Source organism: Squalius cephalus (assembly GCF_949319135.1).
Source record: "Squalius cephalus genome assembly, chromosome: 4".
Taxonomy (NCBI): Eukaryota; Metazoa; Chordata; class Actinopteri; order Cypriniformes; family Leuciscidae; genus Squalius; species Squalius cephalus.
The window spans coordinates 29,598,596-29,670,684 of NC_137125.1; the positions used below are offsets into that span (position 1 = coordinate 29,598,596).

Consider the following 72,089-nt stretch of genomic DNA (forward strand, 5'->3'; position numbering starts at 1 on the left):
AATGAATTTCTTAGTTTCTGCATAATGGGGGATATCGTTTCATGTTTTGAAACAGGTTTGTGTTGCCTGACTTTGATGGCACGTATCTTCAGCACAGTTTTCAGTGCAGGCTGCAATATTAATATTGCATGTTTTGTCTCAACTAATATTTGACAGTTAACAATATTAGCTTGAGTTAGAATGCAGATTTACTATGGTAAATGTATGTTCATTAACAAAAACAGTAACATCTGAAGAGTTTGGTTCCAAAACGCTATAAATCCAAAATTGTTAAATTGAGAAAAAAGGCATTTTCTTTCCCAAAAGACTGTTTGTATGAAAACTGTTATTTTCTGTTTCAAACTGTAATATATCATTATGAGTTTGTAATAACATAAAAAAAATCAAATCCATATTTTGATTTTAAACATTTATTAAACAAAGACTTTTTTTTCTCCAAAATGCAATATATCCATAACACGTTTTTCCCCCAAAATGCTACAAATCCATTTCATCAACAAAAACTCACTTTCTGTATGAAATTGAGCAAAGACATAACAATAAATAACAAGGAAAGGTTGTCTATACATATGACAAACCCCAAACTTGAACAACATCACTTATATTAAACCATTAAACCAATTTTTAAAAGTACATTCATCTCGGTGCCTTTTTCATATTGCATTCATTTCAGTCTGATATTAATGCTGTTAATAGCAACATTTCAAGTTCATCCTGAACTCGTACGTAACATTAGAGCAAAATTTAGTTTCTGTTGCATTCATCTTGTTATTCTGTACACTACATTCATTCAATTTTCAAAACAATGTACGAAACTGTACAATTATTAAGTTAAATAGTATTAAATAGTAAGTTATCTATACATACAAGTCCCAAACTTGGACAACAGATTTCTAAAAAATACATCCATCACAATGCTTCATAAAAACATGTTCATAAAAACAATATTTCTGTGTCATTAAAAAATATAATATTTCTGTGCAAAATATAACTAAATAAACGATACATCTGTGTGAGATTGTGCAACATAACTAGGCTATAAGCAACCATGACAGTCGATTTACATAACAATGCCAACTTGAACAAATTTCTTATAGTGGAACACAGATATATGAAATACATTAATCATGTTGTAGTGCATGTTATTTATTTGTTTATCTATTTATTTAATTATCTATCTATCTATTTATCTATTTATTATGGACAACTACAATTCAGTGCCATTGTGAAGTGCCATTATCTAGACACACCCAACCACACACAGACCTTCTCCCCACTCACTTAACTCCTCCTCCTGTTTGCTCAGGTCTTTTTCACATACACACGTGTACACATACACTTGTTATGCACTGAAACAGTGAACTCAAAAGGCACAATCGGCAGAATTATTCTTCATGGCTGTCGCGGTCGGCATCATTTACTGCTCCATCATAGAAGGCACGCACAGTGTCGCTGGCACCAATTTCAGCAAGCAAGTTAAGCACATCCTTTCTTTTTGCATCCTTCACTGTGCTTACATTTGGGAGCTGACTCGGCTTGAAGTTTGCCCAGTTCTGTCCTCGCTTCAAAACCGAGTGATAGCAGAAGTCACTGTTGTACACAGTCTTGAATCCAAGTTTGTCATTCCTCAATTCCAGCATCCCTGAGCTTGAATGACTTCTGTGGCTTTACAAAAACCTGTGTTGCCTTCTTGAAATCATAAGCTTGCCAGTCCTGGCCATAGACATGGACATGTCCATGGTTCCTCAAAATGTCATAGTACTCCTCTGGCATGAGGATGGTATTGTGCTTTTGAATCTGCTGCTCAATCCTCCCGAAAACGCGGTCGACAGGAAGGAAACTGTGTCCCCTGATGGGAAACACATATTCAGTGATCATATTCGGAAAATTCTGCTTTGTTAAAGCAAACAGCATTGACAGAACATTCACATTTTTGTTTTGTCCAAAACAGGAATCACTGAATAATCTCAACTTCTGAACATTGCAAAGTGCAACATTCAATGGCTGCCGAAAACAGTGGTTCAGAGCAGAAGCAGTCAAATTACTGTCTTTTCTGTTCTCGTGTTCCATCCATGTGTAAAGATGGATGTCATCCTTGCTTTGCTTGCTGCCTTTCCCAGCATGGACAACAACACCAAAGATGTACATGTAGAGCTGGCGGGAGTAGTACGCCTGACCAATGGGGGTTCTTGGGAGTACCAGATTCTGCATCATGTCGAAGCAGACTGTCAATGCTGCATTGTCACTTTGCCCAAGCAAATCATAAAACACCCTTGCTCGTCTGCGATGCAAAATGAAAGATGCTGATGCTGTACGCTTCTCCTCTTCGGGCAAGCTGGGGTTCTTTACTGTGAGATGAAACTTTGCACATGTAGAACACGCGTCGGTGGCTGGATGTCCAAATGCAAGGTTGAAACTGTATCGGAAAACACTGTAATAGAGAGAGTAGCTAACAGCGTCATGATTTTGCTGCTTGAACAAATCGTGCATTTTTTTTACGCTGAGGTCACTGGGAAGGTATTTCCGCCCAGGTGCTCCTCTTTTGCCATAGTGGCTTGCCCTACAAGTGAATGTTTGAATGTGATCCATCACAAGTTTCCCCTACGTTCTGGTCTGGCTTCAGCATTCTCTGCATAATATCTTGCCACTCGAGCTACTCTATCTTTGCCAATACCTGCAACGACAAAAGTTAAAATAACATTTTATTTCTTTGTTAAGGGGAAACTGAGATAGCATAGGCTAGTGGCTCATCAGAATATACAGTGGCAGTCAACCACAAATCCATTTCAGCCTGAAATGGGTTGGCCTACAAACCAACAACTTGAATAACTTTTTACATAATATCTCACTTTTAGCATGTTATTTATTTATCTATTTGTGTATTTATCTATCTATTTATTCATCTATCTATCTATTGATTTATTTATTTATTCAGGAACAAAACTATTAACAGTGCATAGCTGTCAACATTGAGCATTGAAAATAAGGGAGATTTCCCGGGTTTCTCACCCAAAATACGGGAAAATGTCAACATTCGTCCCCCAACGTTGGAAGGGCTGCAGTATTAGTCCGTTTCGCAATTGCAAGCTTGTGCATTGGTCAGCCAATAATGTATCCAACAAAGTACTTTATTTACGCCTAACAACAGCCTATATTAATTTGGTCAACTTCATACAGTCCTAACAAGGCTAAAGTTCTGTAATCAATGCCCCTGTGCGCTGTCATTCTCTCTCCTGCACAAACAAAATGTGTGCCAAAAAGTAGCCTAGTGTGTAATTCTTCTTCATAAAGTTGAACAAATGCATTTGGTTATTTTAAAGAAAAATATAAATAGCCTGTCAGGCAGCTTATGGGCTACAGTGCAGAGTTGGGAAGTTCTGGTAGGCCAACTTGGAGTGAATATACAAACGGGGAATTCTTTCTCTTCTCGTAGCACCACTGCTCTCGCAAAACCACGCCGTCATCTTAAATAATCTCACTCTAAGGTTGCCTTCAAGCAAGCAAAACGATGCTTTGAAAACATCTAGATTTGCTGGAAGGGCAAGGGGGTAGCAACAGGACAACAGTAGCTAGATACTGACAGGTCCGATGGTAGAGCTAATGTTATTAGATTATTAAAATACGGGATATTTTACGGGAAAATATTAAAACGGGAAGACAGCGGAAAAAAAATTAAAATACGTGAGAAACCCGGAAAAAAACGGGAGGGTTGACAGCTATGATGTAGCCTATCAAGCTACTTTTGACAGTTTGTAACTTAGCTTGCTACACTTTTATGGGTGGTAGCTTCTGTGTAGTGACGCTGCATTTATTGTAGAGTAGCTGGTAGCTTAGCTCACTACACATATCAAGTAGCTTGCCCATCACTGACTATTAAGGCAGTGAACTAGTGTCATGAAATAAAACAAATAAACTCACCCAGCGCTGCACAGAAAGTTGCCTTGCAGACAGGAACCTTCGTGGGATGATCCTTGGAGAGAAAGTAGTACTCATTCGTGACCTCCCTCTCCTTCTGTGCATCTTCAATTGCCACCTTGGGACGTCTTCGCTGTACCCGTTTTACTGTTATCAGGCGTAAAATTGCTTGGTCTTGTTCAGCCTTCGTGGTATGACAGTAGAGAGTGTCGAAGTTTTTAACAAGATCGTCAGCTGTCAGTTTGTCGGCATGACAAAAGTTTTTTGATTCACTGTGAGAACAAGCAATCGCCGGTATTTTACCACCGCCTGAGTTTCTGACTTTCTTTCTGACTTCCCTATCGTGGTTGTCTTTTGACGGCTTCCGCTTCTTTCCCACAGACGACACGACCACTGGACCACTCCTCAATACCATCAAAGTTATTCATTTTAGTATATAAAAACGTAAAAGTCTAAGGCGAGTGTTTACCGGTGTCTACTGACAGGGTGCCGCCATGACAGTTTGCGTCATGGAATGGTACGCGGTGATTGGTCGAATGGAACTGTCGGGCTTTGTGGAAAAACAGGATTGGCGTTTGTCTCTGTTTGGGAAAAAAGAGAAGAAACAGGGCAGCGAAACACGGCGGATATCGCGTTTTGTTAAAAACTGATTATCGAACTTTGAATAGAGAGTAAATGGGGAGCTTGTTTTGGCGGTAACTCGATTTTTTTCAAAATTGGCGAAACTCTGATGAAAGTCTTCATCTGTTAAACATTTTTTAACAACTGCATTTTTATTTGGTAAATGTAATATTCTGACTGTTTGAGTTTTATTAAAATGATCCATTGGTCATCCAGTGTCATGCATTTAGATCATGATAACCACAGATAAGACCAGGCATAGCCTATAGCCTCACTATCAAGGCAAAATGTAACTTTATGGTGCTGCTCAAGGCATAAGCGCAGGTTAGACAAAAATTAAATCTTAAGTAAGCTAACTGAACCTGATTCTAAGATACAGATTATATGTTGCAGTATTGTTGTCAAGGAATGTCAATTTAAGATCACACCCAGTATAAAGTAGGCAGTGCAGGGCAATCACACATCCAACACACCCAAACACACACATGCACGCACACACACACACACACACACACACACACACACACACACACACACATACATACGGGTTTTTGTGTACTGAAGGGACACTGCTGCCCAAACAGGTTTTTTGCTACATTAGAGGGGCTCCCCTTTCCACTTGCTTCACAAAGATGTGGTTAATATCAAAAAATATTTTTTAAGCCATACAACACAAATTCCACTTCAAATATTGAATACACACAACACAACTGAAAATGTAACAACCTGACAACATGCCTAATTATGAGGACAGAAGTTAATTAGGTGCATAAGCCCCGCCCCTGACACAAATTGAAATTATAAGGACTAACCCAAATTGTGAGGACAGTAGCTATACAACACACAAAACTGTCACTGAAGTGCACTAAAGGGTCAATCACGATTAATGGAACATGTCCAAACACATACACTTAAGTGAAGGCACTGTGCATTAAAAGGACACACCTATCATATGAGGACAGATTTTAACAGACAATATAACTCTCTAAATAAGAGCCTCTCTATCTTTTTATATTTATATTGATATAGATACATAAATAGATATAGATAGGTCAATGTGTGCAACCACTTTTATTGTCTGATTTATGTCTTTTGCCCCTTTGAGGGCTTGAGTGATTAAACTTCAAAGTCATTGCAAATAAAAGTGGTATTTAATAAGGTACACATGCAGCAATGACATCACTGATGCAGTAGGAGGACCACTTTAAAGTGCAGTGGTCTCCTGAAATACAATGCTATTTGTGTGATATGACTGGTAATCTACATCCAGTATGATCTTGTAAAAGACAGCTTATACAAACAGACAAATTACATCAGTCAGTGAAAAAGGTGCCACTTTAATACAGACAGCAGTTTTCCAAATAACAGAGGCATCAATGGAAACTAGCCCTTTTTTAAGAACAACAAAGAACTACAAAAAAATTGCATCATAACAGCAACATAACATTTTACTGGCTGGTCTTCTTTTTCAGAGCCATGCCCCGATTTCGAACAAAGTCTCTGATGTTTTAAAGTGACCGCCTATCAAGAGCAGGATGTTCAGCGTTCTTGCACTGCTGGCATTCTATTTTTGTGGCCAGTTTTTCCTTGGCAATGTGCTTTTTAAAATGTCTCATTATAGCTGCAACCTCTTTTGGAGACCACTGCCTTTTCTGTTGCCTTCTTTGATCCTGTTTCTCAGGGCAATTTTCAGGAGACACTACAAAAGTGATAAAACATTCGGTCAAGTCAGTGAAAATCCACATGCCTAGAGTTAACACCTATGCACAGAAATGTTGTCACCTAGTAAATCGACAACTTCAAAGTGTTGTAAACTAGCCATGCACAAATCTGACTTTTTCTCCTGTTGTACTGATTTTGATTTCCCATCTGACGGTACTGGTAGGCCTACTGGAAATGAAAATCTATCTAAATTACTTGATAACACACACACACAAAAAGAACATGAAAATCTAGTTTTAGGAGGGATACTCAGTCAGATCAGTTTCAGATAAGCTGACCCCAAATCACATGATCAAAATGGATTCTATTTTTACAGTAAAATCCTACCACAGACTTTAAACTATCATGATTATATTGTGAAGCACATGCAGAAATGATTGAATTACTATCATCCATAGCTTTATACTCAGACAGAGCAGAGTGGGAACCAACTGTGTGCAAAAGGCTCAAGTGATGTGAACATGGACAGAGCATGTACAGCGAGTGTTCGTTCAGACCATGCCCCTTTTCTGACATGTTGCGACATGCCCTGGCTTGTAGAGAACGGCTGTCAGTTCAGTTTCAGTTTAGCTAATCTTCACATTGTGTTCGTGTGCGTCAGTGACCACAAGTAAGTTGAAACTATATCATATAGATAAGTTTATATTAGTAATTTATGTTAATGTTTATAGTCAGTGACAGCCTTTATATCTGTTGTATGTGTAACTTATATGTTATTCTCATTGTAGTTACATTTCAGGACATGTTTAGCGCTGTTTATTTAAGTGACTAGAGATAGTTATTCAGTTAACTAAATTGTGTTTATGTAAGTAATATTGATGTTTATTTCCTTTCATTTCAAACCACACCTTCACTGTAAAGTTTATGAGAAATAGTGCCTGTGCATCTGTATTTTAGAAGTATATTTATTAAAACCATTCAACGACTATCCCTGCCTTCCGTGTCCTGACTAGACACTCCATATTGTTGACAAATTTCCTTAAGCAGTTAGATCTCCATTACAAACTGACTCTAAAAAGGTGACCAATTAGTAGGGTTTTTGGTGTGTGTTTGTTGCATTCACCAGGTTGGTCATGCTCCTCTGCTGTCCTGCCGCGCTCTTTGTTCATGCTGTCTGTGTATTCGTTGAACACAGCAAAAGAGAAAAAAATACTTAATGTCAACTAAAACACTGGTTTTATTATAATCTACAACTTTAAAACAATGTAAACTTCATTTTCAAAAGCTTTAGAGCATTCTACAGCAACTGGCTAGGAGATGGGGATCATAAAAGGGATGGCAATCTCAAGACCAAATATCAGTCTAAAGCGAAAAAGGGGAGTGCTTGAGTGGGACACAAAGTAAAGCAAAAGAGTGAGATACACTAAACAGATCAGTTTATTTAAGGGACAAACAGCAAGCAGAGGCTCATTAATTTGGGATCAGGAATTACGTTTACTGTATTGTCAAAACAAACACTATTAAAATCACTTCAAAGTTTGTCATACCTGTAGATGTGCCTTCTAGGGTAGAGTTAATATCTGTGAATGAAAAATAAAAACTTAATTAGGGAATACATTGAAACATACAGTAGCATTGATTAGTCTACATGCAATGAATCAAACATCAATGAGCACGCTAGCAGTCTGAGGTAGAGGAACACGTCTGACGTGCCTGGAGGTTCCTCAACAGGTGGCCTGTGTCTCTTCATCCCTGCAGAATATTTAGTTTAGCTCAATATAATGTAGGTCATGTGATAATTTGACCTGTGTCTTTTTTCACGACAGACACTTTTTTCACATGACAAAAACAGTACATATAATTAACAGCATTAATGATTGTAATGTTTCATTTGAATGTCCCAATAAGCCATACCAGTAAACTAGCAATGCTGTACAATAACAGACCCCTTGAACTTACATGCTTTAATGAGATGTAACCATTAGAAATATACGTTAACATCTACTTTCAATGCAACGTCATGTCAAAATGTCTAATAAGAAAAAAAAGCCTGTTATCTTTAGCAAACAACCTTTTCAAATAGCTTGCTTTTGCCCTTATTGCTATTTCTGCTAGTTTGTCATACCTGTAGATGTGCCTTCTAGGGCGGAGTCAATATCTGTGAATGAAAAATAAAAACTTAATAAAGTATACATTGAAACGTAACAGTAGCATTACATTCAATGAATCAAACATCAATGACCATGCTAGTGCACTGAGGTATAGGAACATACCACCTGAGGGGGCTGGAGGTTTCTCAACAGGTGGCCTGTCTCTCTTCATCCCTGCAGAATATTTATTATAGCTCAATATACTAATTCATGCTAATTGAAATATTCCATAAAAAACAAACAAATAGTTCTATAGACAGGTGTGCTTGCAAACGGCCACAATTTATACCCTGAATCTTTTGATTCCTAACACAATGAAGATACTGTATACATAACAGCTGTATATCTGAACTAACATAATACATTAGGAGTGCATCATAACCTACACTCTATCCATTGACTTAAATCATTTGATATACACTCACCTAAAGGATTATTAGGAACACCTGTTCAATTTCTCATTAATGCAATTATCTAATCAACCAATCACATGGCAGTTGCTTCAATGCATTTAGGGGTGTGGTCCTGGTCAAGACAATCTCCTGAACTCCAAACTGAATGTCAGAATGGGAAAGAAAGGTGATTTAAGCAATTTTGAGCGTGGTATGGTTGTTGGTGCCAGACGGGCCGGTCTGAGTATTTCACAATCTGCTCAGTTACTGGGATTTTCATGCACAACCATTTCTAGGGTTTACAAAGAATGGTGTGAAAAGGGAAAAACATCCAGTATGCGGCAGTCCTGTGGGCGAAAATGCCTTGTTGATGCTAGAGGTCAGAGGAGAATGGGCCGACTGATTCAAGCTGATAGAAGAGCAACTTTGACTGAAATAACCACTTGTTACAACCGAGGTATGCAGCAAAGCATTTGTGAAGCCACAACACGCACAACCTTGAGGCGGATGGGCTACAACAGCAGAAGACCCCACCGGGTACCACTCATCTCCACTACAAATAGGAAAAAGAGGCTACAATTTGCACGAGCTCACCAAAATTGGACAGTTGAAGACTGGAAAAATGTTGCCTGGTGTGATGAGTCTCGATTTCTGTTGAGACATTCAGATGGTAGAGTCAGAATTTGGCGTAAACAGAATGAGAACATGGATCCATCATGCCTTGTTACCACTGTGCAGGCTGGTGGTGGTGGTGTAATGGTGTGGGGGATGTTTTCTTGGCACACTTTAGGCCCCTTAGTGCCAATTGGGCATCGTTTAAATGCCACGGCCTACCTGCGCATTGTTTCTGACCATGTCCATCCCTTTATGACCACCATGTACCCATCCTCTGATGGCTACTTCCAGCAGGATAATGCACCATGTCACAAAGCTCGAATCATTTCAAACTGGTTTCTTGAACGTGTCAATGAGTTCACTGTACTAAAATGGCCCCCACAGTCACCAGATCTCAACCCAATAGAGCATCTTTGGGATGTGGTGGAACGGGAGCTTGGTGACCTGGATGTGCATTCCACAAATCTCCATCAACTGCAAGATGCTATCCTATCAATATGGGCCAACATTTCTAAAGAATGCTTTCAGCACCTTGTTGAATCAACGCCACGTAGAATTAAGGCAGTTCTGAAGGCGAAAGGGGGTCAAACACAGTATTAGTATGGTGTTCCTAATAATCCTTTAGGTGAGTGTATATATATATATATATATATATATATATATATATATATATATATATATATATATATATATATATATATATGAAGACTTCAGATGCAAAAGCCTCTAAGTGCCATCTGAAATTTTCTTCTAAAATTAGCATTTTTTTCAAGCTCGTATGTTTAAGTTCAGTAATTTCACTTTAATGACAATTAATAGGTAATTTTCATTGCCATTAAAGTAAAATAACTGAACATAAACATACAAGCTTGATAAAAATTATCATTCTAGAAGAAAATTTCAGATGGCACTTAGAGGCTTTTGCATCTGAAGTCTTCATATATATATGTGTGTGTGCTGTCAATCGATTAAAAAAATATATTTTTTCTGTGATTAACCGGGATTAATCGCAATTAAAAACATAATTGCATTGAAATAAATTTATATTTAGTTCATAGATTTTATAATGTATTAATTTCATAGTTAATCTCCAAATTAATGTAGAACCAACATCTTTTTATGAATAAAGTATTAGTGATAGGTCATTCATGAATGATCCGTTCATTGCGTCTTTCACATGACAAATAATCCAAAGACTCGGAAGGTTAAGTAAATATTTATGTTCCCTGTAAATTATCTTTGGCTGTATTATAATGATTTCTTAATTCAGAATATGATCAAGATTGCGTAGGTGGATGTGTTTGGGGAATATGGCCGATGCTGACAGAGATGTGGATCTGCACGCGGCTCATTCTCTCTGCACGTTCATTTAAGACTTTATTTAACTCAAAAATGGATACTCGTCCTGCATTCTCTGGGATCCTTATACTACTTATACTATCTGATTACACTTGGTGTCCCCGGTCAAAAAATGACAAGCCAAATAAAATGGCTTATAAATCTCTTATGCTATATTATCATTAAATATTGGATTCAATCTTTTTTCATCTTGTTTTCTTTCAATTAACACAGGTTTTGTGTATTCTTTTTGGAACTGATTGATCGTCGGCCTTACTGATCTGAGCTTATGCACCTTTTTTGATTGAATTTTTTTTTTTTTTTTTTTGATAATTTTGCCAATCTTGAGTAAAATATGAAAACATTCTGTACAATTTATCACTCTAATGTGCTTTAATGTTTAACTAGAAAGTTTGTTTTTGAAATGCTTTTTTGTACAAAATGGTACAGTCATTTGTGGTGTTTCCAGTTCAAAGTGAATGGGAGAGATCAAAAAGAAGAGAAGCGTTCAGTGTTAAGGACCATGTTCGTGTTCACATATGTGCTCACTAGTATCTTGATCAAATCTTTGATCAAGATGTTAAAGAGAGAACCCAGGATGAACCTCGCAGTGAAGGTGCATCAGAAGATGAAGATATCACTGAGCATGCAACAACTGATGAGATACAATCTAATGAAGGCCCAGCTGATGTTGTTACAGTACATTCTGATCGAAGGATGGGAATTTGTCATGGTCTTCATCCCAACCTAGTAGGCAAGGCAGGTTGACTGCTGAAAATGTAATCAAGATGTCCCCAGGGCTCATAAAATATGGCATATCCTGGATTGATAGCATAAAATCCTGCTTCGAACTGTTTTTGACAGAACCAATAGAAACATAATAATATCTGTGAATAATTTAGAGAGGAGACAGGTCTATAAAGACAACTGGAAGGAGGTAGTCCAGACAGACATCCAAGCATACATCAGTCTCTTGATTCTGTCTGGGGTCTACAGATCCAAAAATTAATCTACAACCATTTTATGGGATGCAGACAGAGGTAGGGCAATTTTTAATGCCACCATTGTACTACAGACTTTTCATGTGTTGTCACGGGTGATTCATTTTTACAAAAGAGATACAACACCTCAACGCCATAAACCTGACAAGCTTGCACCAATTCGCAAAGTCTGAGACAAATTATTTGAGAGGCTCCCAATCATCTGCAACCCAGGTCCGGATGTCACAGTTGATGAGCTTTTAGTCTACTAGACATTATGATTTCAGAAGACTACAGAATCAATAACATTTTATTCTTAAAGTAAAAATGTATCATGCCAATTACGTAATTAATCAATAAGAAGCCAATTTAGAAATGATAAATACATAAATCAAATGCCCAAAGATGGATCCAAGAATGAGAGATGCATGTATACCTGACAGCTGAGACACAAAGCAGTTTGTGAGTGTTCTGGGTGTAGGAGTCAAAAGACTATTAGGGGTAGTCTGATTACAGAACCCCAATAACTTTATTTTAGTTGTTTATTGTTTTATACACATTGTCTGTTCTTGTGAAAATTAGGGTTGCTGCACACTTTGTCAAATCAATTTTAAGACCTTTTTCAGAACCAAACAAAGAAACATTCAAGGGTTATGGTGCGTTCAAGTCATGTCGAAAAGATTTTATTTACGAGTTGAACACACATGAACGCCACCACAAAGTCGTAAACACGAGTGGGAAGCTCAGTATTTTCTTTAAGCCCCGATCTTTACGAGTAGGGGGCGTCTCAGTGAGAAACATGGTGGAATCAATGGATGAAACGTCTGTAGTTGATGGTACATTTTTGTTGAAATTGAATGTTTACTCATCCTAGAAACTGTCATTTATCATGTGCTTGCTATATGTAGCAAGTTAATGAATTACAACAAAAAATGCTAACATTTGTACACCTATAGGTGAGAAATTGTTTGATTTGCGACATTGCACATGGATTTTGTGAACATTTTATTTTAATCTCTGTATTTTTATAGCATTTGTTAAAACTGAAAACCAGTTGCACTGGGATTGTGGTCTGACAATTCCAGCGACCCAGGTCCTGTACCAAACCGAGGGTTCCCCTTTCATTTATCTTGATAAATTGACAATACGACTCAACATAATCAGCTCCACAGGTAATTTACTATTTCTTATTTGCATCAGTTTATAGTTTCTCACTATGTCTGAGACACATTTTGAATCTATCACCAAATTAAATTGTCAAAATTATAAATATTGGTCATAGAAACATACAGTCTGTGTTTTTGATGTAAATATATAATAATGTGTAATTTATTTCTGTGATCAAAGCTGAATTTTCAGCATTATAACTCCAGTGTTTAGTGTCAAATGATCCTATAAAAATCATTCTAATATAATGATTTGCTGCTCAAGAAATATTTCTGATTATTATTATTATTGCCAATATTGAAAACTGTTTTTGCTGCATAACATTTTTGTGGAAACAATGATACCATTCATACATTTGTGGTAAGATTAAAAAAAAGAGAGAAATTATTACTTTTATTCAGCAAGGATGCATTGAATTGATCACAAGTGACAGACAACATTTATAATGTTAAAAAAAGATTTATATTTAATAAATGATTTAATAAATTGAATAAATGCAAATAAATGCTGTTCATTGAACTTTCTATTAATCAAAGAATCTTGTACTCGTTATCAGTTTGTAGTTTGTATGATTCTTGCATTTCTGCTGTTTCCACACAGATTCCAGCAGTTTCCCTGCTTTTACCTTTAACACATTGCCATCCTAAACGACCTACTTCACTCCCTAAACCTTCTGGCTTCACCACAAAAAAACTAAACCACTAAAAACTGCTAGATCTTCTTATTTTTCAACCCTCTTAGAAGAATATCAACAAACACAACCCTATATTTTTTTGAAACAGAGTCTAAATTAACAAGAAATAAAGCTTAGACCCCAGACATTTCCAAACAGCAGCAGGAATGACTTTATGAACTTCTTTACTTACAAGTTTGATATTAGAGAGAAAATTATAACTATGCAACCATCTACTACAGTATTGCATCAGAAAGTGCATTATAGTCTACCTGGGGAAAAATTTGATTCATTCATTGCTATAGGAGAGGAAGAATTGTCTAAACTCGTCAAATCATCTAAATCAACAACAAGTATGTTAGACCCTATACCGACTAAGCTATTGAAAGAGATGCTTCCAGAGGTCATTTATCCTCTTCTTAATATCATTAATAAATCTTTATCATTAGGATAAGACAAACTTTTAATATGGCTATTATTAAACTGCCTGTTAAAAAAAACGCAACTTGGTCCTACAGAATTAGTCAATAACAGGCTGATCTCGAATCTACCTTTTCTGTCAAAGATACTAGAAAAGGCAGAATCCGTACAACTATGTTCCTTTTTATAAAGAAATGGTATCTGTGAGGACTTCCAGTCAGGATTTAGACCATACCATAGTACTGAGACTGCTCTCGTTAGAGATACAAATGATTTGCTTTTATCATCCAATCGTGGTTGTATCTCTCTATTAGTGTTACTCGATCTTAGTGCTGCATTTGACACTATCGACCACAACATTCTTTTGAATAGACTCAAAAATTATGTTGGCATTAGTGGAATTGCATTGGCATGGTTCAAATCATACTTATCTGACCGTTATCAGTTTGTAGTAGTAAACGAAGAGATGTCATATCGATCACAAGTTCAGTATGGAGTACCACAAGGCTCAGTACTAGGGCCGTTGCTGTTCACTATGTACATGCTACCCTTGGGAGATATCATTAGGAAGCATGGCATTAGTTTTCACTGTTATGCTGATGATACTCAGCTGTATATTTCTTCACGCCCTGACAAAACGCACCAAAACACAACCATTACTCATTAAGAGAATAGGGACAACCCTTTTAGATCATGCGCCGGGTGCGCCGACCATTTTTCCCGTCGTTAAACTAGCAAAAATGGATTCGGACACGCCCTAAGTGCACTTGGCCATTCGCTTTAGACCATGCGCTTAGATCCTTCAAATAGGGCCCAAACTCTCAAATATGCAGGTGGATACCCAGCGTGTGGACTGAATCACCAGCTAATTAAAAGTTCCTTATTTACCATTGCTTTTCATATATCTGTTTCCTAGGCATATAACTGAATCCATTGTATTTCTCCTTTTTTGGAAACCACTCTGGTGAGGATACATCAGATTCTTACTTTCAATCTCATAAAGTTACCGTGATATAAACATTCTCTCCATTATTTTGCATGGATTTGATGTTAAGGCAATAGGCCTATAATTAATTGGGTTAGACTGATCCTTACCAGGCTTCCCTACTGGAACAATGACTCCATGTTTCCAAGTAGACGGAAGCTTTCCTTCTATCTATATCTTGTTAAAAAGTCTTAAAATAATGTTCAATGATATATCTGATTTCATAACAATTCTGAATTATTTCATAACATACTTCATCCGTTCCTGGAGTATGTTTCAATCCCACTAATAATTATTTCAATTCAAATAGAGAAAATATTACACCAGTAGAGGATCCAAAACCATCTTTCCTCTTCAAAATTTCTGGGTTCTCTGTCAAACATTGCTCACTGTGTCTCCTCATTTCATTTGACAGATTTCTGTTACTATGCACTTCACTAAATGTTACTACTAATTCGACAGCCTTTTCACTGTTTGAAAAAATTTGCTTACCATCACTGATTAAAACAGGAAGGTTATTACATCTTTGGGTTCCACCCATCTTCCTGATCATTCCCCATAAATCACTTATGGCTATCTTTTCCCGTATAGTAGGGGAGACCGAGTATAGTTGTAATATGGGGAGAGTTGTAACTTCCAATTCCACAAATCAGGGATAAGATAGGAGTCATGTGACAGTTTCAGTTTCCTCAGGCTTCCTTTACGATCCCACATGGAGGTTTTCCAGTCTGTGTTGCTATCTCTCCTGAAGTTACAGCAGAAAATCTAATTCTGAGGTAAGAAAGTGGAAATATAAAAGATATAATATTTTGTTTAGTACTTCTACCGTTGTAAATAATGTTGTATGAGTTACAGTAGATCAGGCCAAACTGTAGTTTCTCTAGTAAAGAATGGTGTATCAACCTCCTGCTAATTTCAAAGCACCATGCTAATACAGCTAGCTAAACAATGGGTGACAGTGGCGGGGTAGGTTGAAACATGTTTTGAAAGTGTTACAACCATCCCCTTACATACAAATAAGAACATTTTTGTGATTATAAAATTTCTATAGAATGCCTAGAACTTGGGCTTACTCCACGTGAGGTGAGCATGATGGACAAGCGTCTTGAGAACAGGGTAGAAAAGGCAAGATTCAAGACCTCTTAATTTGTATTTAACCTTTCATGCAAACTCAATTTAATGTTTGTGAATGATGAATAAAATATTTAAAATCAGGTAAAAGTTAAATAAATACCAACACATACATTTAGACAATTTCTAAAAAAGAAATGTGTATCCCTACTCAGATATTGTGTTATGATTTCTTTTAGGTCAGAAAGTTTGCCTATCAACTCGTGGTGGAATTCAACATACAGCATCCACAAACCTGGGATGAGAAGAAAATGGCGGGGCCTGATTAGTTTAGCTTGTTTATGAAGCGGAACCCCAGACTTTCAGTGAGGAGTCCGCAGGCAACTAGTCTTTCAAGAGCCACCAGTTTCAATCGTTCTAATGTGGAACTCTTCTTCAGTCGACTGGGGGAGGTGATTGATAAAAACGGGTTCGATGGCAGAGACATATACCCTGGTAATCCAGAGTTCTCGCGATAGCACAAGTTGAATTTGCTCAGCAAGTTACTCTCTCTGGTGTCGAGTAATGATGCTCATTAAATATGCCCCTCGATCTGAGCTGCACCAATCACATCGGGTTATGGCGGGTGTGGCGCTTGTCTGAAGTTTAAAATCATTGGTTACCCGTAAACCAATCACATAACGTTTGGTTATGGCGTGTGTTATGCGCATGCTCAGCCGCATCTAACTTCCACTGTAAACACATGTATGATGCGGAAACAAAACCATCGAGCGAAATACCGGAGTGAACATGGCTGTGAATGACTTTTGCAGATTATGTGAAGTAAATCTACGCATCCACGGTACAATCAGCGTCTACGTCACGGCTCTCAGCCCGCCCTCTGTTCGTTGATTGGCCGGCTGTTTTCAGGCCGGAGGAAAACGGAAAGCTATTATGCTGTCTCAGACTGAGTACAGAAGCGAAATGAAATTGAGCGGAAGTACGAAGTCTGACGTAGTCAGGCTAAAGTGACATATGGAATGTCAACAAAACCGGCGTGACAACTGTCCAGGCACCACACCCAGTTGTAGCATGTGAAGCAGGTCACAAACACACACACAATATACACATACACTCCCCATATTCACACATATTTTATTGTTGCACCCATTCATTTAAAATAAAACTATTGTTGTGGCATATCATTTGGAGTACCCTTAGTTTTTGTGCATTTTGTCTACCTGTTATAACTTACCCCAGTATGTGTCACTACAACAAAGGACCACCTTGTATTTGTCATCATCTCACAAAGTCTGTGATATAGTTGAAGAAATTTAAATTGTTGCCATTTGTAGTAGACAAATGTGGGTACTTTGCCTAAAAGTTTCAGATGTGTAGCTAAAAAAAAAAAAAAAAGTTTTAGGTGCTGAAGAAAAAAAGTGTTACAACCATACCCGGTCTCCCCTACAACAGAATGCGCTCCAATGTTTTCTTTTAGCATCTTTTATGACTTTTCTTACCTTAGCCTGTGCTGTTATACTTAATAAAATCCTCGAATACAAATGTTTTCCTTACTTTTCTTAATGCACGGTTTCTATCCCTTATTGCTTTATTACTGTCATGCTTGGACTCAATGAGGAAGATGAGGCAACGGGTAATAAAATAACGAGAAGCTTTATTCCAATAACGATAGTATATCCAAGAAGAAACAGCATGTGAGGCACATATAGTGTGCACTGTCCACAAACAATCACCGACAAGGACATGAAGGGAACTTAAATACACAGATGATAACGAGACAACAGCTGAAGACCATGATGATGATGACTGGCAGGTGCGCGTAATGGTAGAGGTGCAGGTGTGGGCCAAAGAGGATCATGGGAACTGTACTGCAGACAATTACGATGACAGTGACAGTGAAGAAGATGATGACAGTGACAATGAACGTAATGGTGACAATTACATTCTGTCCACCATGGAACTGCTTTCTTCTTATACTTTTCTGTGTTTTTGCAATAATATTTTTTGCAGTATTAATAATAGCTCCACATATTTTATCATTAAATTCCTCAATATCTTCATTTACATCATTTAATGCAATACATTTTTGCTTAACTTTTTTCCTTTAAAATATTCCAATTTGCTGTTTTGAATTTCCAACTAGGTATTTCTCTAATTGCTATATCTAGTTCAACCCCTAATTTGCATATTATAGGGAAGTGATCACTACTGTTATGGGGCGAACAAGACATGAGGCGTGCGGATCCATGTGCAAGCTTTTATTTTTAAACATAGTAAACAGGCAGGGTCAGACAACGGCAAACAGGTATAGTTCGGGCAAGACACAACAGAGATCCTAGGGCAAGCGTGGGTCTACGATTAGCGAACAATATCCAACAGGGCCAGACAGAAAGATAATCCATGTACACAAGCAAAGATCCAAATGAGGGGCAAACAGAGTCCGAAGGGCAAGGCAGAGGGTTAATCCTGGAAACACGGGCAGATGTCAAAACACAAGGCAAAACAGGCAAGGCATAAACAACTCGGCTCCGTAGAGTAGCTATCGCTAGGATAAGCGCTAAACAATACTCGGCGCTCACAGAGAGGAAGTCCAAGGCTTATAAAGAGTGTGTGATAGTGATTGTGATTGTGAGATAGTTCTCAGCTGTGAGCGTGATTAATGTAATCAGCTGTGTGTCATCCGTGCAATGGATGATAGGAAGTGTAGTCCAGTGTGCTGTGTGGTGTGAGAGTCAATATGATGGAGCAGGGACCTCTGGTGGCTATCGGGCAGAAGGCCACAGACCGGATTCGTGACAACTACCCATTAGAGTATTATTTAATACTCTCCCAACACTTATTCTACCTAGATTTTGAGACAAGTTAAATCTAAAATTGAACTGATGCCATATCCAATCTTGTTGCATTCCCATCATTGACATATTAGGTTTTCCAAATCTAGAAAATCTTCCACGACTTTCCGATTTTGGTCTGTACACCTACTTCCCCATAATGTGCTGAGAACATTAAGATCACTACTCCATATTATCCTACTTATTCCTGTACTAATGTTGCTTAATATTTAATTATTTAATTGTTTACATGGATAATGAAAATTAACTACTCTTATATTCTGTTCCCCAATCCACACCTCCGCCACTAGCGCTTCATGTTCAGAATTTATTTCCACTTTCCTAAAACCTATTCCTAATTTAATGAGAGTAATTACCCCTCCACCATTTCTGACTGTTCTATCCCTACGTTAAGCCGTATAACCCTGAACTACAAAACTCAGGTAAGGTTTGAGCCATGACTCTTGAACACAAATTATGTGTGGTTTATTTTTAAGTCATAAAGTTATTATAAAGTCATCTATAATTTATTTTATTTCCAAACCTGGCAACCACCGTACCCCGCATTATGGGCCCCTCCACAATTGCAACACTTTATTCATAGTAGAAAAAAATACTATGGAAGTCAATGGGGTCCATCAACTGTTTGGTAACCGACATTCCTCAAAATATCTTCTTTTTTGTTCAGCAGAAGAAAGTAACTCATACAGGTTTAAAACAACTTGAGGGTGAGTAAATGATGACAGAATTTTCATTTTTAAGTGAACTATTCCTTTAACAGTTTCGAAAAGATTGACCTGTAGGTAGAGTTTTGATGTTTTTTATGTCTGAGTGAGAAAAGAATTAATGTAATTTGACAGAAGTAGCCCACTGTCAACTAAAAAAACAATATTGTAGATGTCGGAAATTAGTCATTGTAGAAAAAAATTCTCTTAAATCAAGGTTTTCTAGTTATCGTTTTGCACTGAATCAGTTGAGTTGATTTTACTTAGAATATTCAGTACTGTCAATATGACATTTAATGTTGTTTGAACCTATAAAGTTTAATTGGAACATCTTTATGAAAGCAACTTTCATTTTAAATTGCACAAAATCAAAGTTAGAGTTCAAAACCATAAAAATAGCAAATATGGTAAAAACACACCTTCCATCTAAAACACCATTGTCATTTACTTACCTGAATTTATCAATAAACCTGTTTGTTAATCCATTCTCTCTCTCTCTCTCTCTCTGACTGAAACATGATATCAAATAATTATTTACAAGTCAAATTGGTATTGAAATCTTAAAGGAGTCATAACCTGCAATTTTCACTTTTCCACGAGAATCAATGTATGTTATGATTACCTAACGATTATACACTGGCCGGGAAGCCGATATTTAAAAGTGAAGCGTTTGTTTACCTCAGGGTAAATAAACCAGCGCGCGTGCACGCGCACTCAAATACGAGATTTTGATTTCAGCCCCGTCTTGACGTCATGACGGGGCAGGATATACCATATATGGACACCGCAAACCTATGCCGCGGGAAGCCCGCCCCTCTCCCCCTCATATTCAGTTCAGAGTCGACTCGAGAAAGATGGAGATAGATGGAGAAACATAGTGCACACTGAGTTGCTCTGTTGTTGACTGCCAGAATCAACATGTAAATGTGTTTTCTCTCCCAAGAACGGACCAAGCTGTCAGGGACCAGTGGATTAAATTCATTTTTAATGACGCGGTTCCTACAACCCTTCCCACTGGCTTAACGTTATGTGTCTGTGCCAAGGGGCAACATTCTCATCTGAAAAATGAAGCCTACCCGGAAGTGCGAAAAACTGCAATACATCGAAAATCCGCTAGGGGAAGGTCCCAAAAGGGAGCAAATGTCCATAGCCCCCATGTTAAAATGTCCGTTTTCACAGCATAAATTCATGTTTTTACAGGTTGGTCCCATGGACTTTTATTGTATTTTTCAATAGGTTCCGAGTGCCTGACAACGGCGAGGGTAGTGAATTTTTTTCTAACTCGTTAGTTTAGATAATATTTAGATATAAAATGTATGACAAATAAGGGTGTGGTTAACTTTGATTGACAGCTTGATTGACAGCTCAGGCTTGCGCCAAGGAGAATGACAACATAAGAAGCGCCATTTTTTAACACAGTTGAAATATAATACTACTGTTTCTGTATCATGAAATGTAGTTTTAAGAGTTTTTCAGGCGAGAATGTAGTTATTTAAAGCTCAAATCTGTGGTTTATTTAAAGATTTATGAAAATTGTATCCAGTTGTGAGATCCAGCGATGATGACCGGGCGCTCGGCGCATGTACCCCGCCTGGAACAGCTTTTCCTCGGCTAGTCGTTCGCCGCTGACCCTGGGGTCTCTGTAGTGGTTAAACATGAGATATCATTTTTCTTGTGTATATCTAACGGGCGATTTTTGGTCTCGTGAAACTATAATTTGTTCCCTGGCCAATCGTTTTGGCTGAGGGCTAAGTTAAGTTTCATAACTTTATAAGCTATTTAACTTTACCGTTGTATGGTTAGACTAGATCGAGCGCTGACTTTGTGTGTTTGACTGAATTGTTTGCTTTATTTGTATAACGTTAGCTTCTTATACCTTTTACTTATACTTTTATAATGGCTAATATTGATAAAACTGAAATTTAACAAAAAGAGACTGGGTTGAGTTTTGTCATTTTAAATTTTAACACAACGAAGATGATCTATATGTTGTTTACTGCAAAATCTGTTGTTTAGTACAAATGCACATATTGCCTGGACCATATTAAAATGTTTAATATTTTTATATTATATTTAAACGAAAAGAAGCAGGGTTGTGTTTTATATTTCGTTTAGTTATAAATAGGCTAACGTTATATGCAGTGAATATAATCAATACGCGATGCCTGAACCACATTTGTGTGGCTATAATGTTAAGATTTCTTTAAATGAAAACGAAAAGAGTTAGTATGGTGTTTTATAACATATTTCGTTGCCTAAAATATACACAGAGATAACCGGAGTAGCAGGCGAGCTGAGTGACGTGCGCTGCGTTAGAAGGTGGGCGGGGTTAGGATTTCCCAAGATTTTCCAAGATGGCGCCGCCCATACCCCCCATAAACGGCTTCAAAACCGTTCTGCAGAAAGTCTATGGGTGACGTCACAGACGCTTTGTCCATATTTTTTACAGTCTATGGTCTGTGCTAACTAACCATTTTACGCCGGAATCCTTCACAAATTTGAGGCAATATCAGGCGAAGTTGGCATCGAAGCTCGGGAAAAAGGGGCCATTTTCAACAATCAGAGACTTGCCTGCAATTGAAACGGTAAGAATGATTTTTATTGCTCTACTGTGTGTAACAAACAGCAGCTAACTGCTAATGCGGCTATTGTATGCTAGCGGGAGTATTAGCTTCGAGGTAAACATGGGGAATGGCTGCTAACGTTACTTTGCAAACAACAAATGACTGAGATCATCATGAATTTGGCTATTGTATATTGATTGCCTAACGCTTATATATGAGGCGCCGTCTAGTTTGTGTGTGTGTGTGTGTGTGCTCGCGTCTTATATGAGTATGTGCGCGAGTTTGTGTGTTTGTGCGCTCGCGTCTCATATGAGTATGTGCGTGGAGAGTTCATATATATATGTGTGACTACTTAGTATGTATGCAAGCGTGTTTCATATATGTGTGCGTGAATGAAGTTTGATTTAAGCCCTAAACGGCGCCTCATACTTATACACTGGCCGGGAAGCCGGTCGCGGCCAGGTCGGGTTCATTCATAACTTGCGCCATGATGTCATTTTGGAATGATATGCTAAAGCGTTACCTGCGGTGTCAACCCCCCTCCTTCCTGCCACCAATCAACGCGCCCCTCATTTGCATTATTAAAATGACTGTCCACGACAGCCAAAATATCGCATCAGATCTCGCGAGACAATAATGCCTTCAGAAATAAGGGTCAGAGGAGCTCTGTGTTTATTTTTTTTCCACTTTTCTTTTTTAGAAGGGCCTGAAAGACTATAATAGAGCGTTGGGTATCCAAGGTAATACAAGGTTATGACTCCTTTAAAACCTTAGACAGTGGGCCAAAAAAAGAGTGATCTGTGGAATTTACAGATCTGTGAATCAATTACTGTCCATATTAAGAAAGCAAGGGCACCTGTTGCCTTTGGATGCCAGGACACTTCTTGCTATACCACAAGATAAAACATCTGTCAGATAGAGAGGAATGGTGTCCTTCTCAGTGTAAACATGGATGGTATCCCTCTTTTCAAAAGTAGCAGTATCCAATTCTGGCATTACTGGCAAAATATTTTGTGGACAAAAAAAGCCTAGTCCCCTTGAGGAGTTTCTTTCTGACTTCTTGAATGAAGACGAGCATCTTAAAGACAATGGAATAAGTTATAAAGACCAGATATACACCATCAATATTGAAGCTCTGATCTGTAATGCGCCAGCAAGAGCATATCTAAAATGTATTAAGAATCAAAATTCCTATGAGAGTTTTAAGAGATGTGTAATCAGAGGCGATCATGTTGAGGGAAGAATTGTGTTCAATGAACAGGAATGTCCTTCTCGATCAGATGAAGCTTTCAGTAGAGCAGAGTACACTACAGCAACCACCAAACCAGTGTCAGCCCCTTAATTGCTGCAGGAATTCCTTGTGTAAGCTCATTTGTATTAGATTACATGCATATGTTCATTTTAGGAGTAGTCAGACACCTCTTGACATTCTTGACTCGTGGCCCAAAACACTGTCGTCTGTCTATAAGGCAAAAGGAAGAGATATCCCAAAAACTACATGCGCTGAGAGGGAAGATGCAGAGTGAATTTGCACGGCAACCCTGGGGTTTACACGAACTGGACAGGTTAAAGGCCACTGAACTACGGCAGTTTTTGTTGTACACAGAACCTTTGGTGCTGAAAAAGCCCCCGGTTCAAATGTTTAGGCCTACTTTTTTAACAGTTTGATTACAAAATGTATGCTTAATATGACGTTGCATCACTAAAGCTAATAAAACTGAGTTTTTCTTTTAACCCTTGTGTGGTGTTCACAACCCAATTACCCCTGTGGTGTTCCCGGACAAAAATATAAATATAAATATAAATCTCTCATTATACTATATTTTCACCCAATATTGGATTCAATCTTTTTGTCAACTTGTTCTCTTTCAGTTAGGACTGGTTTTATATTTCTATTTGCATCTGATTAATCGTAGGCCTCATTTATTTGAGAGTAGGCATCTCATTTTTTTAGTAAAAAAAACATTATTTTTGAATAATTTTGGAAATATTAAATTAAATCTGAAGAAAATTGGCACTGTTTATCACACTAGTCTACTTTAATTTTTCACCAGGAATTTTGTTTTGAAAAACTTTTATTTTGTACAATATGGCACATTGTCACTCTCGTGGTGTTCCCGGACAAAAATGGCCGGACTATAAAAAATAGCTTATAAATCTCTCATTATACTATATTTTCACCCAATATTGGATTCAATCTTTTTGTCAACTTGTTCTCTTTCAGTTAGGACTGGTTTTATATTTCTATTTGCATCTGATTAATCGTGGGCCTCATTTATTTGAGACTAGGCATCTCATTTTTTGAGTAAAAAAAACATTATTTTTGAATAATTTTGGAAATATTAAATAAAATCTGAAGAAAATTGGCACTGTTTATCACACTAGTCTACTTTAATTTTTTACCAGGAATTTTGTTTTGAAAAACTTTTATTTTGTACAATATGGCACATTGTCACTCTCGTGGTGTTCCCGGACAAAAATGGCCGGACTATAAAAAATAGCTTATAAATCTCTCATTATACTATATTTTCACCCAATATTGGATTCAATCTTTTTGTCAACTTGTTCTCTTTCAGTTAGGACTGGTTTTATATTTCTATTTGCATCTGATTAATCGTAGGCCTCATTTATTTGAGAGTAGGCATCTCATTTTTTGAGTAAAAAAAACATTATTTTTGAATAATTTTGGAAATATTAAATAAAATCTGAAGAAAATTGACACTGTTGATCACACTTGTCTACTTTAATTTTTCACTAGGAATTTTGTTTTGAAAAACTTGTATTATGTACAAAATGGCACAGAGTTACACTTGTGGTGTTCCACTGGGCCATTGAGGGCCATTGTTTCAATTAGCCTTTGAAAGTGAATGGGAGAGACATGTGTTAGAAGTCCATGAGGAATATCTTTAGATCTGAGTGATGGATTATGGTGAGTTTGGGCTCTTTTTAATCTTAACAATCTCATGTAAATAATGATGCGTCATTTTCCATAATTTATGCATGCTTCATTGAGTTATGAGTTAAAACGCGACATAAGTGCTAGGCTACATCTATATTCAAGGCTCTGCTTGCGCCTGTTGGGGTTTGTGTGTTACAACTCCATTAGGAATATCTTTATACCTGAGTGATGGATTATGCTGAGTTTGGGCTCTTTTTAGTCGTGATAGTCTGCTGAAAATAATGATGTACAGTTTTCTACGATATGTGCATGCTTCGTGAAGTTATGAGCGAAAATCAAACGCGAGTGCTTCATGAGTATATACTTGGCTAGGTGCGTCTGTGGTATTCTCTGTGTTAGAACGCCATGAGGAATATCTTTAGATCTGATTGATGGAATATATTGAGTTTGGGCTCTTTTTAATCGTGAGCTCCTGCTGTAAATAACGATGTGCCATTTTTCATGATCAATCTATGTTTCATGAAGATACGAGTAAAAAGGCCAAGTCTAAGCTACCTTGCTTGGCTACGTGAGTCCGTGAATTTCTTTTGTGTTAGAACTCAATGAGGAATATCTTTAGTTCTGAGTGATGGATTATGTTGAGGACTCATTTTAATTGTAAGCATCTGCTGTAAATAATGATGTGTCATTTTCCACAATCGGAGCATGTTTCATGAAGTTACGAGCGGAAATGTGTCTAAAATTCAGCATCCATACATGGTTTACACATGGGTCTCTTGAAGGGCTTCTTTTTCAAAAACCTCGCTCAAGTTTAGTAAAAAGCCTGAAACAATTATGCTTGTTGTATTCTACTCATTAAGACCTTTCAAATGACATATGACACATGACTATCTGAGCTGTATGATGTATTTGACATATTGCTGAATGCAATACAAAAAAGTAGTTTATAAATAGTTTTTTTTTCTTTTCTATTTATCAGCAAATAACTCTGCACTACTTAGGAGTTTATCAAATTGGCTACATTCATTGTAAATTTCAGACTCTAAGCTTTCAAATGACACCTATTTTAAGTTGATCAAGGTAATATTTTTGAAAAATATTATGATTATTTATTTCGCAGCTAGGTGGCGCCTGCGGGGGGTACACTCCGTTTTAGAGTGATAACTCAGCACTCGTTAGGATTTGATCAAAGTGATTAGATGCATTAAAAAGCTGAGATTCTAAGCTTTATGTGTTGTTCCATTCATTGATTGCATTGGTCTCTGCCATTCACTTTCAAAGGCCCATTGAAACAATGGCCCACAATGGCCCTCAATGGCCCAATGGAACACCACAAGTGTAACTCAGTGCCATATTGTACAAAATAAAAGTTTTTCAAAACAAAATTCCTGGTGAAATATTAAAGTAGACTAATGTGATCAACAGTGCCAATTTTCTTCAGATTTTATTTAATATTTCCAAAATTATTCAAAAATAATGTTTTTTTTACTCAAAAAATGAGATGCCTACTCTCAAATAAATGAGGCCTACGATTAATCAGATCCAAGTAGAAATATAAAACCAGTTCTAACTGAAAGAGAACAAGTTGACAAAAAGATTGAATCCAATATTGGGTGAAAATATAGTATAATGAGAGTTCTCTTACGAGAGGTTCTCTCGTACTGCGTAATATCTTACGCTAGGAGAAAACCTCTTTTCCACGAGATATTGAAGCCAAAAAATTATCCTTAATTTTGCAATAATGTAAAACGCATTGCAGCAGCCTGCAGCCATGGGCGAGACAGCTCGCGCGCCCATTGGCTGCTCTGCGGCAACTGCACCAGCCTATCGAGAGAGGACCCTCATGACGTCGGAACCAATGAGGGCGCTTCGCGCCCAATACGCCATGTCCCGCCAAAAGAGGGTGGGGCTCGACTATAAATATAGCCTCGAGAGGCTGGTTTGACCAGTTTTTCATCTCTTCAGCGAAGCTCACGCATCGCTGGATCCAGAGAGGAAGCCGTGCCATCTGAAGGAAGCACTCAGCGGGATTAGCGCCACATCTGAAGCTGCTGGACGACAACTCGCCGCCTTCAGTCGCCGTTCCTGCTCACGCTTTCCGGCGTACATATCCTTTTACTGCTGTGTGTGTTCGCCACCGCGACACACATTTTTTCTCTAAAAGAGCACGAGCGTCTTTTTCAAGATGCCTCGTACATCCTGTGGCTCATGCCAAGCTCCACTCAGCGACGGGGACCACCATGTCATCTGTGTTTCCTGCCTGGGTGAGGAACACGCAGCTCTTGCGCTCGTTGACGGCGGCTGCCCTCACTGCGAGCTAATGCCGATGGTGACTCTGCGGACTCGCCGGGCATTTTTCTCCGAGACTGCGCCTTCGCCCGCTGCGTTGCCGCGCCGTAAAAAGCGCCGCGCTCAGCGGGTCCCGGAACCTCCTCCATCCCGCGAAAGCTCGCCGGTGCGCCCGCCAGCTTCGCCGCCTGCTTCACCCGAGTCTCTCGCTGCCGGTCAGCGGCCGCGGTCTGCCGCCGATTCCACCATGGAGGACTACGAGGAAGCTGTATGTGAGGAGAACGACAGTTTCTCTCTCCTAGCGTCGGGCAGTGAGGATTGGTCGAGCTCCGCGGACCTCGCACCGTCTTCTCACCGGCCCCCTGGGAAAAGAGCCAGCATTGAAGCGGAGCTTATGCGTCTGCACGAGCAGGCCGTCGAGAGCCTCGGCCTTGAGTGGTCGACGCCCCAGCAGCCTGCACACAACCGTCTCGACGGCTGTTTTCTGCAAAGGGACCGTGCTTCGCAGCCTTCAAGACCAGCCCCCTTTCTTCCTGAGCTTCACGAAGAGGTCGCTAAGTCTTGGAACGCTCCTTTTTCAGCCAGAGTGCGTGCTCCCGTGTCCGCAGCATTCTCCGTAGTTGACGGTTGCTAAGCATTCTCCGTAGTTGACTCTCTCCCTCCCGTCGAGGAAGCGGTAGCCGCCCATCTTTGCCCGCCCTCCGCTGGACGGCGCGCTAAGACGGCGCTGCCATCTAAAGCCTGCCGCACCACGTCAGCTTTGCATTCTAAGGCCATACTCCAGATCTGCCAGGCCAACCTTCTCCGCAAGATGGACGAGGAAGGACCGGAAGCTGTGAGCCTTCTGGATTTGAGAAGTGCGACGGATCTCGCCCTTCGCACCACTAAATCCGCCGCGCAGGCCATAGGGTGGAACATGGCCTCTATCACCGTGGCTGAGAGGCACCTGTGGCTTACGCTCTCGGAGATGTCGGACTCAGAGCGCTCTGCGTTTCTCGACGCCCCCGTCTCCCCCACTGGCCTCTTCGGATCTTCTGTCAAGGATTTCGCAGACAGATTCGCTGAGGTTCAGAAGACATCGCAGGCCATGAAACATTTCCTGCCCAAGCGCTCAAGCTCCGCAGCAGGTCGCTCAAAACAGCCATCTGCTCGCAGCTCCCAGCCGCAACCATCAGCTGCCGTCGCCCCACAGCGCCGTCAGACCCGGGATCAGAGACCGCGCTCTCGCTCCACCGGCCGCCGCGCGGGCCACGGCCGAAGATTGTGATAAAGCCCGAGGCCCCTAAGCCTTCCTAACCAGCTTAGGAAAGCGACGGTGTTCAAGTCCCGCTGCGGCCGGACTTCCACCGAAAATTTTCGCTCGTTCAGTTCCAGTAATTGCGACTGTTCCAGTGTATTCTGCAGTAAACAAGTCGGCAACACAGCCCGCTTGCCTGTACACAAACGCCGTTTTTACGGCGACCCAGATAAATCCCATAAAGAGTGTATTTTCTGGTATTCCGGCCACGGCCGACGGTGTTATGAGTGTAATAAAAATGCCCAGTGCCCATTACTACACACAAACACGGCCCGCCACACACGGCCCGCACAAATAAAATCGACTCATGTCGATTGTGCACCAAATGTAGTGATTGTGCACACCTACTTCGAGCCGAAATAGCGAAGTTACTGAGCAAAGGAGCTATAGAACCCTTATCACAGGCTCAGAGCGAAGGGGGCATATACAGCAGATATTTTCTGGTACCCAAAAAAGACGGGGGTCTCAGACCCTCTAAGACGACTGAACAGAGCACTTCTGAAACGACGGTTCAGAATGCTCACGACCAGGAAAATCCTCTCGCAAATTTGCCAAGGGGACTGGTTCATGTCGATAGATCTGAAAGACGCTTATTTTCAAATACAAATAGTGTCACGTCACAGGTGATTTTTGAGATTCGCCTTCGAGGGCCAGGCATATCAGTACACAGTCCTGCCGTTTGGCCTATCCCTGGCACCTCGCGTATTCACGATGTGCATGGATGCAGCACTCGTACCCCTCAAGCTCCGGGGCATACGAGTACTGAATTATTTGGACGATTGGCTGGTTCTAGCTCGATCACAGTCAGAGCTCATAGAACACAGGACCATATTACTCGATCACCTCGAGAATTTAGGTCTCAAAGTCAATTGGGCAAAGAGTTCGCTGTCTCCCAGTCAGAAAATATATTTTCTGGGTACAGAACTGGACTCGCTGTCTATGACAGCACAGCTTTCACCGCAGCACAGGCTGAATATTCAGCGCATGACAGAAACATTTCGCCACGGCACTTTAGTCCCGCTCAAAAAGTTTCAGAAAATGCTGGGTCTCATGGCTTCAGCATATTCAGTGCTTCAGCTGGGTCTGCTTCGCATGCGCCCGCTGCAGTACTGGTTAAAACCGCGCGTTCCGCGCGGAGCGTGGACCTCCGGTCTCTCGCGCCTCAAGGTCGATCAGAAATGCATCGCAGCTCTGAAACCTTGGTCAGTGACCGATTGGTACCGGTCAGGTGTAAGCCTGGGGACTTCCTCGAGTGTGAAGGTGGTGTCTACGGACGCCTCAACCTCGGGATGGGGAGCGCTGCTAGAGGGCAGACCGTTCTTCGGCCAGTGGTCAGAACGGGAGAAGCTTCTACACATAAACTGCCTGGAAATGATGGCAGTCGACAACGCGCTGAGGCGTTTTTGTCCCCACATAATAGGACACCACGTCCTGGTCCATTCGGACAACATGTCAGTGGTGGCTTATATAAATCACCAAGGAGGTATCAGATCCAGAACCCTTCACATGCTGGCGGAACGCCTCCTGGTCTGGGCTCAGCACTATCTGCGCTCGCTCAGAGCAGCGCATGTGCCCGGCCACCTGAATGTGGGACCAGACAGACTGTCCAGGAACAATCTTCCGGCAGAAGAATGGTCTTTACACCCGCAGACAGTCAAACTGCTGTGGAGGACATTTGGCAGAGCGAAAATAGACCTATTTGCATCTCAAGAGAACGCTCACTGCCAGGAATTTTTCTCCAAGAGCAGGGATGCGCTGGCTCGCGTCTGGCCCCGCTGCCCGCTCTATGCGTTTCCCCCTGTCACGCTTCTACCCCAGGTGTTAGAGCGAATCAGGGAAAACGGATGCCCGGTACTGCTCGTCGCCCCATTATGGACGAACCAAGCCTGGTTCCCAGTCCTGATGCAGCTGACGAGTACCGCCCCGTGGCCAATACCGGTGAGGAGGGATCTCCTCTCGCAGGCAAACGGCTCGATCTGGCATCCTTGCCTGGAGCTTTGGTCCCTACATGTGTGGGCCATCAACGGGTACCCGTTAACCTCCCAGCGGGAGTGTTAAACACGATCACGCAGGCTAGAGCTCCATCTACGAGACGGCTCTATTCCTCAAAATGGTCTGTGTTCACTAGCTGGTGTACAGCGCGCGGCACTTCACCCTCACACTGTGGGGTGTCGGAGGTTCTTTCCTTTTTACAAGAGCTTCTGGATAAGGGCAGAGCCCCATCCACGCTCAAAGTTTATGTGGCGGCCATAGCAGCGTTCGCTGAACCAACGTCTGGCCAGTCACTAGGAAGGAACGATCTGGTCATTCGCTTCCTTAGAGGAGCTAAGAGGCTGAATCCTCCCAGACCTCCCTCGGTTCCCGTTTGGGACCTTTCCACGGTTCTGGAAGCCATGAAAGGTGCCCCATTCGAGCCAATACAATCAATAGACCTTAAACACTTGTCTCTCAAAACAGTGTTTCTTCTGGCTCTCACTTCGGTGAAGCGCATAGGGGACTTTATCCAGATGGATAGTTGACGCTATAGCGCTAGCTTATACATCTAAGGGCCTGCAATGCCCGTTAGGTGTCAAAGCGCACTCCACGAGAGGCATGGCCTCGTCGTGGGCTTGGTCTAGCGGGATTGCCTTGCAAGATATCTGTATGGCGGCAGGCTGGGCCTCCCCGTCTACATTTATAAGGTTTTATAACCTCGAGGTTCCCGCTTTACAAGCTAAGTTGCTCTCGGTCTAAATTTTCAGCACTGCCTGCCCGATGCTATCGGCTCAGGAGGCTGAAACAGTTAGAGCGTCGATCACTGATCGCCTGTATACTTCTGTGGGCAGTGCATAAGTCCCCCATATTCATCAGTCCAGGCCGAGTTCGCCCTGGCTGTGTGGAACACTTGATTTATTCTGCTCTTATTAGAGCTCTATATTACAGGAATGATGCTATTCTAGCCCCTCTTCCCGGATTCTCTGTGAGTCCCATGTGATTAGGCACTGTATGAGCCCCGGGCACCTGCCCTGGGGACTTTAGTGTTGTATCTCAAGCACGCACGGCGTTTTACACTGTGTTCCCCTAGCGTAAGATATTACGCAGTACGAGAGAACCTCTCGTAAGAGAACGTACTCGGTTACTAACGTAACCTCGGTTCTCTCTAGAGAGGGAACGAGTACTGCGTATCTTGCCGTGCATGCATCACGCTCCGGTTCGCTTCGGCGATAAAAAACTGGTCAAACCAGCCTCTCGAGGCTATATTTATAGTCGAGCCCCACCCTCTTTTGGCGGGACATGACGTATTGGGCGCGAAGCGCCCTCATTGGTTCCGACGTCATGAGGGTCCTCTCTCGATAGGCTGGTGCAGTTGCTGCAGAGCAGCCAATGGGCGCGCGAGCTGTCTCGCCCATGGCTGCAGGCTGCTGCAATGCGTTTTACATTATTGCAAAATTAAGGATAATTTTTTGGCTTCAATATCTCGTGGAAAAGAGGTTTTCCCCTAGCGTAAGATATTACGTAGTACTCGTTCCCTCTCTAGAGAGAACCGAGGTTACATTAGTAACCGAGTACGATTTATAATCTATTTTTTATAGTCCGGACATTTTTGTCCGGGAACACCACAAGAGTGACAAGGTGACAAAACCCCCCCTAAAAAATTAAGAAAAGTGTCACAAAACATTTCAGAAGTATGTATACCATTTGTGAAAAAAGTCACCAAGTTTCAGTCCAAAGCGATAACATTAACTAGTATTTTCGGGAAAAAGAAAATCTTCTCCGGACAAAAATGTCCTGAACACCACATGAGGGTTAAAAGAGTAATATTTTAAACAGCACACTGAACTGAGTAATATTTATGTATACATTATCTTGTGAATACCTGCAGAGTAAAGAGATGATTTGTGTGAGGATCTGTATACGTGTTTAAAGGGATGGTTCAGAGGAATGTCAACCTAGTACCCAGGGGGCAAAGGGGGTTTAGCAGACATGGGCTGCTGTAAAAGGTTGTCATATAAAAATGAAATCTATGATGTCTGAGGATCACAACCTGGGTGGACAACCCGGTCAACAAGCTGCTGGAAACTTGTAATTAGGGTCAAAACAATGCTACCTCAAATTCTGCTTTAACTCCACGGAATCACCCAAACATGCTAAAAAGGTTTAATTATATTCATGAATCCTGAGGCATATCTCCCTGATACTTTATGGCTCGATGGTGTTTTATGCCCCCAATGGCTCCTTAGAGGCAGCTAACCCTACCCTCAACCTTAAACCTACCCATCCCCTCGCTGCCTGGAAGGCGACGTTACTTTATGCTAGAAACAAACTGAGCACATCTTTCAAAAGAGTGGAAGATAAGCGTTCATCTGATGTCTTGATTGTACATGTAATTAGAATGCAAGAGTTAACAATGCATCTTAATTCATAGGTAGGCAAAAAAAACAAAAAAAAAACAATTGAACATTCCATTTGTAATCGGTAGCATTATTTTCCCTTTGTTGTTGTTAAAATAAACAAATTACCATGTGAAGTTAACGTTTACTAGATGAAATCATATTTTGATCATTTTCACTAACCAGACAGTCCTCATGGCCTATAACACATTTAGAGGGAATTCAATTTCAAGCCTATAATAGCCTGTCAATTCAAACAAGGTCTAAGAAAGAAGTTTACCATTAACTGATGTTAATTGTATACTGCTCTGTTTCTGTACGTACAGTATATCGTTTGCATATTTATGCAATATCTATTATTTGTATTGCAATGTCTAGTATTTCTAATATTCTTTCACAAGTGGGATAGCTTTATTTATTCTATCGAAATAAAAAAATTTTGGGGTTAGGCTGGTTACTGTTCAATCCAGGTGTTTGGAGTGTGAGACAAAGGTACTGACAACTAAATGTTGAAAGACTAAAACACACAGGAGTCATGTGTGGAGTAGGTTTAAAAGTATTTACTGATTAAAACTGTTACATTAAGTAGCAATTTGTACCAAAAAAAAAACAAAACAAAAAAAACAATTAATGAAACAGACAAACAGATTACAATTCAGGGTGATAACTAATTTCTGTAATAATGTTTATACAAATTGTTTAGCTGTTTTCAGAGTCACTGCTGCTGTCGCTGCTCTCTAGTGTTTCAGCATGCTGTCTCCTACTACATTTGGTTGCCAACCCCTGGCAACGGCATCCTATGTAGCATGGAATTGCCCTCTTTGCACAGGAGCAGTTCTTCTGACAGCCTTTAACCAGAGATGGGCACAAATATACATCAAAAAGTATTTCATTACAAATAACAAATACTTACTCATCAAATGTATTTAAATAAAATACTAAATACTGCTGTGAAAAAAGTATTTAATTAAAATACAAGTAATTTGTAATTTGAAAATACAAAAAAATGTACAGTCTTCTGTAGTGTAAGTGTGGCGTTATATACATGTAAGAGTCTAGAATATTGCAATATCATTGTTTAGTGCAGAAGATGCGCTTTTAACGTACATGTTGCCACATACTGTCATAATAAAAGATAATTACGCATATAACACTATATTTGTATTATATTACACAAAAACTAGTTAACGCTGCTGTGAGGGTGTTTCTAATAGCGCGGCTGTGACAAAGTTGACAACTTTCTCTCTTCCGACTGCCGTTATCTATTTTTTTTACTCTTTTTGAAAGTTGTGAAAACGCTGTTGTGGCGTTTTTCTTTTGCTATTTGAGCAAATTGGAATACAAAAAATATATTTAATGTAGTCTTTCATTCACTGCTATAGAAGTTAACCCAACTATGATGCCTTCCACTTCTGAGAAACCCAGAAATGTGAACAGGGTCAATAGGATGTGTCACATCACGTAATTAACTTGCCAAAAACTGTGATAGGCAATTTGGTAGTCCTATTTGTATTTTATGTCTATGGTCCTAGGGATAGTTCACCCAAAAATGAAAATTAGCCCATGATTTACTCACCCTGACGTCATCCTATAGGTGTATATGACTTTCTTCTTTCAGAAGAATACAATCAGAGTTATATTAAAAAGTGTCCTGGCTCTTCCAAGCTTTATAATGACAGTCAATGGGTATATTTTTCATCAAAGTGCCTCTATCCATCATAAAAGTGCGTCTATCCATCATAAAAGTGCATTTATCCATCATAAAAGTGCATTTATCCATCATAAAAGTGCATTTATCCATCATAAATGTGCATCTATCCATCATAAAAGTGCATTTATCCATCATAAAAGTGCATCTATCCATCATAAAAGTGAATTTATCCATCATAAAAGTGCATTTATCCATCATAAAAGTGCATCTATCCATCATAAAAGTGCGTCTATCATCATAAAAGTGCGTCTATCCATCATAAAAGTGCATCTATCCATCATAAAAGTGTCTATCCATCATAAAAGTGCATCTATCCATCATAAATTTGCATCTATCCATCATAAAAGTACATCTATCCATCATAAAAGTGCATCTATCCATCATAAGCTCTGGGGGGTTAATAAAGGCCTTCTGAAGAGAAGCTACGCGTTTGTGTAAGAAAAATATTAATATTTAAAACTTTATCGACTAAAATAACTAGCTTCCAGCAGACGGCCAACGCAAGTCGACTTGCGCCACAAGAGTAACACTTGACGATGTATGACGTAGATGTAGGAGTAGCGCAAGCTTTGACGCTTAAGAGGAGGCAGACACAAGGATAATACTCCACACCCTCTACAGTGTCCAGAATGAAGGAGTTGGCAGAGTTGTCATCCATGCCTTTATTAACTCCCCAGAGCCTGTGGAGCACTTTAATGATGTATAGATGCACTTTTATGACTTTTAAACCTACTCCACACATGACTCCTGTGTGTTTTAGTCTTTCAACATTTAGTTGTCAGTACCTTTGTCTCACACTCCAAACACCTGGATTGAACAGTAACCAGCCTAACCCAAAATCCTCAAATCCTTTTTTTTAATTTTGATAGAATAAATAAAGCTATCCCACTTGTGAAAGAATATTAGAAATACTAGACATTGCAATACAAATAATAGATATTACATAAATATGCAAACAATATACTGTACATACAGAAACAGAGCAGTATACAATTAACATCAGTTAATGGTAAACTTCTTTCTTGGATCTTGTTTGAATTGACAGGCTATTATAGGCTTGAAATTGAATTCCCTCTAAATGTGTTATGGGCCATGAGGACTGTCTGGTTAATGAAAATGATCAAAATATGATTTCATCTAGTAAAAGTTAACTTCAAATGGTAATTTGTTTATTTTAACAACAACAAAGGGAAAATAATGCTACCGATTACAAATGGAATGTTCAATTTTTTTTTTGCCTACCTATGAATTAAGAGGCATTGTTAACTCTTACATTCTAATTACATGTACAATCAAGGCATGAGATGAACGCTTATCTTCCACTCTTTTGTAAGATGTGCTCAGTTTGTTTCTAGCATAAAGTATCAGGGAGATATGGCTCAGGATTCATGAATATAATTAAACCTTTTTAGCATGTTTGGGTGATTCCGGGGAGTTAAAGCAGAATTTGAGGTAGCATTGTTTTGACCCTAATTACAAGTTTCCAGCAGCTTGTTGACCGGGTTGTCCACCCAGGTTGTGATCCTCAGACATCATAGATTTCATTTTTATATGACAACCTTTTACAGCAGTCCATGTCTGATTTCCTAAAAAACAGGTGTTTTGCCCCCTGGGTATAGGGTCCTTTGCACCATAACCTTGAGCCAAACACTCCCCCAGAAGCCTTTTTTCCCTTGGTCGAACATTATTAAAGTTAGAGCTTATTTAGAAATATCAGTGCAGGTGCTAATGTATCCAAGTTTGTATCTCGTAAATTACCCCACTAATAATGCCCAGAATGGTACCAAACTTCTACAGTAGTACAAATAGCTTATGTACTCATAAAACGATGCATTGGAAAGTTTGTAAGTATATCAGGAGTTTATTTAAATAACACTTGCCTGATGGCTCATGCTACCGCTAACCCGAACGTCGAGGTCACTTCCGTGATTTGGGAAAAGCCCGTAAAAGTCCTGGCAGAAAGCGATGCATAAGGATGTAGTGTAATGACGCCCAGTTCCAGGAATGCACTAATATTTTGTTGGTAGTACCAGTTTGCAACAATTATAAGTTAACACTAAGTTGTCAACACTTCGGAAAAAATAATATTTCTTTTGGATATATTTCTATGGTGTGTTAAATTCACTAGCTTTTCCCTTACACTTGTGAGTTTTGCAAAGGACTTTTAAGGGCTCTAACTTTAATAATGTTCGACCAAGGGAAAAAAAGCTTCTGGGGGGGTGTTTGGCTCGAGGTCATGGTGCAAAGGACCCTAGGTTGAAATTACTCCGAACCATCCCTTTAACAGGTAAGACAAAAGCAGGGCCAGAAAATTGGCAGAAGTCATTCAAACAAATCCAAAACAGCAAGGTGGTGGTGGAGCCTTCTGTAAAAGATTGTCCACTGAAGGCAAGTAAAGTTTGAACCGAGTGTAGTTTATTCAAACAATGAGAAATAAATAATAAAGAAAGAAAAAACAAAGACCTGACTTGAACAGACTTAACAGAAACCTTGAATGTGGACTCAACAGCAGAGGGTTACACATAGCAAGGAGATGGTCAGGCCACAAGTGATAATATGTACATGACAAAAGGGGGGAAAAAGCATCAAGGTCAAAGTAAAATGAAGTGAAGTTTGCAAATAAAAGTAGTAGGCTAAACATGGGCAAATCACTTCTTAAGTCAAGTCACCTTAATTTATTTAGCACTTTTAACAATATAGATTGTTTCAAAGCAGCTTTACAGTGATAATGGGAAATTAAAGTAACAGAGATTGTTTTGGCTTTAGAGCAGCTCTTGAATAAAGTTATTGTCCAAAAATAAAGTTAGTTTTGATTGATTCACTTCCGTTGCAAAGATCATTATTTATTAACTTAGGGGCCGCTTACACCTCACCATTCTAACAGAAAACACCTAATGCGCTCCGACCTGGGGCCTGTTTCATAAAGGTGGTTCAACCAACTCTGAGTTAAAACTTGAACTCTGAGTTGACTTACCCTGAGATGGGAAACTGAGTTTTCGGTTACAGAACAGCTGAAATGAGTTAGTTCAATCAACTCTTGAGTTGACTGACTCTGAGTTAAGCGCGTGCACCACAACTATAAAAAGTCATTTTCAGTGGAGCGCAGATATTATGAGTCACCATGGCAACAGCGCCAGACAAAAAGAGGTCTTCATATTTCTCACCAGCAAAACTGGATGAGCTTCTGCAAGCATATGGAGAGTACAAACACATATTATTATTATTATTAAATATCAGCTCCGGCAGCGAAGGACAGAGAGTTAGCTAGGGAGAAAATAGTTGCTCGAGTCAATGCACAAGTTTACATTTTGATAACTGTTATACAGTGTTGGGTGTAATTAATTACCAAGTAATCCAAATACTGTAATTTAATTAAAGGGATTACTCTTAATTCTTCTGTAATTTAAAGTAAAAGCTGATGTAATTACATTAGACTAGAACAATTCTGTATATTTAACATACATTTTTAAAAGGTATATTTTTAATGTAACCTTCTCCCTCTACACACTTTGGTCAATTCAAGAATAATTCATGCAATTGTATATTGTTTATCTGAAAGCATTAAAAGTGCAGTTTCTTGTCTCTCCTTGTATCGTTCAAGTGGTTGAGGTTGACATGGGATTTAGTAATTAGTAAACCAATACTTTCTAAAGATAGTCAGTATTACATTAATCTATTTACACTGTTGAAGATGTCATTTGTAGTTAGTAATTAATAACTATTTTAGAGTAACTTACCCAACTGTTATAATATCAGATGTGAAACTGGAAGAACAGTATGTTATGAAACCTAATTTTAATTTTCATGTCGGTGCAATCCTGCAGGCATTAAAAGAACATGGCAGCAGCTGAAAATTAAATATAAAAACATAATTCAATCAAGTAAGGCTTGAGCATATCATGGGTGTAGGTTACCTGACTTTACATTTGACATATTAAATAACTAAATAGCATCCAGTGTCTAGCAGTGCAGCAGCATTTTTGGCTGAGGGAATTCCTGGAGGGACTTCAGAGCCAGTCCCAAAGATCTAAGGGCCTTCATAAAATGTAAGAGGTTTACATATGTTATTTTTTATATAGGCTATTTTTTATATTTCCATTTATTTTACTTTGGGTTGGGTTTTTTGTTGGTCTTTTGGAGCCTCCTGTCCCAACAGAACCACAGGCAGTCGTAAGTAGCCTATTCAATACACCAGAAATGATGACAAATAGTGTTATAAAGTGTACTCAACCAAATGCTCATCTTCACAGGACGATGGGGATAAAGAGTTTCTGCTGCCACAGAGAGGCCTACAGTGGTAATGTTAATATTATGTGTCTACACATCAAACAATCTACACATTCACATTACATTTTTATGTGGAGTAGCCAATATAATCTAAGTTTAAATCTAAGTATAAACAGGTATTCTTATCTCTCCCTCCCTCAGAGTGTGGAAGAACAGCAGGAGGACGGTCCATCAACTTCTGTTGCACAGATGAACACAGTTCAGTGATTTCCAGTAAATGCCAGTTTAATTCTGTAGAATTTGTTTAGAACTACATTATGTAACTCTAATCTACTACTGTATTTTCAGTTGCCAGTTAAGGAGTTATATAGACTTCATCTTATTAAAAAAATAGGGAAAAAAAACAGCAGTAAAAACAGCAATGGATAAATGTACCGAGAGAATGAATGAGGTGTTTAAACACCGCTTCCTCTTTAAAAAAGGGGAGGAGACCAATAGAAACTCTGGGTTTACCAAAGAAAACCTGCTCCCGACCAGGTTAGGTTCACAGAGTAAGTTACCATGGTAACTGACTCTGAGTATAAGTTACCTCTCTTTCAGAAACGGGCTTAACTTAGTCTGCTTTCTCAGGTTTGACATACCTCCCATTCTGAAACAGAAAACCCAGAGTTTCCCTCATTTCAGAGTTAACATACTCAGAGTTTTCACTTAACCTCCTTTCTGAAACAGGCCCCTGCTCATTCGCAAAACAACAGTGCCTGGTGGCTCGAGAACGCAAACTTTGAAATAGGTTCTAAGGTGCAAGCCTTAATTTGTTTTGAAAAACGTTATCATCGCCGCATAAACCTCAAAAACGGCCTTCACAGGAGAGAGACTAGTTGACACTTCAGGACTGCGTTGTCGTCGTGTCCAGGTGCAGGTCCTTTATTTATTTTTGGGGGGATTTATGGGAAGTGTTCCAAGTTCCAGCTGACTTAATCTATGCAGCCTAACATTGATGTGATGAACATGCCAAGGTGGAGCTTCACCTGTTCAGAAAAGCATTTGATACAGGCCACATTTAAGGGTCATTGTGAACAGCATAGAAAAAAAAGCAAAGAAAAAAAAACCTGCATTTGAGCAGATAATCAGAATGGGGCCACATTCAGCTGCGACGTGAACGTAGCCTTAATTTAACACATATCCGTATTTTCTGGTGCCATTTTAAATTGCCGAGCCATTTAAAACGCTTTCCACACAAAGAACATGAATAAGTTCTCACATTTGCATGACTTTTCATATGTATTTGTAAGTGTGATGGCAAAAGAAATTCTTTATGACACCGATCACAATCAAATGATCTTCCTCCGGAGTGGATAAGCAGATGATTTCTGAAATTGCTCCTTTTTGTAAACCTCTTGCCACACTCTAAACACTGCATTTTCTTTCCAGAATGAGTTTGCAAATGACGTTTTAGGCCCCTTTGATAAGTGAAACTCATCTCACACTGAAGACACGTGAAGGGCTTGTCTCCAGTGTGAACTCTCATGTGAGTCTTAAGGATTTTTTTGAATCGGAAACTTTTTCCACACTGGTGGCATTTATAAGGCTTCTTTCTGTTGTGTCTGGATGTAAGATGCCTGTTTAGGCTTTTCAGGGAACGGCAACTTCTTCCACACTCATGACATATAAAACAGTTCTCTCTTGAGTGAATCCTCGTGTGCTGATTAAGGGTTGCTTGACGTCTGAAACTCTTCCCACACTGATCACATGTGAATGGCCTCTCTCCAGTGTGACGGTTCATGTGATATCTAAGATTTATCTGCCGCGTGAAGCCATTCCCACACAGTTTACAGGTGAAAGGACTCACTCCAGTGTGATTTCTCATGTGGACATCAAGGGATTTTTTATATGTGAAACTCTGTCCGCACTGAGTGCATGTGTAAGGCTTCTCTCCAGTGTGAAGTCTCATGTGGAGTTTAAGGTTTCCTTTTTCAGTGAAACTTTTCCCACACTGATGACATTCAAAACAGTTCTCTCTTGAGTGAATCTTAATGTGGTTATTAAGGGTTATTTTACGTCTAAAATTCTTTCCACACTGATCACATCTGAATGGCTTCTCTCCATTGTGAATGTTCATGTGATACCTAAGGTTTAGTGCTACCGTGAAACACTTTCCACACAGTTTGCAAGTGTAAGGCTTCTCTCCGGTGTGAATTCTTATGTGCCTGTCAAGGGCTCCTTTCTGAGTGAAGCTCTTTCCACATTGTTGGCAGGTGTAAGGCTTCTCTCCATTGTGAATTCCCATGTGGACTTTAAGGTTTCCTTTTTGAGTAAAACCCTTTCCACACTGTCGGCAGTTGAAAGGCTTCACTTCATTGTGAATTGCCATGTGGACTCTAAGGTCTTCAGGTTGATTGAAACTCGTTCCACACTCAAAGCAGGATAAAGCCTTCTCTCCATTGTGAATTCCCTTGTGAACTCTAAGGTCTTCAGGTTGATTGAAACCAATTCCACATTCAAAGCAGGTGAAATAAAATCCAGTTCCTGTCTTCTGAGCTCTTTTTCGTGAGGAAGTCTTTTCAGTCTGCAAGGAACTACATGATTTTTCTCGAGTTATGAAAGCATTATGTTTCTTTTCCATTTCAATCAGGACTTTACTCTCATCTTTCAGTGGCATTTCTCCATTGTGAATTTCCATGTGGACTCTAAGGTCTTCAGGTTGATTGAAACTCGTTCCACACTCAAAGCAGGTGAAATAAAATCCAGTTCCTGTCTTCTTAGCTCTTTTTCGTGAGGCAGTTTTTTTAGTCTGCAAGGAACTACATGATTTTTCTTGCACTATGAAAGCATTGTGTTTCTCATACTGATCTTTCTCTTTCATTTCATTCAGATCTTCACTCCCCTCTTTCATTGGCATCAGGTCTAAGACAAAAAAAGACAAATAAAAGTTAACCCCAGTTTAATGGCACAAAGCAACAGACATAAAAATATTTAGACATGTAAAACATCAAAACCTAACAAAGCGTCAAAACCAAAAACATCCCATAACTACTAAGCTACTGAAAGAGGTGTTTTCTTTAATGGCAGAACCTCTTCTCAATTTTGTCAACTCTTTTCTTTATTTAGAACACGTCTCAAAAACATTCAAACTGGCAGATCACACAAAAAACATTGTCGCCCAGGGGAACTGGTTAACTACAGACAGATCTTAAATCTGACATTGATGTCTACAGTATTAGAAAAATGTCCTCTCAACTATGATCAGTCATGCAAAGTAATCGTATGTGTAAAATAAATTCAGCCAGGATTTAATCCCTATTGCAGCACAGAAACTATGCTTATTAAAGTTACATCTTTCATCAACACAGACTCCAACATTCTCTTAGACAGCTTGAGAATTGTTGACATTTATGGACACGCATTAGCAGGTTCAGGTCCCATCTACCCATTCACTCTAAGTTGTGCACTTATAATGTCTCAACAGCGACATTAATAAAATAAAATGTAATAAAATACAGCCTAGAGGACAGGCACCAAATGTGTGGGGAAATCCATTTGATTGTAATCTAAATGAGAAATAATTGCAGTGCTCTGGTCAACCACTATAGAGTTAGTACCAATGAATGCGGTTTACAGTATTCATAGAAAGAATTGTGTGAGTGGCAGTGAGCCAAATCTTTAAGTCGCTGTTCTTTAATGTTTGTGGACCAAATTGCTCAATACCAGAGGCAACACAAAATGCAAAGATGTGCAAAATAAAACGTCATCATGTTTTAAAGAAGAGTGGCTTGATGAAATGGTGGAAATAACTGACGATAAACAGAGCAACGTAAAAAAAACTCCCGAGACATTTACAAATGCACACACCAACCCCACCACAGGTGAAGCGTGCAAACTCAAAATACCTGTTACGTCAGTTTTAGTGGTGGAACAGATCACAAAATTCACGGTTCGGATCATTTACGTTTTTTGAGCCACGGATCGGATAATTTTTCAATCAGCAAAAAAAAATAATAATTAAATGAAATATAAATGTGTGTGTGTATGTTCACACATTATTTAAAACAAGTGAACAGTCAGTAATAAAATAAGAACAAATACACAAATTACAATTTGTGTTTGATTGAACTGGTCTGATTCAAGATTGCGCCTGTGTGTTTGGCATGCCGTCTGATGCTCTCGTGTTTGCTTATCTGATTGTTTGCTGTCTCTAAACTGCTGTACGTTTCTAGTCTACGACCATTAAGCTCTCCTAAACATCCACATCTCTATGATGGACTAGGGCTGGGCGATATGACCAAAATCTCATATCACAATTTAAGTTATCTCATATCCCGATAACGATATATATCACGATATAATACCTTTTCTGTAAATTTAATCAATTAATAATGTATTGACCACATGGAAAGGACTATTTCTTTTCTACATTTTAAAGTATACACTCAAAAATGTACGCATTCATAAGTGATTCTTTTTTTTTTCTTGTATTTAGAACTTCTGGGCAAATGTTTGATTATGAATGCAGAAATATAAAATAATGAAATATAAAACACTTTTCAAAAACAAATGATTACAGGCCCAACATAAAATATTGCTATATAAAATGTAAACATTGCACTTTCAAGGCTCACAACATAAATAAATTAAATATTACAAGAAAACAAACAACAACTGTGTAAATTACTGAATAAAGCCCCAACATAAAATATTGGTGTATAAAATACCAAATGTAAACATTGTACTTTTTAAATTTAAACTATAGCAGCAATATAAAGCTCACAACATAAATGAATTAAACATTACAAGAAAACAAACCACACCTTTAAGTGTAAATTATTTAATAAAGCCCCAACATAAAATATTGGTGTATAAAATACCAAATGTAAACATTGTACTTTAAGTTCACAAATAAAAAGCTACAAATATAAAAAAATACACTCCAGGTTAGAATTATAGCATCATATGAAAACTAAAGTCCCACAACCAATATCAATATTTGACAACAATGCTTCAAAATGTTTGGCCTGTCTTGCCGAATCTCAGGGAGCTACTTTTATAGGCTGAAAGCCAGGAATACAAGTTGATCAACTCTTTCTGGTGTAAGTGCTGACCTTTGGCACATTACAATGTTCCTACTTGTACTAAATGCCCACTCTGAGGAGGCACTTGTGGCAGGGATGCACAGGTATTTTTTAGACTGGAATAGTCCTGTCTGTCTAGGGGTGATTTACCACCCTCCACATTCTACTAAGGATTTTACACAGCAATTTACTGAACTTATCGGCAATATTGCTACTAATTATGATCGCTTCCTACTGGTGGGCGATTTTAATATTCATGTTTGCTGTCTGTCTAATCCATTGTTGCAGGAGTTCCTTAATCTAATAGATGCTTTTAATCTATCACAGTGGATCAAAGACTCTACAAGATCCAACGAATGGCCCTGAATATGAGTACTCTCTTATGGATTTGATGTTACTGATGTTGTGTTCTCAGATTTTCTGCTCTCTGATCATAAGCCTATTTTATTCTCACTGTCTCTTCCGGATATCTCTCAACTTTCTATTACACCTGTAACATTGTCTCGGTTCTACTCTCCACAGTTTAGCAGGATACCCAGGGCTTGGTTTACACTATTGCCATATTCAATATTGCGTCTAAAATGTAAGTGATTTATAACTATTTGTTTATTGAACTGTTTTATGAAATCAGTGTCACATTTTCAATCTTGATGGTATTCAGGAAAACCGCACTCTTGGTCGTGTGATATTGCTTAACCCTCTGGGGTCTAAGGTGTTTTTGGGGTCCTTGAGATGTTCTGACATGCCCTGACATTTTTGCTTTTTTCAGTTGCTTATAAACATATTAATGGCAAAAAAAAATTACACACTATTTAGCACAAACAGGACTACCATGAAATGTGAGCAACAAGAATGTACATGTCTGCATTTTTGAGAGAATAATGTTTATGCGTGGTTATTGAAAAAACTAAAAACTAAAGTTTCTGAAATAAGGCCATAAAACACATTCTAAATATGTGCCAATAAGACTTTTGTCTAATGGATGTCATCGCCTAGTGTTTTTTCTTCAAAATAAAGTGAAAATCACCCTGCCTTATCATTCACATAACACAATACATTGATTTGAATTTTGCAAAGCACTTTCTGTTTGGAAAGGCCATATGCGGAGTGGGCGTCTACGGTCATGCATATGTAGTGGTTCACACCTGAGGAGACAATGGGGCCTGCATACTTAATTAGCCATTCATTCAGGTGAGTCACTGAGCCACAAGAATGCAAGAGCAACAGTTGGAAGCATCTCAATTCTTTTTTTATTTTTCCTCATATTGTGCTAGCAATTTGGCCTATAATATCCAAGGAAAACATGTCTAGTAATTGTGCAGTTAATTCTCATACTGTATTTTCAGTTTTGGAATATTTATGCTCTCCCCAAATTTGTCAATAATAAAACACAATAAAAGTTATTTAAAGAAAAGGCTTATATTTACCTTTTATTAGTTTGTTTACATCTACCTTGTAAATATATTTTTTTATTAAAAAGGTTACAATTACAACAACAATTCAAGTGTAATCTTTCTTTGTAAAAACTAAAGTATACATTTTATCATACATATTTCAAAGTTAAGGATTTGATTGATTATTTGATAACTTTATTTTTGACAAAACATATTATATTTAACATAAGCAAATATTGGCAAACAAAAGCTTATTTGAGGTGGCAGATATTTTACATTAAAAATGTATAATCTATCCAAAACTAATCAACGAAATGTTGTCTTTCATATGTCTGTAACATAGGTCTTTCATTTTTATTATAAGAAATATAAATGTTAATTTGCAGTTTAAATCCAGGAAATTTGTTAATGAAAAAATTATTAAAAGTAAGATACAATTGATACAAAACGAAATTCGTTTTAAAGAAAGGATTTGTACTTTCTGTTTTGAGGTCTCTGTGAAAGTTTGAAAGTCTTTTAGTGCTTTTTTTAGAGCGCTCACGTCCATAATGGAGAACTGTCACGTAATATTGTTTTTTCCTCATACATGCGAACACGAAAAATAAAAGACAAAAGACTTTTAAGTAAAACTTACTCCGAAATTGTGTTCTCGGCGGAATTCGCTCTTCAATATGCTGCCGTTCGTCGTCTGAGTTACAATCTTCCTCTGAGGAAAAGGTGCATTCTTCCTCGCTGTCCAGAATCATCTGAAGGGCATCTTTATTACCGGAGAAGCGTTTCATACTCAAAACGCGATGAACTATCAGTAAGTCTGATGAAGAAACTTTTTATGGCATTGATCGAGGGGCGTATGCGATGCATACTAGATCATCTAACTATTTACATGTGAATCGTGCCGGGGGCGGAGCGGCCTCAGCACATTATAGAGATAATGAAGCAGAAGGAAAAACGGTACCTCTCCTTGCTTTCAAACGGATTACATGAGTTGAAAACATTTGTTTTTTATATAAATTACTTCATTTAAAAGAGGAGATTTCAAGCTTCATAAAGACATATCTCACGTGCCTGTGTGAGAAGTATTCGCTGAGTTATGATTCATTTTCGGACGCGTTTCAGAATGGACTACACGGACAGAAAGAAGGCAGAACTCGCTTCGTGTTTATTTTTCTTTATTTGTCGAAAAGCACAACACTATGTTTTTATTGTGAGTATACACAAAAATAATACACATTTAACAGAATCGATTGATGTATGAAACTTGTTTTGTAAAATCAAAGTCAAAAGAGTATTTTGGGTCTCAATTCAACTCATAAGGAAAAAAGCGAGCAGATCACGCCGGCGTGATCTCCGACCTCTGAGGGTTAACTGTGTCATAAGTTACACTTACAAATTTTTATCGCAGTATGTTAAGGGAGTTTCTTTGTGTGCTGCGCTCATTTGTTTAGATTTCTCCTCAACAGAGCAACCTTGTTACTGTCAGTACATTATTAAATTATCCCCCATCAATTGCCACTTACACTAAATTAAATCAGAATCATTCTCGCATGTGGTGATTCTCTAGTTATTTTATGGTTACTGACACTTTACTGACAGGCTACTTGTTCGATCGGGCAAGTATAGTTCTCATTCTAAAATTCTCTTTTCTTTAGATACAAAGATGACGACATATTACTCATGTATGGGAGAAAATGCAACGTGCAATATGGTGGAATAAGTCCTGCCTTCTGAATAATAGAGCCAATCGCCGATTATTAATGTCATCACGTCACTGCAGCTGCTGTTACATGCTTCGGTTGATAAAGAAACAGTCAGTGTTTTGAGACGCACACTTAGGACCGCATATGGGCATCATTGACTGGTCCAGTCTGAAAAATATGTTTTTTTTCAACCCTTTAAAAATCTTTTTAAATTTGAGTATAAGAAACACAATTTATGGGACATTTTGACAAATTTTGTAGCAGATTTGAAATATGTCATTTTATTGTGAATTCGGTACGCAGTTTTTGAGATTTCAGGATTGTCCAATTCAAGTAAATAGGACGGTCTCAAATGCCCGAAATAGGCGGAGACAAATATGCCCGCAGAGTGAACCGAATTTCCTTGAAAGGGACTTTGGTATAGTGTTAATTATTACTTTTTAGGCTACATTAATATTTTTTATTTATTTATTGTGTAACATATCATAATAACTGATGCCCAACTTTGACCGACCCGTTCCATGTCAAATAAAACCACTTTAAATAGGACACAAACACATATCTGACATTCTTCATAAATATCATTCATTTCTGTAGAGCTGGACATTTTAAACAGTATCAAATGACGGAGTTCCGCTTTGAGAATGAAACTAACCTGTTTGTTCCTCAGTATCTTCTTGTTTCACTCTGAATGTTTCTTCAATCTTCATGTCTTCACTCTCCTCTTTAATAAACGCCATCTTTATAACATTGTCCCAGTTGCTTCACCACGAGTTTTTCCTCTCTGTTTTCCTCTCTGTTTAGACACTCTGTCATGATTAAAATGAGAAAAATTATCAGGATGAAAAATAAATCCAAACTCAATCTCTGGGTATGTCTCATTCAGGTCCTTAGTTCAGTAGTCAGAGCACTGGTAAGAGAAACTCAAAACTAGCACTAAAGTTAGAATTTTTTTTTTAAACACAAACTATGCAGACACTAAATTGACATTTAGTTGTATCCAATGATTCGTAGATTTCAAAACAAACAAAAAATAGGACTACAAACTAATAATAATAATAATAAATAGGCTAATTATACCTGACACTTAATATTTAGTTGTATTTAACGATTTCAATTAATTCATTTTCAAAATTGTGTTACTAGTTAATAAAAGTTGTCATCGTTCATGTTCGTTTTAGGCTATTTGTACTAGATTTAAACCAACATGCATCTTCAGCATGCGATGATTCAAGCGCTTCAAATCACTATTATTTCGCAAACCTTATTTAGTTAATTTGACGTAGAGTTTTGAAAAGCTGTTTCTTCATCATTAGGCCCTAATTGCCGGTTTCTAAATTCGTGTTTACGATAAACTGATTCATAGGGGGCAAAAGGAGAAGCACCTTTTCTGTTACACGTGTGTGGATGCGCTTTACTGACAAAAATAACGTTCATTAATGTTAGACAAGCAATGCAATATTACTTTAAATAATAATTCACTCATTTAACATCGTTAGTAAAAGCTATACATTTGAGTGAACGATTTGTATAGATTTAAACGCTTTAAATAGCCTACTTAAAAACACAAACCTTTCTTCAGCCGAATCACAACAGACGCGGGATGCGGCGCAGCCTTATGACGTCACATCACAGACCAAAATAAAAGTCCTTCTTTAAAGTTTTAATGCAGTTGGCAAATCAGTTTATGGTGCATATTCTGCCACCTACTTGGAGTGTAGAGGATTGACGTTGAATTTATTTGTGTATATAATAAAGTAACAATTGTATACCTAACTTTTCAATCTTGTTTCTAATTTTGTATAATTTAAACATTTAAACAGTATGTTAAACACTCTTAAACCTTTTTAACTGAATCTGCAATGACATTGAGTAAGTGTCTCTAAAAGTTGTGATATTTAATTCTTATAACCTCCACACTTGGAGAAACAACTGTTTCAAGTAGATACAATCTGGCATAACATGCTGATTCATGTTTTCCAATGTTATTAATTGACTGACTGAGTGAAGAGTGTCCAATTCTGAAATATTATTCTATCTTCACTTTTATTGCCAAAACTTATTTTGTGTACACATCAGTGATGCGCGGGTTGATCCGAAATGAGCGGGTGCCTGCGGTCATCCGCGGTTACCCGCGGTTACGAGTCATCCAAAAATATTTTTAATGATATTCGGGTCGCGGTCGGTCGGGTCGTTTGAAATAAAGATGCCAATTAAACCTTTGTAATTGATATAGTTCTAGACACAATTTTCTATGAATACGTTTTAAATTTAATTGACACTTTATTGGCTGAATAACTGGCGCGAAGATGACGCACGAGCTCAGTCTGCAGGTAGAGATGGAGGCGGCAAGAGAAAAGGTGAAGACTGGGGAGTGGAAGCTCCGCAAATACACAAATAGAAAGAGCAAAGTGTGGGAGACATTTGCCGAAATAACGAAAGATGATGACCAAAGTGCTGGCTTTGTCATGTGTAGGCTACTTCTTGCGATGCTATTTACACATTTGATAACCACAAAACTGGCACGACCAACCAGGCACGGCGCCAGGATTCCAGTTTTGGATAAGCCAGACCAATTGTGGGTGCGCCTTAAATTAAAAACGTTAAATAAAAATAAAATAAAAAAACGTTATCCAATCACTGCTTAACCTAATAAAAAATATTGACTAATATAGCCTACTGTTATATTATCTGTGCGTATACATAATATAGATTTTAATAGCTTGATGCTCTTTAAATATTGTGTTGCATTGTAAAAGTAAATACGCGATCGCTCTCCATGGTTCTGACCAAAGAAGAGCGCTTTGGAATCTCCATTATGCATATACCTGGGCTGCATTTTCCGATAACATTGTCTCTTAGCGCGCTGCGATAACTTAACTAAAGGTATACTACCACTAAAGGTATATCATTGCTAGGCGTCTTCAGGGCTATCATCCACTCGCGAGGCAGAGGCGCTGAAAGGAAGAGGCGCTGGCGCCCTCCTAGCAACGGCGCTGTTTTTGGTAAAACATGATTTTGACGACTTCATTAAGTTTTGTTTTATAGAAAACTCTTTTTAAAAGATTTTCGTTTTGTATAAATTGTATCTTAATTTTGATCAATGTTTTATCAATCAATTGCCCGTATTTATTAAATAAGAAGCAATATATAGCAGACAAAATAAGGCGCGGTACGCGATCACTGCATGTGAACTGGAGGGCGCCGAAACTCAACTTGTGCCTCACAGATTTGATAAATATAGGCTATATATTACAGAAAGCTTGAAATGTCTACTTTTAAACGAAAATATTCAAACCAAAATAAATAGGCTATACTTTCTGATTATGTAGGCTAATCCATATGAAATGTGCATTTCTCTCTGGCGTTCATGGCGAGTCCGCAATCTCCGCATTGTCAACTTCATCTTTGCAGCGACACAGAAAACACCAGTTTATTACTAAACAATTAAATGTCTCCTTGCTAATTTAGACACATTCATAATCATTACTTTAACCGGTTCTTTGTGGCAAGCTTTAAGCGTGCGGTCATTACGCTTATTCCTGTAGGCTAGCCTTTAAGTAATTAATTTAATATAAAGGGGCGATTTGTCCACGAATGGCTTAAATGAACAACTAGTCGACAAGAAAAAAAAATAGTCGGAGGCAGCCCTTATTCCACATATTTTCGAACCAGCAGGCCATCTGGGTTGGGCGAGCGACCATGAGCGGAGCGGAATATTCAGAAATGCGCTCTCCGCTCACGAGCTCTGATCGGAACAAACCCGAACCTCACTGTCTGCTGAACTTGCGCAGAAACATCAAAACAGACATAGCCAGCTTTTTAAAATTGTTTTTAAAACTAAACATTTAGACTATTTTAGTACAAATTATGAGCTTATATTGATGATTTTTTATAATTCTTGACAAAATTAGAATATTAAGTTATATTAAGACGCTACGATGAGCATTATAGCTACTTTAAAAAAAATGCGGGTCAGGAAGCGGGTCGGGTACAATATTTTCTTTTTCGTTTTTTGCGGTCCGAGTTGCGGGCGGGTTAGTTGAAAACGTCGGTCGGGTGCGGTTTGTTTATACATTGACCCGCGCATCACTGGTACACATCCTTCTACAAGTTCTGTATTATATTACAATGAATCCCCCCCCCCCCACACACACACACACCTTTTCTACATCAGCATTGCAAAAAACAACAACAAAAGAAACACAACAAAACATTAGCTCTTTAACATTTGTTTATTAAACAAAGAGGAATATTTTATTATCACAATTGTGTTTTATTTTATTGCATAAAAATGCATAAAAAGCATAAAGAACTAATGCACACATTGACTTAACATAAACAGGATATAGAAACTACAAAATGTAGACTATTACAACCTCTCCTTTAGCTAAATTAATTAAAAGACACAGGTTTAACATCTTAAGAACTGAAATAAAATATGCTTCTCATAGGCTAGCTCTCGCCTGCCAATGACAGTCCACTGACTGAAAACTATGCGAGTTGGTTGGCTGGAGCCGCAACGACACACCCATTATACACCAGCAGCAGGAATGTAGTACTTTAGGGCCTACCTTTTGTTGAACCCTGGTTAAAATCTATGTCAAACAACCGACGAGAAAGCAAATCCATTACATCCACCGCAAGTTTTTAAAACTTGCTACCGGCTAGTCAAAACTCCCAGGTTGTTACAGGCTGTCAATTATATCTATGCAATCCCAGAGTTTAGCGTAGCTGTGGTTTAGTGGGGAAATTCACGACATCACGACATCAAGCAAAAAGTATTTGTAGTGTCACATTATGACCAACAGATGTCACTGTGGTTTAACCTTGAAGCTGTGTGTGCGCTAGTAACACTAGAACAGCCAGTCTGTCAGCCTGTTATTGTTGTAATGGCAGAGAGAACATACGAAGATAATCTAAATCTTTAGATATGTATATAGATAATTAAACTTACGTTTTTTTTTTGTCCAACTGGCCATAGTGGGTGCTTCTTAAAGGGGGATAGACATCCTCCTGTATGTAATATTAATTAGCTGGTTGTTTCTAATTAATGCTCTTTTATTAATTTCAGTTTCTGTTACACCTACTTCTGGAGACATTCAGCAGCATGTCCCCTGCAAAACTGGAGTGGACAGTTCATGCATGCCTCCTGCAAAACTTGAGTGGACCATTTTGAATAGCTGTCTAGATCTTAGTGATGATCTCTTATATGGAGCAGATGACATTTTCATGACCAGCACACCAGATGCCACAGCAGTTTTTGAAGACTCCCTTCCACTCTCACTGATGGCACCAAGGCCTTCCCTCGATGCACTGTCTGCCCTCATTTCTGTGACTGCTGAGCCCTCCATGTCACTCCCTGAGCTTATCCACATCTATGTACCAGACCCACAACTTACACCCGCTGCACCAGCCTCAGCCCCAGAGATGACAACTCCTCAACCCTTGTCTGTCCAGGAGCATGTCCCAAGCTGTGAGGCCACAGCAACATCAACTCTTGCTCCTCTTCCAGAGCCCATCAGTAGACCACCATTAAGTGTCGGCGGCAATGCTCTGCCAAATTTTCAGAGGACCACCGAAGGAAGATATGGCGGTATTTCTGGGACCTTACATACCAAGAAAAGAGAGCCTTTGTATTTCATTGTGTCAGCCAGGTCACAAGGGCAAAGGTCTGTGCAAATCCAAGTAGGCGAAGCAGGTCTTTCATCTGATGGTCTTTCATCAAAGGTCAATAAATTATAATTCAGTAAACATTCCTAAAAAAATAATGTTTACTTTAATCAAAAAAGATTTCTTTAATTTTACATAGTTTTCTTTTCTTTCTTTCTTTCTTTCTTTTTTTAAACAAAGATATAGGCCTAGTCTATTGAAACGTCAGGTTATTAATTAATTCCTCTTGGATTCTTCTAGCAAAAATGCCATCTAAGAAGTAATAATAATATCAATAATAATAATAATAATAATAATTATTATTATTATCATTTTTATTATGCATAACAATAATGCTGTTCTGATTAGCCTCTTCTATTGACAGTAAAATTGCAAATTTGATTGGTTTCAGAACACTGAAAAAAGGTAAGAACAATTTGTGGTTTATATTTGTTTTGTTTTTTTACCACTACCCCCTCAATTTTTTTTTAGTAACAATATAGTAATAAAAGGTATGATTAGTTGGCTTATGGATATAAGGCCTAAGCTACAATCTTTTTAATTCTTTACATCAGTGGTTCTTAACTAAAATTAATTACTAATTCTTGCTAATTAACGTTATTCAGTTTAATTTTAATTTCTAGTAAAAATAAAGAAATAAAACAAAATTAAAGATTTTAATCAAACTCCCTGGTGTTATTTTTGCCCAATTGATCAGGGAAAATTACCCCATAGCGCCATCTAACTGTTACAAACGCCAGTGAAGAATCCTCTGTCGGCCACCGGAGGTCTCACTCTCCTGAATATTAGTGTTGGTTTTGAACTACATTTCCCAAGAAGCCACATACTGGGACTGATTACTGCACACCTGATCTTCATCACCAGACTATTTAAACCCTGCCTGTTCATGCACAAATTGCGAAGTCTTGTTTGCCCCGGCTGCATTTCTGAGCATTATCTTCTGATTGTATTTTCTGCCTGTGTTTGGACCCTGCCTTGGATTACCGTTTACGACTCTTCTCTGCCTGCCCTTGATCTCTGTTTCACCTGGACTCTCACTTTTGTTGTTAGCTGCCTGTCTTGACCTTTTGCCAGTTTTGACCACGTTTGTTGCTCTGTCTCTGATATTGTTGTTCGCCTTGGTATTTTGACCCACGCCTGTTTGTACACTGAGCTTGCACCTTTGTTAAATAAAACTGCACATGGATCCTAATCAGTCTGAGTCTGCGTCACAGAAGACTTCGCCACCTACAGATCCAGCAGTTCTCAGAGAGCTTTCTGCCCAAGCAAATCAACTGGCGATTCACCATCAACAACTAAGTCGACTCACCACCATGACTGAGGAATTGGTGAAAGCCGTACAAAGTCTCCATCAGCCTGTACCTACAACCACTGCTCCAACGCCTCAACCGAGTCAGGTACCGATTGAAATACCTCACAGTGCACAGTCTGCTAATCCTCGTTTAGCCTTTCCAGAGAAGTTTGATGGCTCCCCAACCAAATGTAAAGGCTTCCTTATGCAGTGTTCTATCTTCCTGGCTCAACAACCCTCGTTCTACTCAACGGATAACAGTAAGATTTCGTTGGTGTGTTCTTTGCTCACAGGAAAAGCACTGGAGTGGGCAACAGCGGTCTGGGACAACCAAGGACTAGAGCGCTCCACTTACACTAACTTTATTCAACGTTTGAGACAAGTATTTGAACATGCTGAAGGAGGAAGGAATCCTGGGGAACAACTACTTGCACTTCGTCAGGGAAGAGATACTGCAGCTGAATTTGCTCTGACGTTTCGCACTCTCGCTGCACAAACTACGTGGGTGGAAGACACATTAAAACTGCTGTTTCGCCAGGGATTAAACTCTGATTTGCAGACAGAACTAGCATGTCGTGATGAAGAAAGAACCCTAGATCAATTCATTGACCTTGCCATTCGCGTTGACAATCTTCTTCGCTCTCGGAGACCTAATCGACCTACATGCTCTTTCAACCAAATTAGTCAACCTAGTGACAACTCTGAACCCATGCAAATCGGGCGAACTCATCTTTCCACAGAGGAACGTGAACGCCGCATCAGAAACCACCTTTGCCTATACTGTGGCCAAGCAGGACATCTGAGAGCTGACTGCCCGACTCGACCCTCTCAGACATACAACCGCAGGGTGAGTTTGCTGATTTCTGCCATACAAACCAATAATTGTGTTGAATTACCAGTTAAAATAAACTGTCAGTCTGAATCAATCACCACTCAGGCTTTACTAGACTCTGGGGCTGCAGGCAACTTTATTGATGAAGGTCTAGCTCGACAGTATAAGATACCACTAATCCCTTGTGACTCTCCTTTGGCAGTGGCCGCACTAGACGGGCGCCCCCTGGGGACTGGCCATGTACTGTACACCACCACTGACCTAATTCTACAGGTTGGAGCCCTACACACTGAAACAACCCGTCTCTTCGTCATCCACTCTCCACACAACCCAATCATCCTTGGTTTACCCTGGCTGCAGGACCACAATCCACAAATTTCCTGGCGTGAAAAACAAATCATACGGTGGGATCCCACCTGCTACTCCAAATGCCTGAAGCCAACCACCTTGATACCGGTAAAAACTACTACCACAACCCATGAGCTCAACACAGCACCACATGTACCTCCTGAGTATGCTGACTTGATGGAGGTATTCAGTAAAACCAAAGCCTCACAACTCCCACCACATCGACCCAGTGACTGTGCCATCGAACTATTGCCTGATACCACACCTCCTAGAGGTAGAATCTTTCCACTATCCGAACCGGAGGCTAACGCAATGAAATCATACATTGAAGAAGAACTGGCTAAGGGTTTCATTCGACCATCCACTTCACCAGCAGCAGCGGGATTCTTCTTCGTGGGAAAGAAGGATGGGGGTCTTCGTCCCTGCATTGATTATCGTGGTCTAAATGATATAACGGTCAAATTCAGATATCCATTGCCTCTGGTTCCTGCAGCCTTGGAACAACTAAGAACTGCCAAATTTTATACTAAGCTCGATCTACGTTCCGCCTACAACCTCATACGCATTCGAGAAGGGGATGAATGGAAAACTGCGTTCTCAACCAGTAGCGGGCACTACGAATACCTCGTTATGCCATTCGGTCTGTCCAATAGTCCATCCGTGTTCCAATCTTTCATCAATGACATATTCAGAGACATGCTAAACCAGTGCCTAATCGTATATATTGATGATACCTTGATCTACTCGGACACCATGGAGGAACACATCAAGCAGGTCCGGGCAGTCTTGCAGCGTCTCATCAACCACCAACTGTATGCCAAGGTGGAAAAGTGTGAGTTCCATCAATCCTCAATTTCCTTCCTTGGTTACATCATCAGTCCCGAAGGAGTGTCTATGGACGAGGGAAAGGTACGAGCAGTTCTAAATTGGCCTCAACCTACTACAGTAAAGGAACTACAAAGATTCTTGGGATTTGCCAACTTCTACAGAAGATTTATCAGAAATTTCAGCTCTGTCGCCGCTCCGCTCACTGCTATGGTAAGAGGGGGAATCACCAAGCTTCGCTGGGCTACTGACGCCATTCAAGCCTTCAATGAACTAAAGAATCGGTTTACCTCTGCTCCCATTCTGCATCATCCTGACCCCAACATACCTTTCGTGTTGGAAGTTGACGCATCCAACACTGGCATTGGAGCCATCCTCTCTCAACGCCAAGGTAATCCACCCAAACTCTTCCCATGTGCCTATTACTCTAGAAAACTCTCCTCCGCTGAACAGAATTATGATGTGGGCAATCGTGAACTATTAGCTATGAAAGCAGCACTTGAAGAATGGCGTCACTGGCTAGAGGGGGCTAGACATTCCTTTCTGGTATTAACAGATCATCGCAACCTGGAATACCTACGCTCAGCCAAAAGACTAAGTCCCAGACAAGCCAGATGGGCCCTGTTCTTCACTCGATTTAACTTTTCAATCACTTATCATCCAGGATCAAAGAACATCAAAGCTGACTCATTATCCCGCCAATATGACTCCACTCCTCAAAATCCCTCTCCAGACCCCATCATCTCACCCTCTCTAATTGTAGCTCCAGTCCAGTGGGACATCATGTCCGAAATCACTCAGGCTCACGCACAGAACCCACCACCTCCGGAATGTCCGCTCAATCGAACCTTTGTTCCCCTAGGACTACGAGAAAAGGTAATCCACTGGGTGCACTCCTCCACAAGCTCTGGACACCCAGGCATCACTACCACAGTTAGACTATTAAGAAACCGGTTCTGGTGGGAGACTTTACAGACAGACACCAGCATGTTCGTGAACTCTTGTTACACCTGCGCTGCAGCAAAGACCCCCAGACAACTACCAGCAGGACTTCTACAACCCCTACCCATCCCACAACGACCATGGTCCCACATCGCTATTGACTTCGTCACCGATCTACCAGTCTCTCAGGGTAACACCACCATACTAACTGTCATTGATCGTTTCTCCAAAGCGTGTCGACTAATACCACTGTCTAAGCTCCCATCAGCCTTCGAAACCGCAGAACACCTCTTCCACTTTGTATTTCGCTATTATGGTCTTCCGGAAGACATTGTCTCCGACAGGGGTTCCCAGTTCACATCAAGGTTTTGGACAGCCTTCTTTCGATTACTTAATGTCAATATAAGTCTCACTTCAGGTTACCACCCCCAATCCAACGGACAAACGGAACGACTAAACCAAGAGCTCACCAAATTCCTCAGAATGTATTGTCTGCAGAATCAATCCGACTGGAGCCGCTTTCTTCCCTGGGCAGAATATGCACAGAATTCAATTCTCAAACCCTCCACAAAATTAACACCTTTTCAGTGCGTTCTGGGGTTCCAACCCCCACTTTTCCCTTGGTCCGGAGAGCCGTCTGAAGTACCTGCTGTGAACGACTGGTTTCAACGAAGTGAGGCGGTTTGGAACCAAGCGCATGTCCACCTACAACGTGCCATAAACAGGGGTAAAGAGCAAGCTGACCGCCATCGTCGCCCCAGTCCCAACTACACTCCTGGACAGTGGGTGTGGCTTTCAACCCGAGACCTCCGTCTTCGATTACCCTGCAAGAAACTCAGTCCCAGGTATGTGGGTACTTTCAGAATTTTGAGACAAATCAATCCTGTGTCATACCGCCTTGAATTACCAGCCACTTATCGTATTTCTCCTACTTTCCATGTCTCTCTGCTGAAATCTGCCGGTGGTCCGAGGGTGGAGGAGGAAGGCGGTGACTCAGGCCCCCCACCCATGATCGTGGATGGCGAGGAGGCATTTCAAGTGCGAGATTTGCTAGATTCCAGACGTCGGGGACGCCAGATCCAATATCTGGTAGACTGGGAGGGGTACGGTCCGGAGGAGAGGTCCTGGGTCAATGCGGATGATATCCTCGAACCCCAATCTCATATGTGAATTTCATAGGACCCACCCGGAGAGACCGGCCCCACGACCTAGAGGAAGACCCCGACGTCGGATGTGCTCTCGCGTCAGGAGCCGCTCGCAGGGGGGGGGGCTCTGTTACAAACGCCAGTGAAGAATCCTCTGTCGGCCACCGGAGGTCTCACTCTCCTGAATATTAGTGTTGGTTTTGAACTACATTTCCCAAGAAGCCACATACTGGGACTGATTACTGCACACCTGATCTTCATCACCAGACTATTTAAACCCTGCCTGTTCATGCACAAATTGCGAAGTCTTGTTTGCCCCGGCTGCATTTCTGAGCATTATCTTCTGATTGTATTTTCTGCCTGTGTTTGGACCCTGCCTTGGATTACCGTTTACGACTCTTCTCTGCCTGCCCTTGATCTCTGTTTCACCTGGACTCTCACTTTTGTTGTTAGCTGCCTGTCTTGACCTTTTGCCAGTTTTGACCACGTTTGTTGCTCTGTCTCTGATATTGTTGTTCACCTTGGTATTTTGACCCACGCCTGTTTATACACTGAGCTTGCACCTTTGTTAAATAAAACTGCACATGGATCCTAATCAGTCTGAGTCTGCGTCACACTAACGTACAACCAGTATAACCGCTTTGAATGCAGAAAACTTAACGGCATAACGTTATAAATGTATATAATTGGTTGTATTACAAAATGTTTAGGGATAGTTCACCCAAAAATGAACATTCTGTCATCCTTTACTCAAATTGTCAAACCTGTATAAATTTCTTTGTTCTGCTGAACACTAAGGAAGATATTTTGAAGAATGTTTGTAAACCAAGCAGATCTGTGGCACCATTGACTTCCATAGTAGGAAAAAATTATACCATAGAAGTGAATGGTGCCCCAGATCTCTTATTAAAATTCTTCAAAATCAGCAGAACAAAGAATTTATACAGGTTTAGAAAAACTCGAGGGTAGGTAACTGATGACAGAATGTTCATTTTTGGGTGAACTATCCATTTAACCCTCATGCACTGTTCGATTTCTGGTAACAGCCTGTATGGTCCGGGTCAAATTGACCCGAATTGGACTCAATACAATTCCACAAAAATCACGCTATGAAAAAAACAAAAAAAACACACACAATCAGGTACAAATAAGTAACTTTTAATATCAATACTTTTCACACATTACAAAGAATAAATATCTGAATTTATGATTTATAAAAATGTTTTAACCACCATTTTTAAGACGGCCCCTCCCCGACACCCGTGGGACACTTTCCATTATATATTTATAACATTAATATCTTAGTCTAACCTGATAATCTTGACAAATTATATATCATTTGAAAGCTTTTAGACTTTAGTTTTCATATTTGGGGACTGATTTTCAAAAGTAATGATAGAGCAATAGATACATATGAAAAATAGATTCTTCATTTGTGATATGGTGCCAAACTTGAGTCTGTACTCTGAAGTATACTCAAGATTTGTAACAATTTAAGTTGGAAAAGTCATTTTTAAGTTAATGCTCAATAAGTGGGACAGACAGTTAACAGGTAAAACAGCTTTTTATTTTCACAAACTTTGAAAATAAAAAGTTGTTAAACTCTGCACTTCAGGACTAGAGTTCTGACAGAGAAGTGTATTGTATTTTGGGTCTGTACAGTTGCTTTTGAATAGCTACCTACAGTGGCGCAAAAAGTGGGTATGCGCTATATGCGGCGCATAGGGGCGCAGCACCAGGGGGGGCGCCAAAGCGATGGTATTTTTTTTTTTTTTTTTAAATCTATACGTAGCTGCTGTTGTGCGTTTCTAAATAATTTCTGCATTTCCTCAATCTTATATAACTTTTTAGAGAGCTAACAGGCTAGAGTAGGATATTCATAAGATTCCATCATAGAATTTTGACATGGGGGGGTGGGTTTAATATCGCGAGCAGGCGGGGGCGCCGTGAGCAGGAGTCGAAAAAGATGGATAAAGCAAAAAAGCTGTCGGGACTAAAAATAGAAAAAGAAAGAGGGAAAAGTCAATTGATGTGCCAGCAGCTAAACAAGTGGATGGTCAAAGGCAACAGGTAGGATTTAAAGTGTGACGTTCGTCCACGCATGTAGGCTAGGAGATTCCCGGTGGGCCGACGTGCTTTTTGGGCCGATACAATACTAGGCTATTTTTTTGTCTTTGTCTTAACAGCCCATAAAACTCGTACATCGGCGACCCATTCGTTTTGTTTTGTATGGCGGCGCTGGGTTAGTGCCGTTGTTATGCATTGGTCAAAAAAAAAAGAAAAAAGTCCGCGTCAGTTTTTTTTTTGACATTTTTCATTAAACGCATAGATCAGCGGCCCATTGGTTCTTTTCTTGATTGACACTGGGCTGGCCCAATCACATCTTTAATGTTAAGTATAGAAATTAGTACAAAACTAATTATGAAAGTTTCCTTTATTTTTCAGTGCATTTGTTTTACAATATATGGCTATTACTATCATGGGATTAATATTATAACTATTATTATTATGTATTAGTGTAATGTAGACAGACACTGTTACTAAAAAAGGTTTGATTTTTTTTTTTTTTTTTTTTATTTGCACACTGAATATGGGTTGGAGCTTTTAATTTTGAACTCTCAAAGTGCACCAGATTGATGAATTCAACATTAAAAAGCACAAAATTTTCTTACGGGGGGGCATGCCCCCGAACCCCCCTAGAGGGACAGAGGTCCACTCAGCAGTCGATTCATCACTGTGAAGCATAGTGCAATTTGATTAATAAATTACAATTTTTTACTTATTTCATCTGTTAACTATCACTCGTTCCTCACTCGTTACATGGCACAGTTATTTATTTGTTTGTTTGTTTGGTTTTTTTGGGGGGGCGGGGAGGGGGGCGCCAAAATTGTTGCTGCATACCCCTCTGACACTGGCTAGTTGCGCCCCTGGCTACCTATGAGGGTCAAATTGAGCCATGGGCAGCAAGATCGTATAAAATTTCTGTATGCACATTTAACAACACAGTGTTGAAACTTCACATGCATGTAGTTCATGACCCTAAATGAGGAAAAAGTCACAAAAATTTCAAGAAAAACAACATAGGTTTAATTGTATTTCAGATAGATTGAAAAGAAATGATAGCTCATTTTTTAACATTTGTGGCTGACTAAATATTTTTTTTAATACTGAAATATTGAAATAAGTCACACACAAAAAAAACCCACATAGGTTAACTTAAATTTCCAACAACTCAAAAATCAAAATGGGTTAAATTGTCCCGCAACAGTACATAAGGGTTAAAAAAAAAGAAAATGTAAACACTTACATCATCAGCTCAAAAGAGTACACAGTTTTGAGAATTTACAGTCTCTGATGCACATATATGGGAGAAAAAGAGATTAAAATCAGTACAAACATAATAGGCTTGCAGAACCACTGTTCTATATCTCATTGACATTCTTCTACCCATATTAGATTCTTATCATGATTAATTATTTATCCCCATATTAAGAAAATGTATCTGATAACACATTGTTCTCTTAATTTTAACACCGTCTTTTCTGTATACAGACTTAAACAAGGATGAGCACCAAGGTGATTCAGTGGACAATCCAAGATATTGACTGCAAAGAGTTTCCAGGAATTTATCCCTACATTTCAAGATTAATCTGACATAAATGCCCACTCTCTATAACTGTCCACTATGCAGCAAACAAACATTCTCCCTAAGATTCAACATATTGGCCTATACCATCAAAATGAACCAAAATTTTAATACACATCCGGATTGAATGGTTGTGGCAAAACCAACAAAACCTTCAGGTCCCATATTTATTGCAAAGATAAAGAACTTCTAACATACAGAGGACTTAATGTAGGGCTGGGACGGTTACTGCATTACCGCAATACTGCGGTCACGTGACGTCTACCGCGTGTCTGGGCTCGTCACCGTCATCACCGCAAAAAAGAAATTTGGTCTGATTATATGGATTAACTGATTCTAATGACATGGATTGTGTCTAATGACATTGTGTCTTATATGGATTCAAGGTTTTCTAAACAAAACTTATCATCAAAAGATGGGGCAAATCCGACCTTTCGCGAGTTGGGGAGCGCAATGTTCCATGTAATAACATTCCATTTGTATTGACTATTAGGCCTATATGCGAGAGTACCTGTGTCGTGTAGCCTATAATTTGAATTTCATTTTACTAAAGCATAAAATACAGGTGCATGACTCATGAGAAAGCCCCAAAAGCAGGACCTCAGTTTTTAATTGCACGTGCTTATTTAACACAACTCTCTCACGTGGTTGCGGAGCTGACGATAGCGGTTAGGTAGATAGGCTACTATTCCATCAAAACATGGCAGAGAGGGCTAACTTGGTGGCAAAGCCAAATGTCACGTCGCCAATATGGGCACATTTTGGCTTTGAACCAGACGAAAAAGGACTTCCAGACAATTTGGATGAGCCCATTTGTAGAATTTGCCACAAAAAGATACCGGTATCACACTCAAATACTTCCAACTTGAGGACACATCTTCGAATCCATCATCCGGCAACATTTGCTGCCCTTGCCAGCACCACAAGTGCTTCGTCTTAAGATCGGCCTACAACCTCAGGCCAGGGACGACAGCTGGGGATCGCAGACTCGTTTGCTAAAGGGACTAAGTACCAACGCGACAGCCATCAGTGGCGAACCCATTTAACTTAATCGAGAAGCCAGCCTTTAAGGCGATGCTACAGGCCTTTGACAAACAATATGCCCCCCCCCCCCCCCCCGTAACAGAAAATACTTTTCAAAAAAGGCAGTACCAGAGAAGTATGTGAAAATGAAGGACAGTTTGACTCGCGAGTTAAATGACACTGACCATTTTTCTCTCACAACAGATATGTGGTCAAGTGTTAATATGATGCCCTTTATGAGCGTGACCATTCATTACCTGAACACCAACTGGGAGCTGAAGTCAAGGGGTTTGGAGACCTCATTCATGCCAGAAAGTCACACAAGTGATAATCCTGATGAGAAGAGGTTGGCTTGTGTCACTATAACGGAGCCAACATTGTGGCTGCGTTGAGGAAACTTGGATGGGGATGGCTACCATGCTTCAGCCACAACCTCCAATTTAGACGTCACCAACTCCATGAATGCAGAAAAAGAATGCACCGCCCAGGCCATGGGTTTGTTTCGAACGCTGGTGACTGCTTTCTCCCATAGCTGGCAAAAGAAACAACGGCTTCAGAAAGAACAAACTGAGCTGGACCTGCCTCAGCACTCCTTAGTATTGGTAAGTTTTAACTCTCTTCCAACTTTGTTTTGGAAAGATTGACTGCAAATAAGCTGGGCCTGCAAGATTTCATTCAATATAATCAATAAATAATCTATTGTAGGCAATTAAACATTTAAGTATGTGATTCTGAAATTCCAATTTCATTAAAAGGCTATTGAAAAAGAAATCCATCTGGCAGGCTTACAATCACGGTAGTGTGAGCAGCGACACTTTTTAAAATTAAATAGCTTTCGTTAAATAGCCTTGAACCACTGAGAAAAAAGCGCACACGAGATATGTAAATTAATATAAATATATAAAAATATGTAATATAAAATATAAAATATAAATAATATAAATATAAATAATATTTATATATTCTATAAGTAATATACAATCACAGTAGTGTGAGCAGCGACACTTTGTTAAATTAAATAGACTTTGTTAAATAGCCTTCCCTTACAAAAATAACCTACAGGAATCCTGCAGGAATATAATGCAGATTTCCTACAGGATCTTAAGTTCGTTTTCCTGAAGGAATACCTGCAGGAATTACATCCCTGCAGGGTTTTAAAATATAATATTCAAAGTTCATGCAGGACTGTTGTGTGTGAGAGAGAGCGTGTGTGTGTGTGTGTGTGTGTGTGTGTGTGTGTGTGTGTGTGTGTGTGTGTGTGTGTGTGAGTGTGTGTGAGAGAGAGAGAGAGAGAGAGAGAGATAGCGAGCATGAGCGTGTATTGTGTGTATGACAAATTATTACCTTACTCGTAACTTGTGCTCATTATTTAACTTTTCTCTTAGTGCTGCCCTGATGAACTTTTTTGGAACATCAGGAAACTTTTTTTGTACTGTGTCTGTAAATGCAATTCCACTTATCATATGTGATTATAACATTATTACAATTTTGCACTGTAACTGCAACATCATGTTTGCGTAAAGAAAAAAGCAGGGCATTTTACTCACCTAGAATCAGCACAACTTTGTCCTGGTTAAGAGCTGGCTTTGCCATAGCGCCTTTGTTAGCATTGCCAGCCCTTCCAGACAGCCCATGTGTGGTCAACGTCTCTCTCCCAAACACTGCCACTGCCAGATCTTTCACCATGGCAGAACATGATGTGCCCCCAGGGGGGTCATGATTAACAAGAGTGTCCTGGTTCATGCACTTGAGCATTGGAAGAATTTCTTAAAAAATACAAAATAAATACAAAATAAATGATTACTAACAGACAACCACACTGACAGATAAATTGATATATAGATGTATAGACAGAAATACAGATATATGAAGAAAAAAAAGAATACCTTGTTGCGGAGCTATATTAAGTGCTCTTAGATTCTTTAATTTGAGAATTTCTTTCTCAAGTCGAGTTTCTCGGCTTGAATGCTCTCCAGCTTGACTGTCCATGCTGTTTATTTCTTGCATTAAAATACTATCCTTTGGGTGGATGACCAAAAGATGGACACACTTGGACACAAATGATGGATACGTATAGATATATAAGTATCTCTGTGTCATTAATATTTGTGATTTAAATAAGCATAATGAAAAATAAAAGTAGCCATTTAAAAGATATAGGTATTACTTGATGTTTGACCGGAGGCTCTTGATCAGATGATGGGGACGTTTTGGAGTGAGATGGGGACATGGCTGATTTTTTATTTTGCCCTCTAGCCTAAACATCCTCCTCCTAAGGGTATCTTTGCTCTCTAAAGGGACAACAATAAAGTAGGAAATACATATCGTCTATATCATGATTGAGTCTTGTTTGCTGAACTTTTATCATCAGTATCTATAACTGTGGCTGGGGAACTTTCATCTTCATAAATCACATCCACAACATCTCCAGGTTCAAACTTTTTTTTTAATATGTCCTTTTTAGGGATAATATCATAGGAGGGAGGCTCCTCCCTCCATTCCACCAGAACCCATGTTTTGTTCATAAATAAATAAATAAATATTTACATGCATACATATTTACATACATACAATTGAACGAACATAAATACATTTATTAATTAATAATATATATATATATATTAATCCAAAGGTGTACAAAACTCTAAAGTCTCATCATTCACATTCATCTGTTGCCTTCAGCTGATTGTATCCATGACAACAGTGTTACCTTTAGCGACTCTCGCGTCTCGTCCGGTGCAGATAATTTATTTCTAATCTAAGGTAACAAAAAGGTACAATGATATCAATTATTAGCAAAAAAAGTAATGTTTTTTATTAGCAATAGATAAAGTTAATTTTTTTATAGTCATTTATTAAAAAAAAGTTTTGATATAGGCGGTATATGGTAATACATTGGCTTATAATGTATCATCAACAGCAAAAAAAAAGAAAGAAAAGAAAAACATCTTCATATGTTTAAGTGTTACAAATACACATTAATTTAGACATTTATAACAGAACGTCTCGGGTTACTGGATGTAACCCTGGTTCCCCGAGAGAGGGGAACGAGACGCTGCGTCTAATATAAACGCTACGGGGAATGCCTTCGGCATGCGTTATCTGAAGTCACTATACAACTATTCCAATCTGGATTGGTGTGCGTCATCGTGCGTCATGACGTTGCATGTGACGGTGACCCGGACGCTATATAAGGGTCACAGGAACAAGTAAATGACAGCTTCGAAAAAGGTTCAAAGCAGCTGTTATCAGGGCGCCCCGAAGGTGGGGAGAGGGGACGCAGCGTCTCGTTCCCCTCTCTCGGGGAACCAGGGTTACATCCAGTAACCCGAGACGTTCCCCTTCGTTACGGGGAACTCCCGCTGCGTCTAATATAAACGCTACGGGGAACGAGTACCAGCTAGCCCCCACCGAGAACAGGCGCCCCTGGTGTGAAACATCTGGCACACTCAAGAGCACTAAAGCAAGGGAGAGTGAAAGATCCAACTGTTCTAAGAATTTTATTCTTTCTTGTTTGGTGTACAAAGGGAAGGTTGCATCAACAACCTCGATATTAAGGTCCAAGTATATAGGCCTGATTAATGACAGGCAGAACACTTAACTCCTAACACCTTTTTAGTGGATCATCTCTGGAAGCCTAAGAGGCTCTCTTGCTTACACCGCACATGCAACGAAGGATGAAGAGCCTGAGGAATTTTTAGAATAGCCTCCGGTACCTTGGTTACCGGGGAGAAATATCTCAAAGAAAGCTAACAAACTCCCATTTAATACCCTATATAGATATACTCTGCGGAGCCGAATAAAGGCTCTAAGCAATTTAATATGATAGCCTGCAGAGACAGGGTTCATCCAGATTTTGACGCAGCATACAGAGGCAGAAAGCACTCTGAAGGTGAGGATCATTGCTAAGGACAGGGGAGAATTTATAGAACCCACTATACTAAGAATTTTATTCTTGTCTTTTTTGGTGTAAGAAAAAGGCTGAGTTAACAGCCTCAGAAGTGAGGTCCAATATATACATATGCCTAAAAAGGCAGGACACTGACTCCAAGGCACCATTAGTGGATAACCCTAAAAGCCTAGAAGGCTCTCCTGTCACACTTATAGCAACGAAGGATGAAGAGCCAGAGGAAATCATAAGATAGCCTCCGGTACCCTTATTGGTGACCGGGGAAATTTCCTACTAGAAAGCTAACAGATTTCCAAAATATGTAGATTTTCTTTTAATCTAACATATATACACGTATCCCGCAGAACCGACAGGGGCTTTTCTTTCCACAGACCTGTCAGCCTGCAAGGATAACAGGATTCATCCTAGAAGGCTACAGGGAAATATGGAGGTCATGGGACGACCCGGGTGGACCACCCTGAGAGCATACGGAGGCCGTAGGCGCCATAGCGGCTCTGAGCGTGGACGAGAGGTCCCGATTAGAGTATAGAAGAATCCCAGTACTGAAGCCATAGGGCAGTAAAAGGCTGGGTCCAGCTAACTCAATTACAACTTCCTGAGCCGGGGAGTTCTGGAGGTAGCTGATCTGATGACCTCAGCCACCAGATCACCCTATTCGAGAAGGCCAGTGTGGTTTTTCGAGAATAAGATCTACTCAAAATCCTCTGACCCTCTCCAGAACTCCAGGGAGTAGAGCGACCGGGGGAAAAGGCGTACAGACGTTGCCTCGGCCACGTCTGTACCATGGCCTCCAGACCCAACGGGGCTGGATGCGAGAGAGAGAACCAGAGCGGGCAATGAGAATTCTCATGAGAAGCGAATAAATCTACCTCCGCCTGGCCGAACTTCTCCCATATAAGCTCCACCACCTCGGGGTGGAGCCTCCATTCCCCTGGCCTGGGCCCCTGCCTCGACAGGGTGTCTGCTCCCACATTATCAACCACAGGTATATACATAGCCCTCACAGAGAGAAATTTGTCCTTAGACAAAAATAGAATATGATGGGCCAATTTGCACAGAGGACGAGACCTCAAGCCTCCCTGATGGTTGATATAGAAAACCACCGATAAATTATCAGACCTAATAAGGACCTGATGGCCTCTGAGGTCTGGAGGGAAATGCCTGAGGGCAAAGAATACTGCCAGCATCTCCAGGCAACTGATGTGCCATGAGAGGAGATGGTCCTTCCAGACCCCGCGGGTGTACCGGCCCTCCATGACCGCACCCCAGCCCCTGCGGGAAGCATCCGTGGTCAGAATTTTTCTGGGACACGAAGCTCCAAGCACCTGGCCTTGGGACAGGAACCGTATGTCTTTCCATATGACTAGAGAACGAAGGTACCTGGACGTAACTCTAATCATACGGAAGGGGTTGCCCCTTGGGGAAAACCCTCTGGTCCCGAGCCACCACTGTAGGGCCCCATAAGGCCCAAAATTCCTTGAAAATGTTTGACAGTGATGGCCTGGCCTAACCTGATAGCTCTAACTGCAGCCACGATACTTTAAATACGTGGCTGGGTCAAGTGAACTTGCATAGATTGCGAGTCCCACTCAGCTCCAAGAAATTTTATTCTTTGAAGAGGAGACAGAGAACTTTTCTTGACATTGAGCCTTAGCCCCAAGCACTGAAGATGACGCAAAACAACATCTCGATGTTGGATTGCTAGCGTCTCTGGTTCTGCCAGAATAAGCCAGTCATCTAATAATTTAGGATGCGGTTCCCCTGAAGTCTCAGTGGAGCAAGGGCAGCATCCATACAGAAAGTGCAAGGGGATAGAGTTAGGCCGAAAGGAAGAACCCTATATTGGTAAGCTTTTCCCCCCAAAAGCGAACCTAAGGAACTTCCTATGATAATGGATGATGAAGTTATGAAAATAAGCATCCATGAGATCTATTGTCACAAGCCAGTCTTCAGATCTGATTTGCTGAATGATACTGGGTATAGTGAGCATATTGAAACTAAATCTCCTCAAAGATTTATTCAATACTCTAAGATCTACAATAGGATGAAGTCCACCATCCTTTTTCGGAACAATGAAGTAACGGCTGTAAAAACCTGAATCCCTCTCCTGATTAGGGGCAATTTCTATTGCTTTTGCTAAAAGAGATTCAACTTCATTTTCCATCACCTGGCGCTGATGTGAGAAAACCAGTGTGTGAAATACCCCGTTAAAATCGGGTGGTCTTACTTTAAACTGGATTCTATATCCTTTAACCCTCTGGGGACCAAAAACGCGCCGGCGCGTTTTGCTCGTTTTTTTTTTTAGCAATGAAAAATAAACACAAAATGCTCTGTTAATTTTGATCTTTAATTTTCGTGTTATACATCAATCGATCCTGTTCAGTTTCTATTTTTTTTCTGTATACTCACAATAAAAATAAAGTGTTTTGCTTTTTGACAAATAAAGAAACTTTAACATGATGCGATTTCTGCCTTCTCTCTGTCAGTAAACTCCCATTTGAAACGCGTTCGAAAATGATCTATAACTCCGCGAAAATTCAGTCAAACAGGCAAACAGACCCACGGGCATAAAGCTTGAGATCGCATCTGTTAAATGAAGTCATTTATATAAAAAACAAATATTATCAGCTTCTGTAATCTGTATAAAAAGAGAGCGATTCCAGTCGAGCTCATTACGAGCTCATTGACTTTAATTCGTTCACGCCTACTCACGGAGCGCGCTATTCACAAGATAATGTGCTAAGCCATCTATGCAAAACAGGTAAACGCCCCCAAGCAAATGCATTAAACGCTTCAAGTTTCATCATTTCGTCACCTGCGCGTTGGGAAGATGACACGGTACACCGGTGCGGAAGCCCTGCAGTTCGTCCTGGATACTATCGACGAAGAGTCCAGATTTTCATCAGAAGAGGAGCGCGACTACTCTGATGACGACCGTTTGTATTTTGAAGAGCGACTTGATCCAGCCGTGGATAGAATTTCGGATGAGTAAGTATTTATTCTTACTTGCATTAGTTGACAAGCTATTCAAAACATGAGCTTACATATTATACTGGGTGGACTTGCCATCCAGAGTACTGACATTTTATATCTACCTATATTCAACACGATCTAATGAAAGTGCATATCTATACCATGAATTTAATATCTCGTACCATTTCAACGTTAAAAATGTTTTGTTTTGTTTTTTTGTGTACATATGCTACACCCCTTGGTTAGGAAATTTGTATTTGTATGTGTAGCCTAAATGATATGTTTAGATCATTATGTATGAAAGATAGAATTTAGAAATTATTTTAGAAAGTAGGCCTAGTAGGTGTTTAGATTATATTTTGACTATATAAATGCTGCCTCATTATCATTAACGATGCATGCTCGCAAATATCAGTTGTAAATGTGTGTAAATGTGCTGAAATGTGTAAATATACCCAGTTAATGAAGTGCACAAATGTGTTAGGCTAATGTTTGCGGTGTGCCTCTCCGGTAATGGCCCATTGACACGCATATAGGCTTATTGCACGCGTCTAAAATTATTTACATCAGTAATTCATTATAGACTAATGCTACTATAGTTAGATTTATGTAATAATATTCTTCAACTTTTTTAAAAGGAATGTAGCTTCATCACTACCTCCGCCTGCAACTCGGAGTGCGCTTAGCAACACAGTCAGAAATCAGAAAGAGTAAGTACATATTTACCCACTATTTTACAGGTGTTAGTTCAATTTTGTTTATACTTAGTGTTAATAATATGAGCCTGTATGACTTTATTATTTATTTTTGGAGATTGGTTGATGTTACATATGTTTTGTAACTTTTTTTAAAAGGAATGTAGCTTGTTCACTCTCGCCTTCCACTGCAACGAGGACACGCAGCAACAAAAATCAAAAAGAGTAAGTACATATTTACCTACTATTTTACAGATGTTAGTTACATTTTGTTTATATACTTTGTGATGATACAAATGTAGCCTATATGTGCCTGTGTGGCTTTGCAACAAATGTGTTGTTATGCATGCACAACATAACAATTATTGATTGGTAATGTTAATATAAAAGGTCACATATATGCAATATATGGTCACATTTGATTTGCTTAGAGCCCGCATCAACGGGGCATAAGCATTTACTGTGAGATACCTGCCTTTACTTTTGTTTTTACAAAATTACAATAAAACAGATTGAAAAACAAAACATTTGAATCTCCTCATTCTTTGTTCAGGCTGCCTCACTGATGGCCCATTAACACTTGGGGGAGCGTCTATGTCACACCTCTGGTCTGAATCTCATTAATATTGATGACCATTACCACTCCCACGCATAAACCTCTTCTGACAAAAAAACTGTTTTACAATGTTTAAATCAATGTAGTGTTTCATGTGAACAATCAGGCAGGATGATTTTCACATAATTTTGAAGCTAGAATTCAAAGGGACAACATCAATTAGTCAAAAGTCTTGTGGACACATATTTATTATGTGTTTTGTGTTCTTAAATCAGCAACTTTCATTTTATTTTTTTCCAATAACCACGCATAAACATTATTCTCTTAAAAATACAAACATCTACATACACGTTGCTCACATATTATGGTAGCCCTGTTTGTGCTATATAGAGTGAATTTACACCTTTGCCATTAACATGTTTATAAATAACTGAAAAAAGCACAAATATCAAGGCATGTCAGAACATCTCAAGGACCCCAAAAACAGCTTGGTCCCCAGAGGGTTAACTATACCCAGGGTCCATTTAGATATATTCGGAAGGCCTGACCAGGCGTCTAAACAATCTACAAGAGGAATCAATTTCTCTGGGTTAGTCTCAGGTGATATAATGTGCTTATCGGTGGTCTGAAGCAGTTTTACTGGCAGGACGTAACCGATGAATAATCTAATAAGGAGATCAGTCCCTCGAGACTGACTTCAGGTTTTGAGATTCGGTGACCTGAAGCGATAGACCGGCAGGAACTAACCGAAAATAATATGAAGTGCCCATAAGGGTCCGCATTTTTACGCCAGGACCTCATAGTTTATTTATTTATTTTTCTTAGCCCGAAAGGCAGTCCTCAGACCTGACTTCGGGGCTTTTTTTTTTTTTTTTTTTTTTTATGAGAACGTCTCCTCTGACCCCGAGCCCTGTACAGGGGGAAGGGGAGGGGAAGAGGTGACTTCCCAGAATATGAGGAGCTGGTGACTGTCCCCGGGGGACCTGGACTACCATATGTAGGTATGCATTTTTTTTTTTGACATGCCGCCATATAAGCCTTCCCTACCAAATTCGAGATAATATTTATATTAGCTCCACTTTAATTTTAGAGGGACGTGTCTGAGTCATCAGAGGTAATACGATATCTGGGAGAAATATTCTTCTACCCCCTGCATCATTAAATTCCCCTT

General features: G+C 39.5%; 1 protein-coding gene across 2 annotated transcripts; it reads right to left on the bottom strand.

The window, feature by feature from the left end:
• Window positions 1-5,589: 5,589 nt before the first annotated feature.
• LOC307157104 (uncharacterized protein) lies at window positions 5,590-48,687 on the bottom strand. Of its 2 annotated transcripts, XM_079868867.1 has the most exons (7): window positions 48,632-48,687; window positions 47,715-47,868; window positions 8,472-8,522; window positions 8,324-8,356; window positions 7,746-7,778; window positions 7,322-7,372; window positions 5,590-6,235 (listed from the first exon to the last, which is right to left on the bottom strand). In XM_079868867.1, the coding sequence occupies exons 2-7, from the start codon at window positions 47,797-47,799 to the stop codon at window positions 6,045-6,047; spliced, it is 444 nt and encodes a 147-aa protein (XP_079724993.1). In that variant the 5' UTR covers window positions 47,800-47,868; window positions 48,632-48,687; the 3' UTR covers window positions 5,590-6,044. The 2 variants fall into 2 exon arrangements, with proteins under 2 accessions (XP_079724993.1, XP_079724992.1); XM_079868866.1 differs by lacking the exons at window positions 5,590-6,235; window positions 7,322-7,372; window positions 7,746-7,778; window positions 8,324-8,356; window positions 8,472-8,522 and adding an exon at window positions 37,017-41,806.
• Window positions 48,688-72,089: the final 23,402 nt, after the last annotated feature.

What these genes read in the sequence shown, in the direction of transcription:
- LOC307157104 (XM_079868866.1), bottom strand. Translation starts at nt 47,799, where the DNA reads ATGGCGTTTATTAAAGAGGAGAGTGAAGACATGAAGATTGAAGAAACA. An exon ending in AGATACTGAGGAACAAACAG is followed by an intron (nt 41,807 to 47,714) that starts GTTAGTTTCATT and finishes TTTTTGTCTTAG; the next exon opens with ACCTGATGCCAATGAAAGAG.